Source organism: Crotalus tigris, unplaced genomic scaffold, assembly GCF_016545835.1.
Source record: "Crotalus tigris isolate CLP2741 ecotype Arizona unplaced genomic scaffold, ASM1654583v1 scf7180000017576.4783729, whole genome shotgun sequence".
In the NCBI taxonomy this organism is placed as follows: domain Eukaryota; kingdom Metazoa; phylum Chordata; class Lepidosauria; order Squamata; family Viperidae; genus Crotalus; species Crotalus tigris.
The window spans coordinates 4,560,357-4,632,445 of record NW_024096487.1 but is presented as its reverse complement, the minus strand read 5'-3'; the positions used below and the strand labels follow the sequence as shown (position 1 = coordinate 4,632,445).

Sequence of the window (72,089 nt, the reverse complement as noted above, 5' to 3'; positions counted from 1 at the left end):
GTTTATTGTTTCATTTTCTAACTATTTCCCCCCCAAAGAAATGGATTAATTACCCATCACCACCTCTTGTTGTTAACTTTCCAGTTAAATGCTTATCTACTTTTATTTTTCCAGGCAATGTAAATCAAAGCATGTCACGGGGAAAATGGACTCTGGTGGGTATGGAAGATATTTTTGGTTTAATAGAGATTTACATTGTGCATATTTCTCTCAGGATTTTACAATAACTTGTTTGTTGGATATGTGGATTATTTGGGGTCATTGTCATTGAGGGTAAGGGGAGATTGAAGGCAAAATTCTGAAATATTTGCTACTTTAAGGCATACTTTTTATGCCAAATATTGCACATTGCACATTCACTCATCTTGGATTTTTTTTTTCTCCTAGATTCACCAACTGCAAGAATAAAATGAAGAGCCACATTTTCTCTTTCCGTAATTTTTCCCTAATCAAAGATCAACAGGGAATTGAACTTTCTTTTGAGAAAGCTCCAGCAATTATATTTCTTTCTGTTGATTAATATAGTTTCTCTTAATTGTGAATGCAGATTAGTCTACAAAAATAAACATTTAAAAATATATACATATGGAGCATTATCATGGAGTGTTGTCGTTATTACTGTGCTTGAAAATTTCCTAGCATGAGTGGATTCAGGTCATTTTAATACTATTTTGATTCTGATAAAAGAAAACTGGATTACAAGTCCATCAGAGAGTGTCTCTTCCATTTATTTTGTTTGCAAATGCTCGCTCCTTAGAACCAAAAATGGATTACTTGAGGCTGATTTAACAACAAATCGGAAGGTGAGAAATTGCTGTGTCATTATTGCAATAGAGACTTGGTTAAAGCCCTCTGTCCCAGATAGTGCTGTTAGCTTGATGGGATTTTCAACATTTCGTCTGGACAGGAGCTTTACTCTTAGTGGCAAATCCCGGGGAGGGGGTGTCTGTTTTTATATAAATGACAGATGGTGTAATAATGCCAGGGTGGTTTCAAGTCTGTGCTCCCCAGATGTGCAGCTTCTGACTATCAAATGCAGACCCTTCTATCTGCCTAGAGAATTCTCTGTTACCATTATCACCGTTGTGTATATCCCCCCTGATGCAAACAGAGAAGAGGCCCTGAAGCTTCTCTGTCATACCATCAGTGGCTTACAAACTACTCACCCAGAGGGTGCATTTATTGCAGTGGGTGAGTTTAACCAAGTGGATTTGAAAGCTACCCTGCCACATTCCATCTATATGCAACCAGAGGGGACAATACACTGGATCTTGCTTATTCCAATATCAAGAAGGCTTTCAAAGCTATCCCCCGCCCTCACCTGGGCTCCTCTGACCATCTCTCAGTGCTGTTTATTCCAGCATATAAATCTTTATTAGTCAGAGTGAGACCTACAGTAAAGCAGGTGAGGGTTTGGACAGAGGGAGCTACAGAAGCATTACAAGATTGCTTTGAGTGCACAGATTGGGGCATGTTTAAGGAAGCAGCTACTGATAACCAACATACAAATGTTGAGGAGTATGCCACCACGGTGTCTGCATATATCCAAAAGTGCATAGAAGATATCTGTGTCCTGAAAAGCATTGTTGTGTGGGCAAATGAAAAACCATGGCTGACTTAATGAGGTCTGCAAGATGCTGAAAGCACGGAATGTGGCTTTTAAATCTGGTGACATGCTGGCACTTAGAACAGCCAGAGCAAATCTGAAAAGTGCCATAAAAGGTGCAAAGCAAGCCCATTGCCAGAAAATTCAGAACTTCTTTCAGGACTCAACAAACACCAGGTGAATGTGGCAAGGGATCCAGGCTATTACAGATTACAAGGTTGCTCCATCGAAATGCAAAGATGACACAGACTTCCTAAACAAACTGAATGCATTTTTTGGTAGATTTGAGGCATCAAACAGCACTCATGCTAGGAAAGCAGTGCCCCATCCTGATGAGCAAGTGCCAAGCTTTGATGTCACCTCTGTCCAGAAAACACTGCAGACAGTTAACATTCGGAAAGCAGCAGGCCCAGATAACATCCCTGGACGTGTCCTCAGGGAATGCGCAGGGGAGCTGGCTTGTGTTCTCACAGATATTTTCAACCTCTCATTGCAGCAGGTAGTGGTCCCATCGTGTTTTAAGACAGCCATCATCTTGCCAGTGCCAAAAAAAGTCCACAATTACAAGCCTCAATGATTATCGTCCGGTTGCACTGACATCCATCATCATGAAATGCTTTGAGAAGCTGATAAAGGACACTATTGTATCTAGCCTCCTGCCAGCATTTGACCTGCTTCAGTTTGCCTACTGACCAAATCGCTCTATGGAGGATGCTATTTCTTCCGTTCTCCATCTGAGCCTGAAGCACTTAGAGGAAAGAAATACTCATGTGCATTTGCTTTTTGTCGACTTCAGTTCGGCGTTTAACACAATCATTCCCCAGCATCTAGTAGACAAACTGGGCCTTTTAGGCTTAAACAGTCCTCTGTGCAACTGGATTCTTGATTTTCTTACCCACAGGTCCCAATATGTGCGAGTTGGAACAAATACCTCTAATACCATTTTCTTGAGCACAGGTTCTCCTTAGGGCTGTGTCTTAAGTCCGCTGCTGTTGACCCTGTTGACCCATGACTATTGTGCTAGGTTTGCCACCAACCATATTGTGACGTTTGCAGATGATACAACAGTAGTGGGCCTTATTCAGGATGACAAGGTGGAAGCTTCCTGCAAGGAGGTTGAAAGGTTGGTGAACTGGTGTAAGGAAAACAGCCTAGTTTTAAATACTGGAAAAAACAAAGAGATCATTGTTGATTTCAGAAAAGGAAGGCACAGCCACACTTCTCTGTGCATAAATGATTCACCTGTGGAGATGGTTACCAGCATCAAATTCTTGGGTATGCAGCTAATGAGTAGGCTGACTTGGTCACTCAACAGTGAGAAACTGGTGAAGCGGGCACAGCAGTGCCTGCATTTTCTGCACCGCATGAGAAAAGCACACCTTCCTTCCCCTGTCCTGACCACTTTCTACAGGGGGATAATTGAGAGCTTCCTGTCATACAGCATCACAGTCTGGTTTGGAGGCATCACTGCTTCGGACAGGAAGGCAGTGCAGAGTGGTGAGAATGGTCAAAAAAATCATTGGCAGTTTCCTCCCTCCCATCCAGGACATAGCACAGAAGCACTGCTTGAGCAGGGTCCGTAAGATTATCTGGGACACTACACATCCTCTTCACAACCTGTTTTCCTTGTTACCTTCTCTGAGGAGACTTTGTGGTATCCGAAGCAGAACATTCAGATTCAGCCAGAGTTTCATTCCATACAGCATTAACCTTGCGAACTCTCAAGCGTCCTCCTTCCATTATATATTCAAGATGGACAATATTTAATATTTATTTGCTACGTATATGTAGGGATGTGGGTCTATACATATGTTGTTCATAGTATGCTTAGGTGTGTGTCATGTATGGTTTCACTTTGAGAGCGGGCAACTAAATCTCATTTTTGATGTGTGCCATTGTGCCCACATAAAAATGACAATAGAGGTTATCTTATCTTATCATCTAAGCATACTTTGAGTTTAATGCCTCAAATATAGTTATCCCCATGATTCTTTTTTAGGCCACTGTATCTTATAGGCCTAATAAATAAGTTAAATTACTTTCCTAATGTAATCTTAAAGAACATATAAAGAAAAATAAAGAATGGTTCCTGGAATTGTCTAATTTAATGAAAAGATAGGGATGTCTTGTCTAATGAAGAGAAGGACGAGGGGTGACATGATAGCAGTGTACCAATATCTCAGGGGCTGCCACAAAGAAGAGGGAGTCAAGCTATTCTTCAAAGTGTCTGGAGGCAGGACAAGAAGCAATGGATGGAAACTAATCAAGGAGAGAAGCAACCTGGAACTAAGAAGAAATTTCCTGACAGAACAATTAATTAACAATTAATCAGTGGAACAACCTGCCTCCAGAAGCTGTGAATGCTCCAACACTGGACGTTTTTAAGAAGAGATTGGACAACCATTTGTCTGAAATGGTATGGGGTTTCCTGCTTCAGCAGAGGGTTGGACTAGATCAGGGGTGTCAAATTGCTGGCCTGTGTGCCAGACGTGTTACGCAGAAATTGCATCCACCCTGTTACTGGCAATGGCAAAACAGTCCTGATATGTTTCACGACATCACATGACATTGCAAGTTTGACATGTCTGGACTAGATAGAAAACCTCCAAAGTCAATTCCAACTCTGTTATTCTATTCTATTCTCCTTAAGAAATGTTAAAACGGCTTTTTTTGGTCCTGGTACATTGCTCCTACCACTCCCTTAGAAATGAATAATTACATTCTTATACTATGTCCAAAAGACAATTGCTCATCCCAGATTTGTACGTAAAGAAAAGTCTATATACATTAGCATAACAGAAAATGAGATGGAGATTTGAGATTAATATTCTTTCTTTTCCTTGAATAACTGGATAATTTAGTGATTAACAATCTGACTCTCAATTTCATGAAAATGTAGCCTCATATTTGCACAGTCATTTATGACAGGCATTTATACTACATTTCTCATAACTGAAATAATTCAATTGCTATGTGAGTACAGCTCTGGCTGCAGTCATTCAACATGGCCAGGAGATGGCTACATGGATTTGCTTTTATTTCTTTGCCTCCCTTTCATGGTCAAGAAGAATTCCGGCTGAGATCCATCTTAAAGATCCACACTGGCTGAAAATGTGCTTTTCACTTTTGCTAAAGGTGAGCACTGCCTTGCCTAGATTCATTTTTGAGTCTGGAAATGCTTTGGATAGAATCCAACATATCCCCCCTGGTTCCAGGATTTGGGAATGTCTAATTTAATGAAAAGAAGGTGACATGAGAGCAATATCTAAGGGGCTGTCACAGAGAAGAGGGGGGTCAACCTATTCTCCAAAGCACCTGAAAGTAGGACAAGAAACAATGGATGGAAAGTAATCAAGAAGAGAAACAACATAGAACTAAGGAGAAATTGCCTGACAGTTAAGAACAATTAATCAGTGAAATGACTTGCCTTCAGAAATTGGGAGTCTCCAACACTAAAGGTTTTTAAGAAGAGATTAGACAACCATTTGACTAAATTGGTATAGAGTCTCCTGCTTGAGTGGGGGGGGGGTTGGACTAGAAGACCTCCAAGGTCCCTTCAAGTCTTGTTATTCTGCTATTCTGTTATATCTGCTAAGTTTGGATTCTCATAACCATCCCATAAAGAAGTTATATGCCAAGTAAATGGAAGTACATTTTTTTTTAAAAAAATGTAATGCTAAATCATTAGTTACTCCAAATCAAAGGCAACATATGTGGCTAGTCTGTTTTCATCCCCCCCCTTTTAAAAATAAAATCCTGCTTTTTTATCCCTTTTAATGGCTGAAATAGTTTAGTCTTTGTAGTTCAGGGAACAGCTCCACAATTATTAAAATTAGGAATGTAATAATAAAGGAGATGAGTTTGGCAAACAGCTATGTGCTGAATCTCTACTAGTATACTAGTTGGTCACTAATCAATTCAGAGTTTATTCACATTCTAAAGGGAAGTAAACATGGAAGGTGATTTTTTTAATCTTTCTCTTTTTCTTTTTAACACTCATAAACAATAAATAATACAGCACAGATCAATTTTGAAGATCCAGCTCAAGACAGAATCCTTATATTCCAAAACACTTCAATACATTTCTCAATATTGTATCAATTCTGTGTTTATCTTTTATTGTACAATTCAATCCTTAACATTTTAGGATTATAATTAAAATTGATATAATTTTCCCTTATTATTAAAGATTTATATAGATAGATAGCTGTGCCCTGCTAATATGTTTTCTATAATGCATTATTTGCATCCTATAATACAATAAAACAACTGACTGGAAAAAATTACAATAAACCAGTTGATACACAGAAACACATTATTTTTATATCCCACCATGTATATAAAATACAGAGAGGATGTCTAGTTTCACCCTTGGAATTGTAATAGAAGCATTTGAATATTATCTCACATTGTTTGGGATTGTCTTATTGCCACATCAGACAATTTCCATTATAAAATGCTAGCACAACCTGTAGCACAATCCTCTGAGGGAATCACTTCAGACTTTGGGATGCTAAAATTTGAGCAAGGGGTTTGTGGAGATGAGGCAAAATCTAAATGGGTTTTAGGAATGATGTTGGTCATCATGATGTAAAAAAGATGTTGAGACTCTAGAAAGAGTACAGAGAAAATCAACAAGGATGATTAGGGGACTGGAGGCTAAAACACACAAGGAATGGTTGCTGGAATTGGGTATGTCTAGTTTAATGAAGAGAAGGATGAGGGGGGACATGATAGCAGTGTTCCAGTATCTCAGAGGCTGCCCCAAAGAAGAGGGAGTGAAGGTATTTTCCAAAGCACCTGAAGGCAGGACAAGAAGCAACGGATGGAAACTAATCAAGGAGAGAAGCAACCTAGAACTAAGGAGAAACTTCCTGACAGTTAGAACAATTAACCAGTGGAACAACCTGCCTCCAGAAGCTGTGAATGCTCCAACACTGGAAGTTTTTAAGAAGAGATCGGACAGCCATTTGTCTGAAATGATATAGAGTTTCCTGCCTAAGCAGGGGGTTGGACTGGATGACCTCCAAGGTCCTTTCCAACTTTCTTCTTCTTCTTCTTCTTCTTCTTCTTCTTCTTCTTCTTCTTCTTCTTCTTCTTCTTCTTCTTCTTCTTCTTCTTCTTCTTCTTCTTCTTCTTCTTCTTCTTCTTCTTCTTCTTCTTCTTCTTCTTCTTCTTCTTCTTCTTCTTCTTCTTCTTCTTCTTCTTCTTCTTCTTCTTCTTCTTATTATTATTATTATTATTATTATTATGGATCATTGCATAGTCAGCCAGATGTTCAGACTGGATTTGGCATTTTGTCTACCTATCGAGTCCTTACCCAGGACATGGGATAGGCAGATGTGGATGTTTGATGGTATTACAGATATCGTCGCAGGATGGAAGCAGTTCCTAGTAAGGCCGCCTTTTGCAATTGACTAATAGCGAATTTGTCAATGCCAAGTGTGTTCAAGTGGTGCTCCAGTTGTTTTGGGATTGCACCCAAAGAGCCTATGACTATTGGTACTACCCTTGCTTGCTTTTGCCACAGTCTTTCTATTTCTATTTGTAGGTCTTTGTATTTTATCTTCTCCAGTTCTTTCTCATCTGTTCTGCTGTCTCCAGGCACTGCCACATCCACTATCCAGACTTTTTTTGTCTTTCTTATCGACAATTGCTAAGTCTGGGGTGTTATGTTGCAGGTGCTTGTCTGTTTGAATTCTGAAGTCCCAGAGCAGTTTAATTTTATCATTTTCTATGACTTTCTCTATTTTATGATCCCACCAGTTTTTGCTTACAGGCAAATGATATTTTTTGCAGATCTTCCAATGCACCATTGTTGCTACTTTGTCATGCCGCTGCTTGTATCAGTCTGTGCAATCTTCTTGCAACAGCTTACCAAGTGGTCCACTGTTTCTTCAGCTTCTTTGCATAGGCGGCACTTACTGTCTGTTGCTGTCTTCTCAATTTTGACTTTATATGCATTTGTCCTTAAGGCTTGGTCTTGTGCAGCCAGAATTAGTCCCTCGGTCTCTTTCTTCAATTTTCCTGCTCTTAGCCATTGCCAGGTTTGTTATTATCTGCTTTCCCAGCTATTTTTTTAATGTATTGGCCATGTAGTGCTTTGTCTTCCCATGCCTCTATTCTGTTCTTCATTTGGTCTTTCTTGTAGGCCAGTTTGGTCTCTCCAGTAGTTCAGTAAGCCTTCCTGATATACTAATTTCAGTGCATCTTCATCATTGTTCTTCAGATATTCTTCCAAAGCCATTTTTTCTTCTTCAACCATCTGATGTACTTGTAGCATTCCACGCCCACCTATTTGCCTTGGTAGATAAAGTCTGTCAATGTCACTGTGTGGATGAAGGGCATGATTCATTGTCATTATTTTTCTGGTCTGCCTATCCATTGCTTTTAGTTCTGCTTGAGTCCAGTCCACTATTCCAGCTGTGTACCTAATGACTGGAATTGCCCAGGTGTTGATTGCCTTTATGGTATTTCCTCCATTGAGTTTGGACTTTAAGATCTTCTTCACTCTCTTGATGTATTCACCTCTAATCTTTTTCTTGACTTCAGTGTGCTTGATGTTGTCAGCTTGAAGGATACCCAAGTATTTGTAGTAATCGTCCTCATCCAGACTCTTAATGTTATTTTCGTGGGGCATCTTGATTCCTTCAGTTTTCACTACTTTTCCTTGTTTAATAGTAAGTGTGGCACATTTGTCCAAGCCAAACTCCATAACAATATCTTGGCTATATATATGGACAGTGTTGAGCAGCGATTCTATTTCAGATGTTGTTTTTCCATACAGCTTCAGATCATCCATTACTATTATTATTATGGATCATCGCACAGTCAGCCAGATGTTCAGACTGGATTTGGCATTTTGTCTACCTATCGAGTCCTTACCCAGGACCTGGGATAGGCAGATGTGGATGTTTGATGGTATTACAGGTATCGTCGCAGGATGGAAGCAGTTCCTAATAAGGCCGCCTTTTGCAATTGACTAATAGCGAATTTGTCAATGCCAATGGTGTTCAAGTGGTGCTCCAGTTGTTTTGGGATTGCACCCAAGGAGCCTATTACTATTGGTACTACCCTTGCTTGCTTTTGCCACAGTCTTTCTATTTCTATTTGTAGGTCTTTGTATTTTGTTATCTTCTCCAGTTCTTTCTCTTCTATTCTGCTATCTCCAGGCACTGCCACGTCCACTATCCAGACTTTTTTGTCTTTCTTATCGACAATTGTTAAGTCTGGGGTGTTATGTTGCAGGTGCTTGTCTGTTTGAATTCTGAAGTCCCAGAGCAGTTTAATTTTATCATTTTCTATGACTTTCTCTATTTTATGATCCCACCAGTTTTTGCTTACAGGCAAATGATATTTTTTGCAGATCTTCCAATGCACCATTGTTGCTACTTTGTCATGCCGCTGCTTGTAATCAGTCTGTGCAATCTTCTTGCAACAGCTTACCAAGTGGTCCACTGTTTCTTCAGCTTCTTTGCATAGGCGGCACTTACTGTCTGTTGCTGTCTTCTCAATTTTGACTTTGTATGCATTTGTCCTTAAGGCTTGGTCTTGTGCAGCCAGAATTAGTCCCTCGGTCTCTTTCTTCAATTTTCCTGCTCTTAGCCATTGCCAGGTTTTATTATTATCTGCTTTCCCAGCTATTTTTTTCATGTATTGGCCATGTAGTGCTTTGTCTTCCCATGCCTCTATTCTGTTCTTCATTTGGTCTTTCTTGTAGGCCAGTTTGGTCTCTCCAGTAGTTAGTAAGCCTTCCTGATATACTAATTTCAGTGCATCTTCATCATTGTTCTTCAGATATTCTTCCAAAGCCATTTTTTCTTCTTCAACCATCTGATGTACTTGTAGCATTCCACGCCCACCTATTTGCCTTGGTAGATAAAGTCTATCAATGTCACTGCGTGGATGAAGGGCATGATTCATTGTCATTATTTTTCTGGTCTGCCTATCCATTGCTTTTAGTTCTGCTTGAGTCCAGTCCACTATTCCAGCTGTGTACCTAATGACTGGGATTGCCCAGGTGTTGATTGCCTTTATGGTATTTCCTCCATTGAGTTTGGACTTTAAGATCTTCTTCACTCTCTTGATGTATTCACCTCTAATCTTTTTCTTGACTTCAGTGTGCTTGATGTTGTCAGCTTGAAGGATACCCAAGTATTTGTAGTACTCTTCCTCATCCAGACTCTTAATGTTATTTTCGTGGGGCATCTTGATTCCTTCAGTTTTCACTATTTTTCCTTGTTTGATAGTAAGTGTGGCACATTTGTCCAAGCCAAACTCCATTACAATATCTTGGCTATATATACGGACAGTGTTGAGCAGCGATTCTATTTCAGATGATGTTTTTCCATACAGCTTCAGATCATCCATGTAAAGGAGGTGGGATAGTCTAGCAGATGTTTTTGATGTTTGATAGCCATGTCCTGAGTTATTCAGTATTGTTGACAGAGGAAACAGTGCAATAACAAATAGTAATGGTGATAATGAATCTCCTTGAAATATCCCTCTCTTGATATTAACCTCTCCCAGCTTCTCACCATTGATCTGCAACTGTGTCTTCCATTGTGCCATCGATCTTTGCACAAATTTTCTGATGTTTCTACTGACTCCTGTTATTTCTAGGCACTTGATTATCCAATCATGTGGCAGAGAGTCAAATGCCTTTTTGTAGTCAATCCATGCAACATTCAGGTTGGTCTTCCTTCTCTTGCAGTTTTCCAAGATCATTTTGTCTATTAGGAGTTGATCTTTTGTTCCTCTGCTATTGGGGCGGTTTCCTTTCTGCTCAGGTGGAAAGAGATTGTTTTCAACTAGATGCTGTTGTACTGCATCAGCTACCACACCAGTTAGTAATTTGAAAGTTGTTGGTAAGCAGGTAATTGGCCTGTAGTTACCTGGTGTTGCCCCTTTTGCTGGATTTTTCATTATTAGGTAGGTTTTCCCAGTTGTTAGCCACTTTTCAATTTCTCCTCCTTGTAGTATATTGTTGAACTGCTTGGCAATGAGTGGGTGTATAACAGTTAGATGTTTCAACCAAAACCCATGCAGTTCATCTTCACCTGGTGCTGACCAATTTTTGATTTTCTTTGCTCTTTTTTCTACCATTTTTGTTGTTATTACTAGTTCTTTCATTTCAACTTCTGTTTTATTTGCATCCACCTCTTTTAACCAAGCCGCATCCTTGTTGTATTTCTTTGGGTTATCCCATATCTGCTTCCAGAACTGCACTGTTTCTTCCTTGTCAGGTACTGACTGATTCCTTGCAGTTTCTCCATTGATGGATTGGTAGAAACGTTTCTGATTGGATTGAAATTGGAGGTTCTGCCTATAGTTTGCAATTCGAGCTTCATATCTACTGATTTTCCTGGCTATAGCTGTTATTTGTTGCTTTATTATTTCCAGTGCTTCCTTGATCTTCCTTGTTTCTAAGTGGTATTTCTTGATTAGGTATTCTTTGGTCTTCTTGTTCTTCAGCTTCTTTTCTTTCATCTGTTCTAGCTTGCTTGCATGTGATCTTAACTTGCTGATCTTATTTTCTAGTCTAACCTTCCATTTTTCTGGTGCACTGTTTGTTTGTTTTTCTTCTTTGTTGATTTTGCATCCCAGGTATTCAGTTATAACTGCAGCTGTGCTGTACATTAGTTGGTTTGTTTCTTGCAGTGAATTGGTGCTTATACTTGCTATTGCAGTATTTGCATCTTTTAATGCTTGTGCTAGCTGTTTCTTTGGAACAAGCTTCAATGCAGGCAGCCTTATTCTGTTGTTTTTGTGCTGTTCTAGATGCTCAGTTATTCTTTGTTTCAATTCTTTTATTTCTTTAGTTAGAGGGTTTTGTTCTTCCTGAGGAAGAGGTGCCTGGTTTCCAAATGAGAACAGTTGTATATCTCTGCTGGATTCCTTCACTGCCAACTCCCCCTGGTTTGCCTCTACATTCTGAATTACTTCTGTAAGGCTTTGATTTCTTTGCCCTGGGTAAACCTTTGCAGTTCGTCCAATTCTGTTTCTGTGAATACTTTATTTCGTGTTATAAATCGGCGTTGATCTGCTAGTCTCTGTTCTGTTATTTCTGATTCTGGATGTTGTTCTTTCCAGAACTGGTGCATTCGTTTTAGATATCCTCGTCTTGTTGGACTTGATCTGTAGTAACAGATCATTATTTCTTTGTTTTCCATCACTGTGTATCTGCGACGGGTAAACACCTTTTCTTCCAGTAGTTCTGCAGCTGCTGGCCCTGGTTGCTCAGCCAACAGTCCTGAGTCCTGTAACCCATTTTTCACCAGATATCCAGGAACTCCAATATCTAGCGCGGACCTTGTTAACCCGGGCGACGTCCGAGCCGGTATGGCATTCTGAAATTTACGTCTCACCATATTTTGTATGGGAGAGACACTCTTTGTCTGACTCCTCTGATGAGACCTGTCCAGTATGGTTGAACCTCTGGCATAGCTCTCATCTTCCTCAGAGTACACAAGCCCCACAACCACGTCAAGGTAGTGCCTCACTGGGGGCTATTATTATTATTATTATTATTATTACTATTATTATTATTATTATTATGGATCATCACACAGTCAGCCAAATGTTCAGACTGGATTTGGCATTTTGTCTACCTTTCAAGTCTATTATTATTATTATTATTATTATTATTATTATTATTATTATTATTATTACTATTATTATGTGGAGTAAGCAGGTATTTTCTGCTATCCAGATTCTCCTGCTATCATCTCTCTGCCCAACTCACCTCACAGCGTTGTGGAGGAAAAAGAGGAAGAAGAAGAAGTACCAGTATGCCTGATGCTTTGAGTTATTTATAAAAATATTGGATATAAATAAGTAAATACATGCATGAAATAATTTTAAAAGATAATTGAATGATGGGACAAAGTCATTAACAAAGTTTTAAACTACAGGTCACCTATCAGAAACTCTCCACTTGGTTCATGAGATGGTGACATTTCATAAATACGTTCTTGCAAATCAGGCTTATTATTGTAAAAATCGTGCTAAAATGAAGAAAAGCTTCATGTTTGGCTCAGTTCTGATAGGTACTTAGGAAAGAATTCATTATTTGGCACTACATCATTTCTTGTGATTAATGAATCCTTCTGACTTTTCTCAACAGATAAGGTAATTAGAAGGCAGCCTCAATTGCTGCTTTCAGTTTGGGCAGTCTGGCTTGTACACAAACATCAATAAGGAACTACCATTCCTACTCAGGATACAGTACTTTCATACCCTGAACTGACTAAAATGAAACTCTCTTTGATGGGTGCTGTTTTGTTGATTTCTGTACTCTGCACAAATGTCCAGGTGAGATGAACTCTGCAATTTAGATAAAGTAATTTGCAGGATGATGGGGAAACCCTGTGGGTTAATCCCAGAACTACACTGATAACTCTTGAGTCCTACTGAAACTTTAGATATAACAAATATGGTTATGTAAAGCTTCACTAAGAAGAACCAGTTCAGAACCTAAATGGAATTATCTTCTGAATTAAATTGGACAATCCCACTGGATACCAGAATTTTTCAGAGTTATTTGAAGTATTCAATTAAATTGATGATGAGAATTAAATCAATTATTCTATTCTGACCAGAAGCTTTATTGCACACTCTTAATAACAAACTTGAGTTTTATTGCTTGCAACAAAAATTAATCAGGGTCACACATTGTATTAACTTCTGAATATTGCAGATTTTAAATTTTAAGGAAACTAGCATAAACGTACAGTAGCCTGTGTGTCTAACATTTTCCATGTCTGATATTGAAGCATATGTAATAGCTTTTTGCTATTTTTATAGAACAGATATGCATAATCAATGTTACATGTTTTCCTTTGTATTTATTTCTTGCGCTTTAAGTGAGCTTATAATGAGTATAATCATATGTTAGAAGAATGTTTCACTGGCTAAGTTCATAACAACATTTAAGTAGGTAAAGCCTGAGGATCTTCATCGATGTGATATGGAATATTTTGTTGGTTTAATCTTGGCTGGTTCTACAGGTGTCATCCTAACTTTTTAAAAGCTCACCTGCAAATATCCATTCTTTTAACCAGCCACCTAAAGTCGCAGAACACAGAAATATAGAATAACCACCTGAATATCTTTTGTAGGAAGTCCCACATAGAGCAGTGAACTCATTTTATAGCTATGGGTGATGTCACAAAGGCAGGGTGTGTCTCCCCAGATCTTGCAAAATCTCATCCAGGTGGATCAAAATATATCTTTATTTTAGTTATTTTGGGAAAATTCAGCAATGTGGGCTATTTTATTTGGTGGATTGCTGGCAGGTGGGAATTGCCAAGCACACACATCTGGATTCTGAGGAGAAAATGGTAGGAGAAGTAAATTGCAAGGGAAATTAGAGATTTGTGGAGAAGGTGAAAATTCTCCTTTCCCAGAGATTGAACTGGATATAAATTGTCTTTCTTTCTTTGAAAGAAGCAGGTCTGGGGATTTCAGTGGACAGATCAGGATGTAGCTCCTTAATCTGGATATAGCAAGGCAATTGTGATTGAGTAAAATAAAATGGTTTGGAAATACCTTTGAATATTCTGTTTTTCCCCCTCATAGGGTGGTTGACTGAAAAACATGTCAGTAAGTATAGACAATTATTTTATTGATTTAATGATTTGGGCGAGAGATGAATGAGCTAAATGTCAACTACTGTGGTGCAAGTGATACAGTGAAAAAAATGGATTAAAAATGCAAAATTCTGTTGGTACGATCATGAGATCAGAATCCATATTCTACCTGCTTTTAAATTTTATGCAGGATTTCTCTGCAAAATAGATGATGTTAACATTTGAGGATCTAGCAGAACAATACGTTTGTCATGAGTTTCTAAGCAAAAAGGCAAGTTAATAAAAGCACTCACTAGTGTTCTATTCCCGAGTAAAATCAAAATCTAACTAGGAAATTACAATAAGAGCTGGTGAAATGTTTTTCTAACCTTCCAGTATGATATGCCAGGATGTGCCAAGTCCAAGCCTAGAGACAACACATCAAACTCCAGTTGAACTCAATCCTTTATTTGATATATCTAATGGACAGAATTTTGCCTAACTTTCTAACCTATTAGATTTTATCCTGAGAGATTTCCCTTCAGCTCAGGAATCTCTTAATTCAGATCTCTCTCTCTCTTTGAGAAACCTGTTTTGCCAAAACTCCCCCCTCTGCTCCTGAAAGTGCATATTCCATCATAAGATGAATGGTATATAGTCCTGGCTACAGGAAGCCAATTTCATGGTTAATATTAAAGCAACAAAAATATCAACAATTTCTACTATACTCCATAAATCCTAATGGGAACAGTCCAGGAAAATCTTTATCATTTGATTCTGCTCCATCATTTTTTTTCTGCATTTTCTCTGTAACTGGTATAAGCCTTATAAAATGATATTTTATCCTAAAGCTGATAACTTGTATATTTGAAACATGTCTGGTTTCTTTACATAAATCATGGAATGCAGATCCTTTCACTTGCCCAGACTCTGCACTTAAAAGAATCCTCTTTTAAAAATACTCTTCAATATTTGAAATGATCCGATGCATCCAATTTTTTTTCATAAAGAGATTTCTTTTCCATCACAAAGGTGCTCTTTCACAAGGCAACTGGACCTTCCTGTTCAGTTTCTTGGATGAAAAGTGAAACATCTTTGAGGAAGAAAGAGGACAGTCCGGTTGCCTCATAAAAGAGCATCTTTGGGCTAACTATGACCTGGATGACTGAGAATCTCCATAGACATTCCTTTTCCATGTTTTGGGGTTTCGGTTCCCAATTGACATCAATGAACAAAAAAAAGCACATAGAAAAAGAATGCTATCTTCATAATAAACAGAACAAATTAGAAACCTCCAATAGACACTCACCCCACCTCCACAACTCTTAAAATCATTTTCAACAAATAGTGGCAATTTTAGATGCAGGGCCCATATGTTTACCCATTCTTGTAGGAAATATTGGGGGAAGAATTCCAGACCTTTTCCCTTTCCTTCTCCTTGGGGATTTCTAGAAGATAATCCGTCTGGTTGTGCAATTACTATTGCGATTAAAAATTCTGCACCTTTATTATAACATAAATTGTAGACGGACATATTATGATCACAGAAAAAGTTGTGATGGCAGAGGGCAATTGCCATCATTTTAGCAGCATGTTATGCATTGCATTTTGCCATTGAAAACAGGAAAAAGCAGAGTGGTAAAACAGGAAAGGCAGAGAATAAGCATTAACCCTTTGCCTCCAGGAAGAATCAAGAATCCTACTGCCTCCGATTAGGAGCTTGACCCAAGAATTAAACCTAAGGCATGGAACTGTAGAAATTGCAATCGCTCATTTGTAACTGAGAAAGAATAACAGGCCCAAAGTCACTTAGAAAGTTGCTATGCCAAAAGTGGACAGAGTGGTGTCCCTGATCATCATCCAACACTTTAACCACCTCACTATGAGCACTCACAGACAGGGTGACCGAATGCAGTCTTTATGTCCCAAGGAAGATCCTAGTTATAGAAATTTACATTTATTTGAATTATTTAGCTCCCCTCTTACCTAGCAATTTGAACCATTTTGTCTTACTTATTTAGCAGATCACAACTATTATTTTCTGTGGGCTCTACAACCACAGTCATCCTGGATCTTGTTTAGCCAAACACAGCTAACCACTCACGAGAGCCTTTCCCGTCAATTTAGTGATGTTGGAAGTGTCTGTTTGGTGGAGTGTAGCTAGAGAAGGTGGAGATCCATATTTGTCTCTATCAACAGCCAAAAACTGAACACTTGTAGATGACTCACTCTGTGATGAAATGAATTCAAGTGCTTCATAATTAGACCTGTGATAAAAAAACCCACTTAGTGGGGTTTTTTTGTTTATAAGAGCCTAGATGATTCCAAGTTATATGTATGCCATTTGGGAATAATCCAAACTCTTACAATATGCTGTGGAAGTCAGCTGTACCTTTAGATCTTTGGTATCCCAATTCCAAGCAGCCCATGGATGTAAAGCTGATAGGAACTGTATCCACCACAGTAGGATGGCAGAAAGAGACATGTCCTGGATCAGAGGAAAACTCATGTCACTTTTCTCTGTAGCACAACTATGGAAGGAGATACGTCCATGGGCTTTGGTATGATTGGTGGTGTCTTTTAATCAGAATTGTGGGAAACAAATGATGTGAATGACTTTATTTGGGTGGGGGATTCTGATTGATTCATTTTGCAGAAAGCTAAACCTAATCCAATCATACCCAGAAATCTACAACTCCTACTGCAGATTCTTTGATATCTCCCACCACTACTAAAACTGGACTAATTGCACCTAAAACTGCCTACAGTGGCACAGTGAGTATGAAAATGTGTGAAGATCTCATGAAGATCTTCATTCATTTGAAGGTGGGAAAGTTGGTTCTATTAACCTTAATATTAATATTTCCTTGTACTTTTGTGGGACTGAAATAACACCTGAATCCCTAGGGATGTATAATGTTCTGCAGGAACTAATGTTTAGGAATATATTGTTATTAATATTGGTATAATCCTCACAACATTTGTCTGGCAATTCAAGGCTGCTTAACTGTGGGTATCCCCTAATTTAATCTCCATAACATCATAAGATAAGTAGGCCTGAGGGAGAAGGATTGGCCCCAAATTACTAAATAAGCACTAGAGTCAGGTGGTAAATTGGAACACGTTCCCTAGCTCAACATGAGTCTTTCCAGTTCAACTCATATGCTTCAACTACATTAGACAACAAAGATTTTTCTTCCTGAACACTTTTGTATGTGTCTTATAGATTTTTGGCTGCTAATCATGAACATAATCTGTAATTTAGCCTATCATGTACCATTTTATAGAAACCTTCTGTTTTGCAATGTATATATTTCATTATATGATTTGCTGATTCTATGATTTGCTGATACTATGGAGATATATTATGTCACTAATGGAAATAGCATTTGTTACATGCCTCTCCATCACATAAAAAACTTCAAGAGAAGCTGTTTAGAGCAGGGGTCCCCAATCTGTGGGCCATGGTCCAGTACCTTTCTGTGGCCTATTGGCCACCGGATTGCAGAAATGGCTGGTGAGTGCACACACATGCACACGCTCCCCCACCACTTGCGCCAGCGTCCCTGTTTGCCCATGAGTGCAGGTGCTAGCATCCCTGTTTGCAAATGCACAGGGCACTAGCAGCCCCATTTGCACATGCGCAGGGATGCTAATGCCACTGCCAGCATTGTGTGGGCTCTAGCGGCCCATTCGTGCATGTGCACAGGCACTAGCACTGCCAGGAGTGTGCACAGCTCCATTTGTGCAGGTGTGCAGGTGCTAACGCTGCCATGGTGCACACAGCTGTGTTTGTGCATGTACAAATTTGCCTGCTCCTCCCTTTCCCTCTGGACTGCCAAACTGGAAAGGTTGGGGGCCTCTGGTTTAGAGAAAACATTTATTTGCTACTGTTCACTCTGAAATATATCTGCATGTTTAATGTATGCCTAGACACACAACTTTTCTTCTATTAAAGTGGTGGTGGAATCGCCAGCTGAAATGGAGATTCTTCCACTAGGTGGAGCAAAGAGACATCCTAGCTTAGAATATGTTCTGGGGAGGAAACATTTGAGTTGAGACCCCTAGGCCTATATCTGTCATTTCCCAAGGGAAGGCAGAAACTCTGGCAAGTTTCTTGTAACATCGGTGATCAACAATTAAATATCTACTGAATCTATCCACAAGTGATTCTCTTTGGTTGTGTCAGTCATTGAGGTTTAATTTTTAAAATAATTTGAAGGGATATTCATGGAATATATTTGCTTCATTATGAGGTTGCTGGTCCCTCAGATTTTCACAATGGTACTTCTGCCAGGAGACAAGTGTGTTCCACCAGATTTTCTTGTTTCCTGGTATCTTTCTTTGGACAGCAAATCAAGATTAAACCTAATGTTGAAAATAATCTGTTGATTTCAAGGTATCAGTTGACCTCCTGATGACAGCCTTGAAGATTAGAAGAATGGGCAAAGACATGTCTCAATATATACAGACATTGACTACTTCCCTAGTCTGATATCTTGTCATCATTTTTAAACTATAGTGACTTATAATATCTACTAAAATCATCCAAAGATAGCTTTGCCAGTGGAGGGAAATGTGGGCACAAGTTACATCACTGCAAAAATTGCTTGATGATACTATGAAGATATTTTATGTAACAAATGAGGATAGCATTTGTTACATGTCTCTCCATCACGTAAAAGACTTCTCGGTGCCACTTTGTGAGAACATGTTTAGATAAAATGTTTACTTGATGTTGTTACTCAGTAATATTTCTTGATCCTTAATACATGCCTAGACTCAACAACTTTGCTTCTAAGGATATGGTGGAACCTCCAGCTGAAGGGGAGGGCGGACACTAGGAAAAGTTCTGGCTCAGAAACTGTTTGGGGGAGGAAATGTCTGATATCAAACACCTATGTGTATAAATGCTATTTCAGAAGGGAAGACAGAAAATCTGAAGAGATTCTTGTACTATGGTGATCAACAATAAAACATCTACTTGGGCTTATCCATGAATGGTTCTGCTTGGTTGTGTCAGATAATGAATATTATTGTTTAAAATAATGTGAAGGGATTATACTTATTCATATATTTACTTATTTATTAGTTGGCTGTCTCTTCTGATCGATCCTATGGTCCTCCTCCTAGCAACCAGGTAAGTTTCATTAGATTGGATTTTCTTATTCTTTACCATCTTGCATTTAACAGCACAACAAGACTAATTCCTGGTACTGGGAAAAAATATGTTGATGATAAGATCTCAGTTGAGCTCCTGATGAATTACTTGAGGATCAGTCTTTCAGAAGCAGGGCATAAGAGAAATATAGTAATGTGAACACAAAGACACCTTGACTATTGTCTGCCACACTGTAGTATCTTAGCATCATCTATAAACTATGATGACATACTGTATCTATTAGATTCATCCAACTCTAGCTTTGCCCAAATGAAAAGAAATGTAGGCACAGTTTACATCACTGTAACTGTGTACATCACATTGATAATAGTATGAAGTTTTAAATCATCAATGGCCTTTGTTACATCTCTTCCCATAACATCAGAGACTTCTTTCCTGTAGCCACCTATCAATAAGCCATTTAGAGAAAATTATTTGATATTGTTTATTGGTTAATATCTCTTGATGCTTAATGCATGCCTACACTCAACAACTTTGCTAATGTAGATGTGGTGGAATTACCAGATGAAGGGAGATGCTTCCACTCAGTAGAGAAATCAGACATTTCAGCTTAGATTGGATATTCTTCTTTTTGGCATCTTGCATTTGTCAGAACATCAATATCAATCCCTAATATTGGGGAAAGTCTGTTGATTCCAAGACCTTATTTTTGCTGCTAAAAACTGCCTTTAGGATCAGTCTTTCAGAAGAAACACAAAAAGAAATATCTGAATAGGTGAATGCACAGAGTTCTCAACCAATGCTCTATTCTAGTATTTTGGCATTGTTTCAAAATTATGGTGCTGTTTCAAAGAGAGATCAAAGAGAGAAGCAACCTGGAATTAAGGAGAAACTTCCTGACAATGAGGACAATTAACCAGTGGAATAGCTTGCCCCCAGAAATCATGGGTGCTCCATCTCTGGAGATTTTTAAAAAGAGGCTAGCCCAGGGGTTCTCAACCTTGGCAACTTTAAGATTTGTGGATTTCAATTCCCAGAATTCCTCAGCCAGTTGAAGTCCACAAGTTTTAAAGTTGCCAAGGTTGAGAACCCCTGGGCTAGACAGTCACTTGTCTGAGATGGTATAGTTCAGGGGGCTGGACTAGAAGACCTCCAATGTCCCTTCCAGCTCTATTCTATTCTATTCTTCCCTCTGATTGTATCTATAGTCCTCCTCCTCCCAGGAGTCAGGTGCATTCCATAAATTTGATTTTCTTGTTCTCTGATGAACTTGCATTTGTCAAAACATTAAGACCAATTCCTGATACTGATGAAAATCTGTTGATTTCAAGATCTCATTTGAGCTCCTGATGACTGCCTTTAAAATCAGTCTTTCAGAAACAGGGGTTAGCTTTGCCTGTGACATATCTAGTATTATGCTCTCCAGTACTTGCTTTTTTAAATCATCTTTGCTGTCCGACCCATGTGGAGGAGTCTTCTCTAGCACCAAAGCATAAAAATAAGTCAATTTTCTTTCTGTCTTTCTTTTTTCAGGTCCAACTTTCACAACCCTAATTAGCTATGGGAAACACAGTAGAGAAGACTAAACTACATTTTGTTGCAAGACTGATGTCCTTGTTTTTCCACATTCAGCTCATGTTCATCACTGTTTAACTCAATGATGGCGAATCTTTTAGAGACTGAGTGCCCAAACTGCAACCCAAAACCCACTTATGTATCAACGGGTGCCAGGTGGGCATGGCTCATTGAGTGGGCATGACCCATTGGGTGGGCGTGGCTGTGGTGGTAATGGCAGACTGGGTGGGACTAAAAAGTTCAATCAATCAATTCCAACTTTGAGAGATCTTTTTTTTCCTGCAAGAAGTTGAAATTGATTGATTGATTGAAACTTTTTTTTTTTTTGCACACAGCGGTGGAGGCCTAAAGCAAAAAGGTTTTATAAAACCCAACTGAAGCCCTAGGACTGGGGCAATGGCACACCTGCCCAAAGAGAGGGCTCTGTGTGCCACCTGTGACACGTGTGCCATAGGTTCGCCACCACGGGTTTAACCTATAGGTCTGCTAGATTAATCCAACCCTAGCTTTGCCAAGAAGGGGAAATGCAGATAGAGTTTACTTCACTGCAACAATGGCCCGATGATAATATGGAGATTATTTTTGTCACTGATGGTGTAGCTTTTGCTACACATGTCTCCACCATATTACAATACTGAATCCTGGTATCGGGGAAAATCTGTTGACGCCAAGATGTCAGTTGAGGTCCTGATCACTGTTTTAAAGATCAGTCTTTCAGAAGCAGGACATTAATGATTTATCCCAATAGGTTTATATATAGCAATCATTCCTAAACAGAGCTGTTTGCACCTATGTTGGAAAATGGATGGGAGAATAAAATGTTCCAACAATGGCAATTATTCACCTTCCCTACACCATAACTTTCTGCAGTATGGCCCAGGGTTAGGGTTAGGGTTCCAGTTGTTAACACTTGCCGAATTGCTTATCTGCTTTCACTTTTCCAGGCAATGTAAAGCAAAGCATTTCTATGGAAAAATGGACTCTGGTGCCTAAAGAGGACTTTAAGATAAGTCACTTTCAGATACAAATATTATTCTGTATTACTGACATTGACAGTAATGGGAGGGTAAAGGCAAAAATATTAAAGTATTTGCTACCTTGATATAAGGGATGCATGAGAGTCAGTGGCATACTCTTTTAAGCAGATATTTCATTTTCACTCGTTTCTTCTAGATCCACCAACTGCATTTGCTGGGAATAAAACCAGAGCTGCCTCCCCTTTCCACACTTCATAATTTCTTCTTAATCAAGTATCAATGTGAAATTACAACTTTCTCCTGAGAAGAGCTCCAGCAATTATCTTTCTTTCTGTTGATTTGAGGGTACTTTCCCTTAATTGTGATCAATCTATAGGAATAAACATATATCACAAAGCTATTTTAAGCTATTGGTTGTTTTTTTTTTAAAAAAAAAAACAACTTCCCAAACTAGTCTTCAAATCCTTATGAAGTGCTAAAATATTATTCCCTCTGTTGCCATACCTCTTTGATCTAAGAGGAATTCCTCAAACCTGATTCATACACAAAGAAAAATCTATTTATTTTACCAGCAATGAGAACTAAGGAACATATCGAATTTGCAGTCAACTCCAAGCTGGGGGTAATAGCTAACACTTTAGAACAGGAGTGTCAAGCTCGCCACATCACGTGATGTGTATCACAACTTTCCCCCCATTGTCAGAGCTGGGGTGGGTGCAGTTTTGGCATGACGAATCCGGCCTGTGGGTTGGCAGTTTGATACCCCTGCTTTAGAAGATAGGCTCAAGATCTAGAAGGATCTTGACAGACTTGAACACTGACCTTTATCCATCAAAATGCAATTCAGTGGTGAGAAAAATAAAGTTTTACAATATAGAATAAGGGGTACCTGGCTTAAGAGCAGTAACTGTGAGACAGATCTAGGAGTCTGAGGGGATAGCCACTTAAATATGTTCCAGCAGTGTGCTGCAGTTGCCCCCCTCAAAAAGTCAGTCCTAGATTGCATCAACAGATCATGTGATCATTTGCCCATCCAACAGCCACTGCTGATAAAATGGCTTATGGCTATCAAACAGCTGCTGCCCATAAAACAAAATATGCCCATCAAATGGTGCCTGCCCATCAATGAAATGCTACCCATCAAACAGCTGATCAAATACCTTATGCCTATCATCATCCACTGCCCATCAAATGGCACTTGCCCATCAAAGAATTGCTGCCCGTCAAACAGCACCTGCCCATTAAATGGCACCTACCCATCAAAGAAGTGCTTCCCATCAAACAGCCACTGCCTATCAAATGGCATATCCTATCAAACAGCCACTGCCCTCAAACAATACATGCCCATCAAAGGACACCTGCCCATCAAACGAGACCTGTCCATCCAAGGACAGCTGCCCAAATGACAAATGGGAATGCTAGGCAAGAGGAGAGAAAGAGGAAGGCAAGATGGCTGCCTGAGAGCAGTGCCATTACAGACCTTGTGAGGAAGAGACTGAATAAATAAGTAGAGCCAAAGCCCAGGATTCAAATAAAGCAGCAGAACTAAAATATAAACTGCTCTAATTTGAAGACTCAACCAGAAAAGAGGCAGCAGCTGAGGAAACTGAGGAGGGAGGGGTGTTTTTTTTCCTTATCACAGAGTTGCATGAGGGAAAAGTTTACTCGTTTGTTCATTTCCTCCCAGTCCAAGACCAACTGACAGGATTTTAAAAAAGACAGCACGCATGAACACTTGCTGTGTAACGGTGCATACCTATGTAAAAGGAAGGAACCCTACCAAGTTTAAACTTCATGGAAGGCACAAAAATAGTTTTGACTAGCTAAGGCTATGAATAAAGATTTCTCCATGCCCAGATATTGATCAACCCCTTAGGAAAAAATACCTCAGTCTTCTCATCGTGTGTGGAGTTGATCAAGCTGAAGAGCAGGGATGTTAGCTCTGAGCATCAGTTCAGGTTCAGGGGCACTTGGAAAAGATGTGTAAAACACACTCAGCCTCTGTGTTAGAGCAGATACAGTACAAACTGGGTCTTCAAATGGCAGGTTGACATTCTGACCAGCTGTCACCCCAGGAGGAAAACGAACCTTCTTAATGGGGACGCTTTCCTCAGAGGGAGCCAGGATTTGGAGGGGGGAGGAGAGAGAGAGAGGTGAGGAAGCCAGCAGAAAAGGCAAAGCAAAAAAAGAAAGATTTGGACAGAACAGATGTAGAAAGCAGAAACAGAAAGAAAAGAAAAGAAAAGAAAAAGGAAGGAAGGAAAGGGAGGGAGGGAAAAGGCAAAGCAAAATGAAAGACTTGGATAGAATATATGTAGAAAGCAGGAAAAAAAGAAAGAAAGGAAGGAAGGAAGGAAGGAAGGAAGGAAGAAAGAAAGAAAGAAAGAAAGAAAGAAAGAAAGAAAGAAAGAAAGAAAGAAAGAAAGAGAAAGAAAGAAGAGTAAGGCTCTATTGAGTGTGGCAATTGAGATATACATACAGTGACCTTTTCTTGGCAAAAACTAAAGGACAAACCTGAAAAGGGGGCAAATCTGAAAGAAGTTGGGCAGGATTAAAAAAAGTAATTGTCAATGTTTGTAACTTTGGTTTACGAAGAGAAATTCAAGAGCAGAACCCAGAAATTAACATTTAGTTAAATAAATCTAAAAGACAGCTTTCTAAAATAGAGGACTGTCCTTTATAACATAGAACACATAGTCAATAAACACCGACACACAAATATAAAGACAGACAGACACATACACATACATATACACATACACATACAGAAGGACTAAGACCCCAAAAACAGAGAAGTCAGCAATAAGCTACATATGGATATAGAAAACAAGAGACATCAGAATATAGTGAAATTGGATTTAGGGGAGATAAAGCGCTAATAGAAAATAGTTAAGCCACACAATAGTTTCATCAAGATTAATTTTGGCCCTTGTTTAAGGCATTTATTATATACCCTTCCTTTCTCCCTTCCTTACATTTATAAGTTTTCCTTTTGTAAAATAGAAGTTTCTCCCATCCCACAACCACTGAAGGAAGATACAAAAACCCAATCAATTGTCTGAGTTTCCAGTTCTTTCTGTTTGTTGAGTCTGAGTCAATGTGATTATTATTTTCTATTGCTGATTTTTAAAAAGAACTCACAATTGATACTGATCTTCAGATCAATCTAGGTCTGATTCCCAATCTTTTCCAATGAATATGGAATAGCTCCTATTTCTCCTCTATTAAAGTCCTGAATTTTCATTCATTCCTTCCCTCTGGCTAGAATGGATGCACTTATCTTTAATCATTTTCTTGAGATGTTACAAAAAAAAAAAAAATACCCCTACATCACAGTTTCATAAAAACTGTGGTTCAAAGATCACTGGGACTCCCCCAAGATCACAGAAATCAAAATTATTTGACAGTTATTGAAAATACTGGCAAAAATTTAAGTCACCCCCTTCTCATTTTTTTTAAAATATCATTTTTTTTCATGGAAAATGTTCTGTTTATGCTAATATTGAATGGATTCAATAAATAAATATTCTATAAATGCATCGATTTTTCTTTTTAATGTAGTAAATAGCAAAGTATGCTGTATGTAATTCATACGACCACAACCCTTTTGGGGAACATCATAATTTTTAAAAGTAGGAAGGGGTTCCGAGAGCAAAACCCTTCAAGAATCATTTTGGAAACATCAATGTGCACATTGTTCTCTTACATATATTTATCTTCCATCTGAAATGTTTAATTAATTTCTAGCTGAAGAGTTTTTTCACCTTTATTTTATCTGCATTCATTTGCTTGACCTATAGCAACGATAAGGGTTTGGCTTGATTTGGATTTAATTTGACATATGCATAAATAATGTCACAGGTACCGTGACCTAAGTCCTTTCATGAGATGTTGTAAAGCATATACATAATCATAGCATTTGAACAAATGCATTATTATCCCCCTGTCATTGCTTTAATGTCATCAAGATTTGTCCTGGACATTTTATCTTAAATAAATGAGCATTTCTAATCAAAACAGAAGGAGAAGTGGGGAAACAAGCAAAAGACTCCTCCAAACATATGCTATAAGCTCAATATTATTTTTGTTTTATTTCTAACAACAATGACATATTAAAATCAAACAACGTCAGGTCTGTTCTACTGAGACTGACAATATATATATGCATATGGACACCATTCCTCCAAATGACCTTGAAGCTCATTTTCCAAGTCACATCATTCTCCATGGTATAAACTCAGTTAATTTCAGAGAATCAGACACTGCTTTGGGTTTTTAAAAATGGGGCACAACTATTGATTTCTGATAAAATTAATTTGCCCTAAAACATTTTAGGCAAATAGATATAGAAGCACCCTGACATACAAATTCAACAGAATAAAGAAAAGAGTTGCAAAACTTACATGTTATATATATATATATAATGATGGTGAAAATGCGACTCCCGGGCATAGAAACGATCTCTCAGCCCTGAAGATGTTGGGGAGTTTTCCCAACGAAAGCTTGACAACCTTTTAATATAGTAAAATACTTTAATTAAAGTATTTTTACTTTAAACTTTCCTGGTGAACGCGCTAGATTGAGAGTATCTTGGTGATGAAACAAATATGCCAAGACCTGCATATATACATAAAATAAAGTTGGAAGAGACCTTGGAGTTCATCTAGTCCAACTCCCTGCTCAGGCAGGAACCCTATACCATTTCAGACAAATGGCTGTCCAGTGTTGGAGCCTTCACCGCTTCTGGAGGTGAAACTTCCAGTGTTGGAGCATTCACCTCTTCTGGAGGCAGGTTGTTCCACTGGGTAATTGTTCTAAGTATCATGGAAGAATATATATTGATTCTACCTTATTCATATTTAATAAAGGTATAATAAACTGTTAGAAAATACACTACAGCAGTGGTTCTCAACCTGTGGTTCAGGACCCCTGGGGGGGGGGGGCAGATGTCATCACAGAGAGTCCATGAATATTTGATGCGGTCTGGTGCTTTAAATCTTGAGCTAACTCTTGGTAGTACGTGACCATGGTCTGTGGCCACAAAAGAGATTTAAAGGGGGCCCATGATGAAGAAAAGTTTGAGAACTACTGAGCTATAATATATTGCCACCATCTCATCTTTATTAAAGTTATTTGGCAAGATTCTTGAAACTAGACTGACATTGACAAATAATTCTTTCTCTTCCAAACATGGATGATAAATTGCCTAGTAGCCACTACCAAAAATATAATACATTCTTCACGCAGCATTTTTTTATCTCTTCCTCAAATACTGATAATACACCTTATATAGATTCTATACCAATATTCTGATTATTTCCTCAATTTCAAGGAAAATGTTTTCCAAAAGGGACCATCACATACATTCCAATTTTCTCTTGCTATTGCATTCAACTGTTAATGTTATCTAGCAATTTCATGGATTTTTTTTTCAATTTTAGTTGATACTGATTTAAAGGACAGAGTGTGCCTATGGAAAAGTCCAAAAATTACTACATCGGTTGATTTTCCTATGTTAAGTTACGTTACATTACATTTTGATGAACTATAGCAATGAAAGCTGCAGGTTAAAAAAAGACACCCTTTCCTATTAAAGAATAATAGGTACAGAAGGCTACTGAAAATTTTGAGAAAAAGGGATTTGTTAAGAAGGAACATAGTTCTAAATCTAGATTACATTTCCAGATAAAGTTACGTCAACACTCAACACCCTTTTTCCAAAGGACTATGTCTAGTGATTCCCCAAACTGCTATTCTTTGTGGTTACAAAAACTGTCTCTTACCTATTCAGTTCCACTTCTCTTTCTACTTCTCACCATTTTTATGAAAACATAGCACTTTTAAATGGATATTTTTGCATATAGAGCTCTTGCCTGTTAACATCACTCAAAAGTGTTACAACATGTGAAAATCTCAGCTCAATTTCCATTATGGCCAAAGATTTTCCTTCACTATATGGAACCATGGAATCAGAGGTTCCCCAGTTGGATACAGGATTACAATTTTGACAGATCTGATGGTTTACTCTGAATAGAAGCAACTGATACAATAATGATGATCAGGTCACTTCTGTCTCAAATCATGTTCACATATGTCCTTTTGTTCATATGTAGACAGTAGTGGAGAGACTTATAAGTAGAGCCTGTCACCACCACCACCACCACCACCACCACCACCACCACCATCATCATCTATATCTTATTATCACCAAATTTATTTGCTACATTTCCAGGCGACTGGAAATTTCCAGGCAAGAATATGAGTTGGAATACAAATGCTCCTTTTTTAAAACATAGTAATCTATATTTTATGAAGACATATAAATAGTTCTGATAATTTAATATTGTCTATACACCAGTGTCTGTTTAAAGTTTCAGGTCAAGCTTTTTTATTTATCTTTTTATACAGCCCTGTTGTCTGTATTCATATAACATGTTTAGCAAATTAAACTTAGCTTTATTCGTAATTAATCAAGAGGTTTTGAGGGGTTTGTAAGTTGTGTGAATGTAGACTGCGGGATTAATTTATGATTCAATGTTTTCCTTTCTCCTCTTCCTCCTCTTTGAGGTAAGAGCCACATCACACCAACTGGTGTGGGGAACATCATTTTCTTTGATAATGACAACAGGTATTTTCATGTGATGTCTGGTCAACAAAGTTTAATCTTCAGAAGCTAATATCTCCTGTTGATATTTATTTTCTGGATGAGTGATTGTTTATCTTTCTGGAAAAAAGGATCTTAGATATGTCAAGAGTAAGAAGTTGGATCAAAGGATTAGTATCAGTTTGAATTAGTAGAATGTCAGTTCTTACTGGCTATGACAAGGGGGTTCATTGATGGATTAAGATGAAAATATTGTTAAATATATCTTGGCCACTTGACCTGGCCACTTATATAAGAAACATTTCTTCATCCTTTTGGCTGTACTCTCTGATTAGATTATGATTCACATACAGTACGTGGATAGAGCTAGGTAAATCAAGTCAAATGAGGACAAAACTCTTTCAATTCACATCCATCATACTTTTGTGAGAGGCTATCGTGACAAAAATTGGAAAGCTACTTATGTAGTTTGTGTATTGATCAAAGCTAGACTCCAGCTAGAGCAGTGGTTCTCAACGTTTGAGTGACGGCGACCCCCGTCACACAAACGTTCTGCGCATGTGCAGTGGCGCCCCCATGCGTGGCGCGCATGCACGGGGCCACCCCCGTGCGCAGCGCGCATGCGCGGCAGCGCCCCCAACCACATTTGAAGAGAGCAAGGCCTTAACCTCATTGAAACTCCTTTCATGGACCTTAGTCCACTGCCATGGAGCCTGTTTATCCAAGAGTCTGTGTAACAGCTCAGCCACTGCAGCCTTGTGGGGAAGGAATGCATAATAGAAATTTAAGAGTCCCAGAAAAGCCTGAAGTTTGCTTTTGGACTTGGGATATGGGGCCTGCTGAATCGCTTGAAGCTTGGATTCAGTAGGATGGATGCCTTGAGCATCAAATCTGAAGCCTAAGAATTCAGTGGAAGTGACTCCAATTTTACATTTATCTTGCTTCAGTTTCAGACCTGCTTGGCGGAAACGAAGCAAGACACCCCTTAATCTTTCTGCTAGAATTTGAGATGACTCCTCAGCAATGAGGACATCATCAAAGTAGGGACAGACCCCAGGAATACCACGGAGTGTGCGCTCCATTACACTTTGGAAGAATGCAACATTAACCCCAAACTGCAGTCTTTTGACCTTAAAGGCTCCCCTGTGAATTATGATTGTTTGAGCCTCAGCTGTTGCCTCATCAACAGGTAACTGTTGGTAGGCCTGTGCCAAATCAAAAATTTGCCCCCCCTTTGAGGGAGGCCAGAATGTGGTTTACCACAGCCATTGGATATGCATGCTGTTGCAGCGTTTTGTTCAGTGTACATTTATAGTCCAAATTTGGACTTCAGCATTAGCCTTTAGAGCAGCGGTTCTCAATGTTTGTGTGACGGCGACTCCCGTCAACAAATGTTATGCACATGCGTGCCGCCGCCCATGCGTGCCCCCACGCATGATGCGGCACCCCCTTGCGCGGGGCGCATGTGCGGCGCCCCCATGCATGGCGCACATGTGCGACACGCCCCATGCGCGGCGCACATGTGCGGCATGCCCCATGCGCGGCGCGCATGTGCAGAGTGGCACGCATGCGTGGCGCGCATGCGCAATGCGCATGGGCGGCGGCGCCCCCGGAGGCGTGCCGCCACCCCCATGCACAGCGCGCATGCGCGCCGCTGCCCCGAAGGGGAGGAAATGGCGGATCGCTGCCTTTGGCAACCCCCGAAAAATGGTCGATCGACCCCAAATGGGGTCGTGACCCATAGGTTGAGAACCGCTGCTTTAGAGGCATTACAGTGGAGGTTTCCCATGGACTACAGTCCACAGGTTCTAAGATGCCCTGCTGGAACAGCTTGTCCAGCTCTGCATCAATTTTGCTTTTGAGAGCAAAAGGGACCCTTCTAGGCTTAATCCTAATGGGTGTGATAGCTGGGTCTAAACGTAAGGCAATGGGAGGCCCCTTGTATGAACCAAGCTCTGTGCTAAATACATCAGCAAACTCCTTGCAGACTTCTGCAAGGCCTAACATTTGCAGGCTGTGCAGCCCAGTCATTTGGATCCCAAGGGCCTCGAACCAATCGAATCCAATGAGACTTGTGCGGTCGCCCCCAACTACCACCACATCTAGTAGGCCTTCAAAAGCCTTATGCTGCACCCTGAGCGTGGCCTCCCTCTTCACGCTGACTCTGGAATTCTGGAAGTCAGTGAGAATTAAGTTCAATGGCCTGAGTTTGACTCGAAGGCCACTACTGCTGCAAATCCTTTTGAAGGTGTCATGTGAAATGATCGATAGAGTGGACCCTGTGTCCAACTCCATCGACAAGGGAACCCCTTGCAGCTTCACGTCAATGTGAAGCTTTTTCTTAAGGAGCTTGTGTGTTCCTGTTCTCAAAATATTCCTGCGTGATGCACAGAAACCCACCCTGTGTTGGCTGGGGACCCTGGTACCTTTCTAAAGCAATTCTTCCCGAGGTTGGACCTTCTGGCGACCCAAAAAGATGGATACAATGTGGCCTTGCCTTCCACATGCCCACCAAATGGCATAGCGGAATCTGCAGTCAGCTCGCTTGTGGCGTCCTCCACACCCAAAACACCAAGGAGATGCTGGGGCCTTGTCTGGATGCTCCTTCGGTCTTCTCTCCACTGACTGGTGGAGCATGTCCACCTCCTCTTCAGGATCCAGTTCTGGATCTTCCAAGCAACCTCCTGATGGACGGTCACAATGGCTGGAGGATTTCTGGTGAGCCACAAGGCCTTCACAGCACCGCCTGCTGCTTCTTCATCTGCAACCTCTCTCAAGGCATCTTGGAACAAAACATCTTCCTTGGCGAAGATCTTCTGCTGCAGCTCACGACTTCTTAGGCCACAAACGAAACGATCCCGCAGCCTCTCTTCCAGATCCTTGAATTCACAAGGCCTCGCTTCTTGCCTTAAGGTAGCAATAAAATCCGCAGCAGACTCACCAGGCCTCTGGCCCCTCTGCTCGAACACGTGTCTCCAAGCAATCACAGAAAGTTTGGGTTGGAAATGTTCTTTCAGCATTTTCTTCAAGTCTGCATAAGTCACTGACTCCAAAAGCGCCAGGGCCACCAGATTCTCTGCTATGTCAAATGTTTCTTGTCCACAGATACATAGCAGGGTTGCTGCTTTAAGGCCATCTTCTCTTATCTGATTGACCCTGAGGTAATTCTCCATCCTTGCTACATAGGAATTCCATTGCTCCGGGTGGGAAATATCAAAGTCTGACAACCGGCCAATCTTAGACATTTTAGCTTTTTACAACTTTTGTTAACACCTTCGCTGCAAGCCTTTTATTGGGAAGGGGTCCCTTTGCCAAGCTCACTTCCAGTGATGCTGTACTGGCAGGCAAAGTCACGATGCTGGATGCCGAACTTCCCCAGGATTTCCTTGGTGAGTCTATTTTCTTTTGATGGTAATATTGCTTGCACCGATCCCACCTTCGTCACCACTGTTAGATTCGCGGGTAAAAGGCATAGTGAGGAGACAAGTAATGTAAACAGCAAGTCTTCTTTATTGATTGCTCCAACAAACAGCAACAGAAAAAATGGCACGCAGGCCTTTTATAATGTCCTCGCCCCGGACAGCATCAGCCAATGAAAGCCAGGCTGTTTTCACACCTTGCGCATGCGCGCAAGGCTGGAGACAGACAGTCTGGTCCCAGGCAGCTTTTGGTCTGCCCGGGACCCTTTGCAACATTTCTGAGCTTGCTGAATGCTTCAGCAGGCTCAGGACATAACAATAGCATTACAGCCCTCTCTAAGTGATTTACAGAGTCAGCCTATTGCCCCCAACAATCTGGGTCCTCATTTTATCAATCTCAGAAAGATGGAAGGCTGAGTCAACCTTGAGCTGGTGAAAAGCGAACTACTGGCAGTCGGTAGAATTAGCCTGCAATACTGCGTTCTAACCACTGCACCCCCATGACTCATAAATGCAGGCAAGCTGCCAAGCACCTGAATTTTGATCACATGACTGTGGGGGATCTGCAATGGCCATAATTGCAGGCATGAGTTGTAAATCCTTTTGTTCAGTAACTTTGAACAGCAGCTGAACGAATGGTCGTAAGTCAAGGACTACCTCTAGTTGTTGTTTCTCCTCAGACTTATTATTCTCTCCTCTTGTTTCCTTGATTCCTTAGTTTGTTTCCACAGCAACTACAATCATACAAAGCAAATATGGTGACCATCAGATTATTGTTTTGCATATTCCACAATACTTATATGTATTTGGAGTTTCGTGGAAAAGAAATAGCAGGCACAGCTGAAAATATGGGAAGAATATTCTAAAAACAACCTTCTTTTTCAGTAGATAAAATCCCACATGCCTCAGAAAGAACAATATGCCTTTGGAGACATTTTTGTTCTGCTCTAGTCAATTGTAAGGCAAAAAGTGTATACCCAATTTGGTGGCATTTACACAATATCATGAATCTGATAATCGAATGGACAGTGATGGGATTCAGCTGGTTCGCACCAATTCAGGAGAACCGGTAGTTAAATTTACCTGAATTCGGAGAACCGTCTGGCTCAGTGTTTCTCAACCTTGACAATTTTAAGGCATGGGGACTTCAACTCCCAGAATTCCATAGCCAGCAATGCTGGCTGTGGAATTCTGGGAGTTGAAGTCCACATGCCTTAAAATTGTCAAGGTTGAGAAACACTGGTCTGGCTTCTGGAAGTCCAGTCTAGGCCTTGGACACCTCCCAGGCCTAGAACAGCCTACCGGAAGTGCATGGATACCACTTCCAGAAGTCCATTCTAGGCATCGGAGGCCCAGGCCTGCAACACATAATAGAACTGGTTGTTCAGGTATTGGAATCCCACCACTGGAATGGACCCACTTTCTGGATTAGTGCAATACACTGAATGATAAGCTAACCACATAAGTAAGTTATTTGTAACACTGTGCCATAAAAAAAAAAAACTAACCTAGATTAAAACCAAAAATGCATCTGACTGCTGATCTGACTTTTTGGAGATCTTGGTTGCAGGGAACAGACCAAGAAAATGTTATCTTCTCTCTGATACATGTCTTACTTCACATTTCAGATGCAGGCAGTCCTCAGCTAATGATCACAACTGAGCCCAACATTTCTGTTGTGAAGTGAAACATTTGTTAAGTGAATTTTGCCCCATTTTACAACTTTTCTTGCCACAGTTGTTAAGTGAATCACTGAAACTGTTAAGCTAGTAACATAGTTGTTAAGTGAATCTGGCTTCCCCATGGACTTTTCTTGTCAGAAGGTCACAGAATGTGATCACGTGACCCCAGGACACTGCAACCGTCATAAATATCAACCAGTTTCCAAGCATCTGAAGTCTGATCACGTGACCAGAGGGATGCTGCAATGGTTATAAGTGTGAAAAAGAGTCATAAGTCACTTTTTTCAATCCCGTCGTAACTTCGAATGGTCCCTAAATGAACTATTGTAAGTCAAGGACTACCTGTATTTTCAAATGTCATGCTATTGCAGGTATCCAGTTCTGACTTGAAAACAGGCATCTATGCTTTTTTTGTTCAAATATGGCCAAAGTCTAATTTTGGGTTGTATTGAGCTAATACACCCAATTCAGCAATGTTGAGGCAGAAGAGGAATTTAATAACCTGAATTAATTTTGGTTTCTATTTTCAAATTTTGTTCAGTCAAATTTTGGGGGGGGGGTAGATTCATAGGAAAATGAAGTGGTCTTTTTAATGGGTTTGAATGTGTAAGCATCGATTTTCCATACTCTTGTAATTGTAGGACTTTGCTATTTCGAATGACCTTCAGATCAATATTACGAAAATCTTCATGACCGACTTCCCCTTGATTCTATAGAGAAAGGGTATTTGTGCAACCCAAATGCCCAAACACAGAAAAAGTCAAATTGTATCTTTTTGGCTCTTTGTTTAAGATGAATAATGCCTTTTAATCTTTGAATCCAAACTAGCCCCTGGCTTTTTGGCATCAACAATTCCTTCTCAGCCAACAATTCTAAGATAAGTTGACATTTCCTTATTGACAAAACTGATTGGACTCCTTAACAATGGAGGGATAACATTTGATCAGTCATCCTTGAAATCCCCACCCAGACACCTGCTATAAATATAGATGCTAGCAGTTGTCCTTCCTCACATCCGTGACTTTACTCCTGAAACGCTGTGAAGTCAAATCAAACCAACCCAATCCAATCCAAGATGCATCTCCAGGCTGTTGCGTCTGCTTTTCTCATTGCTCTCCTTTGCCAACAGGACATTTTGGTAAGGCTGTTCTGTCTCTTAATGAATACTTCTGATAATCTGTCCTGAATGTTTAGCAAGATATTCAGTGAGATCCAGGAATGCAATTTTGTATGTACTAACGAAGGAGAATATTTGTAGCTCAGGGTTGAAATGAGGGGTCTAGCACTAGCAGTGATGATGTTACCTACTTAGGGTAATGAAACATCTTCAAGAAAACAAGCAAGCTCAGAGAGCACCAAGGGCCCCTCAATCTTGTATGTTTTATTGAGGAATGTCATTCTTTAAATAGAATAGAGCTGGAAGGGACCTTGGAGGTCTTCTAGTCCAGCCCCCCACTTAAGCAGGAGAACCTACACCATCTCAGACAGGTGATTGTCTAGTTTTTTCTTAAAGACCTCCAGTGATGCAGTGATGGGGCGCCCACAATTTCCGGGGGTAAGCTGTTCCACTGGTTGATTGTCCTCACTGTCAGGAAGTTAGTGTTGATCTCTACCACCTGCTTGTGCAGCATAATGATGAACCCCTTATTGCTTTGAGAGAGCAAGACATCATTTGCCTATTGGGAAGATGTTTTCCACCCAGGCTTTCTTGCTGTGCATCCAAAGTAATGTTTTTCTCCCTCTGCTGGTATATAGCTAGACCACTTGAGACTCTATTGCTTTATTCTATCTGCCTCCATTCCAATTAGCTGGTGTATGTGCTAAAGGAAATGAGGTCTCTCCAGTGCCCCCACTCAGTGACTATATTATTCTGGGCTGCTGCCCTGTCTGCCATGAAAGCTGGACTTTGATGGTTTTTTTTTTTTTTAAAGATTCAGCAGAAAAAAGGATAAAATGCATAACATTAGTCTTGTTTGCTTTTTTTTTTTACTGAGGAATACTACTACTAATAAAAATTTCTTGGGCAGATCAAAGTGAAAAATATAGAAAAATAACATAAAAACTATACAGGTAGTCCTCGACTTACAACCACAACTGAGCCCAAAATTTCTATTGTTAAGTGAAAAATTTGTTAAGTGAGTTTTGTCCCATTTTATGACTTTTCTTGCCACAGTTGTTAAGTGCATCACTCCTGTTGATAAGTTAGCAACATGGTTGTTAAGTGGCTTCCCCACTGACTTTGTTTGTCAGAAGGTTGCAAAAGGTGATCACATGATCCTCAGAATAGTAATAGCAAAAGCACTTAGACTTATATACCACTTCACAGGGCTTTACAGCCCTTTCTAAGCGGTTTACAGAGTCAACCTCTTGCCTCAACAATCTGGGTCCTCATTTTACCAACCTCGGAAGGATGGAAGGGTAAGTCAACCTTGAATCAGTGAGACTTGAACTGCAGAAGTGCATTCTAACCACTGCGCAACCAGAATAAAAGAGATCAAGTGATTTTTTTATTTTATTAGGTTTTTTTAATGTCATCTTTATTACTTTATAAGTAACATAAGGCAAAGAACATACATAATACTCCTTCCATCTCCTATTTTCCCCACACCAAAACTTTGTCAGATGAGTTGGGTTGCAAGAGATTGATGGCCCAAAGTCATCCAGTTGGCTTCAATGCTTAAGGCAACATTAGAACTCCCAGGGTTCTGGTTTCTAGGCCAGCACCTTAGTCCCAACACCAAACTGGCTTTAGTTTAACAGATTTACAAAACATTTTATGAATGGTTAAAAGGAAAAGAAAAACAGAATGCAAGAATAACTGAACTGTTTTATTTTCAAATTTAGGTCTCATCCCTGTTGGTAAGTATTATAAATCTTCCATGTGTTTAGAGAATGCACAGAATCATTGCATTTCAGGAATGTCGCAGATATGTCTGATTTCCAATCTGAGGATAAATGTCCATTTTCATGTGCCAACTTTTAAGCCTGTATGGCTTTGTGATATGTTCTCTTCAATGAATAACATGATATGAACATGCTTGGCACAACACATCAAACACATCAAATAGTTGTGTAAACAATTCCAGTAACCCAATCTGCAATTTGAAATAGGTAATGTCAAGAAATGTAAATAAGATCAATATTTTCAATTCAGATGCTTACTATTATCTTTGAAAATGAATTGGTGTCATGAACAAGATTTGTTTCAAAACAATTGTATTTATCCTGGTGATGAGGTATAAAAATATTACATGTTTCTGAATATTCTAATAGTTTACACCAGATTAGATATATAGAAGGGATCAGGTCATACTGCTTTTGTTTAAGGGATCTATAAAGCCATGTTAAGTTATTGTGAATGATTAAAAGATAAAACAAAATTGCATGGAAGAAATAACTATACTATTTTAATGTTCAATTTAGAGTTCCGGAAATGTAAATGTAAGTATTGCAAAGCTATTCTAATCCTTCCCATGGTGGGACATGTAATAAAAATTACAAAAAAAGTTTGCATTTGCACAGATAGATAAGCATCAGAAAATCATCTCAACATTAAAACCAACTAAGTTTTGTAGGTTGAGTAACCTACTGTAATAACCTCAGTAACTTATAGGTCCCATAAACTATTATCCCTCAGTACCTACACAAGAAAGATAACATTTCTTTTTTCTTTTCTTTTATTCTTTCTTTTGTTTAGGTCCAAGCATAGTGTCTCTACTTACCACTCAGCAAAATAAAATAAAATATGAACAGTACTCTATACAAAGGGCAGTAATTTGGCTAAAAACTATATGATTATGCTATTCATGCAAAACTTCTTGAAATAAATCCTTTTCTAAATTCATTACAGTGAACCATAAATAGATCAAATGCTTTGAGTTCTCCTGAAATAAAAATACTCTAAGTATATCCAGGGTAACAAGTAAATAGGTTTATCTTTTACAAATACAACCTCTAATTTTTGAAATGACCTGCTCAAACATCTTGTGGAAACATGGGCTGTTTGTCTCTTTTCTCCAACTTCTCCTTTATTCGTCTGTAGATTATAGTACATTTTTGGACAAACACTGTCATGTGAACATTTTTTGCCTTATATATATATGTTTGCTTTTAAACAATTTTCTGTAGCCTTGATAAAATGTATGCACAGGACATTATGGTATTTTTTACATCGAGAGGAGGGGAAAAAAGTATGAAATAAAAGTGTTTTTGTTATTTAATCTCATGTTTGTTTTAGGGAGTTTTTTGCCCATTTTTATTTATGTCTGCTGTGTAAACAATGTATTAACCCTTAATTAGAAATGTTCAAATCAGGAGTCCTGAGGAATTAAATAAGAACAAAAGAGATCTGGTCAAACTACTTTGGTTTAAGAGTTCAGTGAAGCAATGTTAAGTTGTTGTGGATGATTAAAAGATAAAAACCATTGCATGGAAGAAATAACTGTACTATTTTAATGTTCAATTTAGGTTCTAGAAAATGTGGTAAGTATTGCAAAGTTCTGCTAATCCTTCCCATGGTGGCACATGTAATAAAATGAATCACAAAGCAACTAAGAAGGTTGTATATGCACAAATAGATAAGCAGGCAAAAATAACATAAATATTAAAGCTAAGTTAGCTTTGTAGGTTGTGTCAATATGCCTATGAATTCTTTACATGAGTTTTGTAAAAATGTTGGGTGAACACAGTAAGTACTAAATCCTCTTACTCATAACTGTTACTGAACTCTTTGCATCTCTAAGTATCTTTTCTGCTGCATTATATCTATATAGAAAGTGAACCTTTCTGATTAGTCTCAGACCTCAGTTTTATCCTTAGGTTTCCCCGGCTGCTGAACGAATTTATCAGTTTTTCATTCCGGGTATAGATTTACCCAGTGGTGGGATTCAGATATGTGAACAACCGGTTCTCTGTGTTCATGCCACTTCCGGAAGTCCATTTTGGGCCTGGGCAACAAAAAATTAGCTACCATTTCTGCCGAAGTGGTGCGAACCAGCTGAATCCCACCACTGGATTTACCAGATTGTATATCCTTAGATTAAATGAAAAATACACATGCAATACATTTTTTATTCATTTTTATAGTAGCCCTTTTTCCTTTTTTTCTTTCTATGCTCATTGTTTCCCTATTGATCACCCTTGAGTAATCTTTTCAGTATCCACAGTAATCTAAAGAGCCAGTAACCAATTACCCACTCAGGAACGAATGAGAACAAAAATAACTATTTCTAAAAAGACACTGACCCAACAAGTCAGTGTGTCTAGTTAACAAGTAACTACCAAATATGAGCAGCTCTCTCTACAAAGACATTGATTTGGCTCAAAATCACTTTAGCATAAACCTGCTTCCTGAAATAAGCCATTTTTGGGATTCACATACTATAGATATAAATAGATCAAGTGCTTTGAGTTCCCCTAAAATGTCAAACCGTAAAGATATCCTAGGTGACAAGTAAGCAGGTTAATCATGCACAAAGCACAACCTCCATTTAAATTTACCCATTTAAATATCTTGTAGAAACACAAACTGTTGTTCTCTCTCTTCTCCACCTTCTCCTTCTTTGATATGTTTTTGAACAAACATGATAATGTGAACATGCTTTGCCTTATACACATAAGATTGCTTTTAAAAAGTTATTTATATCCTTGATAAAAGGTCTATGTAGGTCAGATAAAATGTCTACAGACAATATATGCCCTGAAATGAGGAAAAAGTGAAAATATAAGGTGTTTTTTAAATTGATTGATGGGTTTTTTTAAGGGGGAGAGACTTGGTCAAAAACCTAGTAATTTCAACAACTGTGTAAATATAGGAAAATTGCTCACTTCTATATACTGATTTGAGAGATCCGCAGAGCAGTGTTACATTTTTGTGGATGACAAAAAATAAAGAAAAGATTGCATGGAGGAATAACTATAGAACTTCATTATTTAATTTACCTAGATAAGTGCTCTCAATGATTATCACAAAACTTTTTTGTATTTAGAAATTGTGCACATTGGTGTATTTTGGGAGTGCAACAAATATGACCGAATATCTATTTTAAAAGTATACATATTTTCATATTTCAAATTTTAAACCATTACACCATAATTTACAGTAAATTTCTAAATAACCTCTCAGTTTGCTTTCCCTTATACACAAAAGATAATCTTCATTCCTCTGAAAAAGCTCTCTGTATTGATGATAAAATAAATATGCATATCAGTTATGGCATTACACATAAATAAGAGAAAAAGGTGAAATAATATGTTTTTTTCTTCATTAATTCTTCTGGCATTGGCCAAAAACTTGGTAATTTTTTACAAGTCTTTCAATTTAGGAAAATGGCTAACCGTGCTACTGTGATTTGAGATATCTGCAAAGGACTGATAAGTTTTATAGATGAGTAAAGGTAGAGAAATAATTCCATGAAGAATAACTATACTCTTTTGTTGTTCAATTTAGGATCCAAAAACAAGAGAGGTGAGTATTGCAAACTTCTGCTAATAACTCCCATGGCAGGACAAATAATGTAATGAATCACAAAATGACTAAAGAAGTTGCATTTGCCGAGATAGATAATAGATCATAAAATCAAATCAACTTTAAAACCAACTTAGTTTTTCCCATTGAGTCAATATGGCTGCTAATTCTTTACTTGAGATTCTTGAAAATGTTGGGTGAACACAATAAGTTCTCATATAACTATGGCTGAACCCTCTGCATCTCTAAACATTTTTTTTTCCGCTGCATTATATACTTATAGGAAGTGAAGCTTTCTGATTGGCTCCCAATATTTTCTCCTGCAGCTGAAGGATAGGGAAGAAACAACAAAGGAATTATCTTATTGCCTTCCTTGAAACAACCCCTCCTCCTGACACACATTCAAACGTATCTAGTTTTGTGTTCAAGGAAAATCTGCTGGTGGATCCAAACAACAAAAGCAATACACATGGGGGGGGGGGAACCTGTGAAGAAAGTTTTCCTTATGGAGTATATTAGTGGACACCAGTACCATCCCCCTTTTCAAATATTCTATACAAAACAAAGCTATATTTCCCAATTTGCTCAAGGAGTTCAGGGTCAGAACTAGAACTATGTACAAGACACTCAAGTGAGGATTTGATTCCAGATAGGTCAGAAACTGCTAAGAAAGGGTTCTGAAGAGTTCAGTTGGGCTGGCTGGCCAGGAAAAACTTCTTTGGGTTTCAGAATGCAATAAGTGTGCAAAAACGTTGATAGACAAGGAACCATTAAGTAACTTTATGCCCCTGTATTTCTCAATAGAATTCTTGAAGACCTTATTCTGGGATTTATTCATTTCCAAATTGTCAAGGCAATTGAGAAGAGATTAGCAGCAAGATGAGAATTAGGGAAAGGAGGACTGGGAGCATGTTGTATGGAAATTGTTAAGCTAACTTTTTAGGGTCCAGTGTAAAAGAGAAGAGAGCATGGATTCCCTATTACTGGATGTTGATTTCTACATCCTAGAATACTAATGTACCAGGGGAGTTATTAATGTCCTTTATTAACCTTTTAAAACAAAACAATAATTCTATGTTTTTTTTTTATTCCAGTTTCTTAGGTGTCTTAGCGCTCATGTAAGTTTTACTATTAGTTTTGCAATGGTACTCTCCAAAATGAAGGTTCCTTTCTTTGAATGTCTGAGCTGAGATTTTTGATCATAATTAATTGCATCATTATCCCAAAAGACACATTTTCCCATGTGTTTAAATAATAAACACAATAACCCATTTCATAGGTTCAAATAATACACTGCACTATGACAGCCACAAGAGATGATGTAATGTTTTTGACAGCATCTTGTGTAAATCCATGATAGACTACTAACTTGCTGGATGACACCATCATCAAATATAGTGTAAATCAATAAAATTTGACACATTCCCATGTGTCAACTTTTATTTATTTTTATTTATTTATTAGATTTTTTTGCTGCCATTCTCACCTAGAGGCGACTCTGGACAACCTAGAAAGTTTAACTTTCATTACACGGCAGCCTTCTGTATGTTTCTGAACAGATACCATTGTGTGACTATGCTTTGCCTTACACACATATGATAATCCTCATCCCCTTGAAAAAGTTCTCCACACACTTGATAAAGTAAGTTATGGTGTGTTATGTATCAAAAAAAGAGGAAAAAGTGGAATTATAGGGTTTCCTGCATTTCTTCATATATTTAGTTTAGATAATATTAGTTAAAAATCCTGATTGAGGTTACTAGAAGTCCTACATAAATTTAGAAATCTTTTGTTAGATAAGAATGCTATTTGGTCTGAGGGAATTAATGCTCAAAATGCATCTCTTAATGTGGAGAATTAATCTGCACAAAGCATTTCTTAATTCCTCCCTTTCACACATAGAAACAATATATATCTGAGTTTCTATTTTGAAATTAAATATCCATTTACATGTGTCAAAAATGCAGGTGAGATATGACATTTCATGCATCAAGAAGAGGAAAATGTGTGAACTAAGAGGTTTTTTAAAAATGTATTCACATATTTATTTTAGGGAGTGTTGGCCAAAAAGTTGATGATTCCTATAAGTGTGCAAATTTAGGAAAATTGTTCAGCTCTCTAGAATGATTTAACTGATCTGAAAAGCAGTATAAATTTTTGTGGCTGGCTTAAAGGTAAAGAAACGATTGGATGGAGAATAACTGCTATTTATTATAGCAAATCTTTCTTACGTAGAAAATATGGTTATTAGTATACTTCAAAGAGCTGGTTAAGGAATTGAAACCTTTTTTGGATTCTTGATTTGGATTTTTTTTTTTAATTCATTTTTAATAGTGGCTCCATTTTTTAAACTTCCTATTTGTCTTCCCATGTTATTTTTCTCCTGTTGATGAACCTTGAATAACCTACTTCAATAATATCCGTAATTTATAGATCTAATAACCTATTACCCTCTCATTAACCTGTAAGAAAGAAAATAACTATTTCATTTTTCTATTTTAGGAAGAACTGAAAAATCTGGTGAGTTTGTCTGGTTAACTAATAATTAAATAAACACCAAATATGAACAGCTTTACGAAGGACCTTAGTTTGGCTAACAATTTTTTTTTATTCATTTTTAATAGTGGCTCCATTTTTTTAAACTTCCTATTTGTCTTTCCATATTATTTTTCTCCTGTTGATGAACCTTGAATAACCTACTTCAATAATATCCGTAATTTATAGATCTAATAACCTATTACCCTCTCATTAACCTGTAAGAAAGAAAATAACTATTTCATTTTTCTATTTTAGGAACTACTGAAAAAACTGGTGAGTCTGTCTGATTAACAAATAATTAAATAAACACCAAATATGAACAGCTTTACGAAGGACCTTAGTTTGGCTAACAACTTTTTTTTTATTCATTTTTAATAGTGGCTCCATTTTTTTAAACTTCCTATTTGTCTTCCCATATTATTTTTCTCCTGTTGATGAACCTTGAGTAACCTACTTCAATAATATCCGTAATTTATAGATCTAATAATCTATTACCCTCTCAGTAACCTGTAAGAAAGAAAATAACTATTTCATTTTTCTTTTTTAGGAAGAACTGAAATATCAGGTGAGTTTGTCTGGTTAACAAATAATTAAATAAACACCAAATATGAACAGCTTTACAAAGGACCTTGGTTTGGCTAACAACTACATCAGGGTTTTATTCACCACTGATGCTAAACATGCTTCCTGAAAAAAGCCATGCTCTGGATTTACACTCTAGAGCACACCATAAAGGGAACAAGTGCTTTGGGTTCCCTTAAAATATAAAAAAAACCTCACTAATCTATAAATCCACTAACCTATTGCACAGGGAGTAATCCATAACAAGGAAAATAACTCTTTCTTTTTTCCATTTTAGCTTCCATTTATCAGTAAGGTGAGTGTGTCTAGTTAACATTTAACTAAATAAACATTACATGGGAACAGTCCTCTATGTGAAGGGCATTGCTCTGGCTAACAACTATGTCAGGATTGTGTTCACTGCACATGTTAAACTTGCTCCATGAAAGAAGCCATGCTCTGTTTCACATACTACAGTGAACCATAAATAGATCAAGTGGTTTGAATTCCTGAAATGTCAACAACCAGAGTAATCCATAGATCCAGTAACCTATTACCCACTCACTAATGTATAAGAAGGCAAATAATCATTTTTTTCCATTTTAGTTTCTAGAGGACAATAAAGATATAGTGAGTGTGTCTAGTTAACAATTAACTAAATAAGCACCAAGTATGAACAATCCTCTAGATGAAGGACATTTGTTTGACTAACAACTATTCAGAGTTATGTTCACTGCACATAAATGTAGCCTACAGCATGTCTGAACATACTTTCTTTACATACAAAAGATTGCTTTTTAAAAAGTTCTTTATACCCCTCATATAAATTACACACAGAGCAGTTATGGTCTCATACATCAAGAAGAGGGGGGGAAACATGAAAATAAAAGTGGTTTTTTTCATTTGTTCATTTAATTTAGAGAGTTTATTGGTTATTTCCATTTATACCAGCTGTGTAAACAATGTATCAAGCCTTGCTAGCAGATAGATGTTCCAGAAAAGTTATTCATGTCCTTTGTTAAACTTTTGAAACAAAACAATAATTTCACCCTTTTATTCCAGAATCTTCTAGACTTTCACATCGGTGTAAGTTTTACTATTAATTTTCCAAGGATATTGTGTAAATCAGGGCTTTTCAACCTTTTCACCAACTGTACTACTTTTAGGCTGTGGCAATATTCGAGTACCACCTAGCAACATGTCAAAAACTTGATGACCAAAAAAACCAAAACAAAAAACCTGTTCAAAGTCACAATTGCACTGAAATGACTTATGATAATTGCAGCATGCCCAGGGTCATGTGATTTATATTTAGATGCTTGGCAACTGTTTTACATTTATGATGATTACAGTGTTCCAGGGTCATATGATCCCTTTTTGCAACCTTTTGACAAGCAAAGTCAATGGCAGGGCTGCTAGTGGCCAAGTGCTAAGGCGGGACTTCCTTCCTTCCCTCCCTCCTTCCCTGCCTCCCTCTTTCTCATGTACACCTCCTTCTGAAGGAAGAATTTGAACCCTCCCCTTATATTTTCCCTCTTCCATATATTCATCAAACAAGGAAAAGCCTCCAGAGACAGAAGAGTGAAGCTGCTGAGGGAATTAGCTTAAAAAGGCACATTCCCCTTTAAGAATTAGCTACTGGCTAGAAAGGAAAGTTAACAAGCACAGCAGGCACTTAAGGAAGAAAAAAATGTAGTAAGTATTGGCTGCCAGCTATGGCAGCCTCCCCAAATGGCTCCATTCATAAGTAAAGGAATGCCACAGGTAAAATCCATTCAGGAGAAAAATACTTCAAAATCCCGTGCAGCAAAACTTACAGCTAACAATAGCAGAACAACAGAAGCTAACAGGAGACATCAGCCATTACCCAAATAGAAATTGCCAAACACTTCTTAAGAACACAAAGCCCACATTGCACAAATCCCAGTACTTCGAAGTCACAAAAGCACATAAGAATCATTCCATTCTCCATCTCTCTCTCTCCCTCTATGTCTTACCTCCAGTTGATGCTACCTTTATTCATTCCTCCTGGAGGGCAACCCCTCCCCTGCTGCATTTCTTGCCTGTTTGTTGCTGCCAGCACAGGTGGCTGCCACAGAAGTTGTAGATTGGCTCATGGCCAGACTGCTCGGACTCCTTGATCTCTTCTCTTCTCTTCTCTTCTCTTCTCTTCTCTTCTCTTCTCTTCTCCCCCCCACCCTCCTCCACATCCTCCTGAAGCTGCTTCTTTTTTTCCCTCTCCGCCCAAACTGCCTCCTTTTATAGCCTCTCCTGTCTCCACTCCCCTCCTCCTCCTTTCTCATGGGGGAGGGTGAGCCAGAAGTAAGCCTGGGTGAGCCTCAACCTCAGCCACTCTGCAGCTCCAGAGGACTCTCTTACAGTAAGTCCTTGCCTGCACTGGCTCTTTCCCTCCCCCACTACACTTGGCTAGCAGGGCTGCGTACCATCTGCCACTCCTTAATGTATCACAAGTGGTATGCGTACCACCGGTTGAAAAGCCCTGGTCTAAATGACCTGCTCAAACATCTTGTGGAAACATAGGCTGTTTGTCTCTTTTCTCCAACTTTTCCTTCGTTCATCTGTAGATTATAGTAAATTTTTGGACAAACACTGTCATGTGAACATTCTTTGCCTTATACATATATGTTTGCTTTTAAACAATTTTCTGTAGCCTTGATAAAATATATGTGCAGGACATTATGGTATTTTTTACATCGAGAGGAGGGAAAAAAAAGTATGAAATAAAAGTGTTTTTGTTATTTAATCTCATGTTTGTTTTAGGGAGTTTTTTGCCCATTTTTATTTATGTCTGCTCTGTAAACAATGTATTAACCCTTAATTAGAAATGTTCAAATCAGGAGTCCTGAGGAATTAAGTAAGAACAAAAGAGATCTGGTCAAACTGCTTTGGTTTAAGAGTTCTGTGAAGCAATGTTAAGTTGTTGTGGATGATTAAAAGATAAAAACCATTGCATGAAAGAAATAACTGTACTATTTTAATGTTCAATTTAGGTTCCAAAAAATGTGGTAAGTATTGCAAAGCTCTGCTAATCCTTCCCATGGTGGGACATGTAATAAAATGAATCATAAAACATCAAAAATGTTTGCATGTGCAGAGATAGATAAGCATGAGAAATCATATCAACATTAAAACTGTGTTCTGTAGATGGGGTCAGTATGGCTGCTAATTCTTTATATGAGATTCTTAAAAATGTTGGGTGAACCCTCTGCATCTCTAAACATTTTTTCTGCTTATAGGAAGTGAAGCTTTCTGATAACAACAACAACAACAACAATAATAATAACCTCTCCTCCTGGCACACATACATAAGATTTTTTTTAAAAAAAGTTCGCTATACCCCTCATATAAGGCACACACAGAGCAGTTATGGTCTTTTATAAATCAAGAAGAGGGGGGGGAAATATGAAAATAAAAGTGGTTTTTTTTTCATTTGTTCATTTAATTTAGAGAGTTTATTGGCTATTTCCATTTATACCAGCTGTGTAAACAGTGCATCAAGCCTTGCTAGCAGATAGATGTTCCAGAAAAGTTATTCATGTCCTTTGTTAAACTTTTGAAACTAAACAATAATTTCACCCTTTTATTCCAGGATCCTCAAGTTGTTTTTGAGAAAGTAAGTTTTACTATTAATTTTGCAAGGATATTGTCTAAAGGGGAGGGTCATTTCTTTGAATGGCTGAGCTGGGATTTTTTGCTCATAACTGTAGCATCATTAACACAATGGCTGTTGTGTGTTTAACCTAAGAAATGCATTTGCAAAGCATATTATATTTCTCCCATCCCACACAAAAAACTAGCAAAGATAAACCTAACCAACCTATGTATCTTCAACAAGTTCAGCAATTCAACCTTTAACAGGCCTGCCTTTCTGATTAGTTTCAGAGCTTCCCATACTTTCTCCTGCAGCTGAAGGAAAGGGCAGATCTGGAAGGAATAAAGGAATTATCTTTTTACCTTCCTTGCAACAACCTCTCCTCCTGGCATACGTTCAAACATATGTAGCTTTGTGTGCAAGGAAAATCTGCAGGTGGATCCAAACGATAACAACAAAAAAAAACTTCCTATAAAGCAAGATTTCCCAATGGGGTATCTTAATGGTCAATTTTACCAATCCCTTTTTCAAGCATTCTGTGCAAAGCAAAGCTATACTTCCCAATTGCAAAAGGAGTTCTGTGTCAGGGCTAGAGATACATCCAAGATACATGAGGACAGACTAATTCCAGATAGATAGATCGATCAGAAGCTACTTAGAAAGGGTTCTTGAGATATATCGATTGGACTAGCCAAAGAAAATTTGCATCCTTCTTTCGGTTTCATAATTCCATGAATGTGCAGAACCGTTGATGGATGATGCAACATAGAATAACTTTATGCTTCCGTATTTCTCAAAAGTGTTCTTGGAGTCCATATGCTGATTTTATTGATCTCTGAGTCGTCCAGGGAATTGTCCTACTCATAAAGGAAAGCAAATTGGTTTGTCTTGAATAATTGACTTTCATGGGGGATGTTTGCTTACATGCAGGTAAAATTGAGACTAGGAAATGAGGAAGTGAAGAGGATTATATCAATCTTTGGGTCATTTGGTTGATTTTTTTTTTCTAAAACTCCAGACAAACCTGGAAGTCTTTTCAGAATTATCACTTCCTGGACCACAACAGTAGCAGTCTCTAATTGAAAAAAAAAAAACTGCAGGAGAATGAGAATAAGTTGCACAAATATTTGTCTAGGAACGAGACCTTCCTATGGGACATCCTTTTAGTGACACTTCTAAGTTATGGCCAGAATGAGTTTTGTTTTAAGTCCCTTGGTGAATAAGAATCAAAGCCAGAGACCTGTTGAATGGGCAAAATTCCTCTTGGGTTTACTACTATATATGAATCTTGCTGCTACTGCTATCTTTCTTCAGAGTACTCTATTTAATTCCCCAAATTAATCCTTTGTGGAATAAAAACTGGCTGCTGGCTACTATTGGGGTCCATCTTTTATCTGGAGAAAGTATAACCTTCTTCCTATATTATATACCACAGCTGGTTGTTCTTTTGTTGATATTGGTTCTGTTTGTGAGAAGACATGAGCAGTAAGATGATAATTGGGAAAAAGGAGGGATAGGAATACAAAGTATGGAATTTGTTGTGCTAATTTTTCATGGTCCGGTATAGAAGAGAAGAGAGCATGGAATCTCTCTATTGGGATCAACCAGATATTGATTTTTACATTGCTAATATACTGATATGCCAAGGAAGTTATCATTATCCATTATTAAACTTTTGAATTCCACATTTTTATTTCAGAATGTTCAAACTGCTACCGACGTAAGTTTTACTATTCATTTTGCTATAGTACTATCCAAAAGGGAGGTTTATTTCTTTGAATGACTTAGCTGAGAATTCTACTCATAATTAATTGCATCATTATCCCACAGGATACATTTTTACCGTGTAATTTAAACTTATAAATACAATAACCCATTTGTTAGGTTGAGACAAGGCAGTGTCCCATGATTTGGATAGCAGCTCACTTTTTTTTCTTTTCCATTTTTTCTTTCTGGATTCACTTTTTTCTCTGTTGATTAACCTTAAGTTATCTACTTTAGTAACCTCAGTAACTTACTGATCCAATACCTTATTACCCATTCAGTAACCTATAAGAAGAAATATAACTATTACTTTTTTTTATTTTAGTTGATGGCAAAACAAATGGTGAGTGTCTCTAGTTACCAATTGATTAAATTAAACCAAATATGAACAGTATACAAAAGGTATTAGTTAACAACTGTGTCAGGATTGTATCCATTGCACATGTTAAGCTTGCTTCCTGGCATAAGGCATTACTATAGGGAACCATAAATCATCAAGTGTCTTGAGTTTACTGGAATAAAAATATCATGAAGAAATCCTAGATGATAAGTAAGCAAGTTTATCATGGACATACGCAGCCTCTATTCTTGAAATGACCTGTTTAAACATCTTATAGTGACAATGGCTATGGGTCTCTCTTCTCCCTTCATCTTTAGTTTACAAAATGTTTGTGAATTAATATAACAGCATAAACATGCTTTGCTTTACAAACCTAAGATTGCTTTTAAACTGTTTTGGACCAAACAAGGTATCTGCTTTAATCCTGCTCTTCTCAAACAGATAAACGCCAAAGAACGGGATAATATTCAGATTATTTTGTTCCTCAGGAATCTCAAACAATAACTTACAGTCAAGAAGAGTTCTTCTGATGAACATATCATAATCTTTCTCCGTTCTTCTGGGTGAAAAATTAATGGTAGACTCACCCCATGGCTCTTATGGGACACATCACCTTGTGTCTATCTTCACAAAGGCTTCTTTAACAACTTGGCATGTAGCCAGGATATCCTGCGATGAACTTAATGGCCCCTCCCACTGACTTGTTAAACATAGGATTTACTGAACAGCTAAAACTACATTACCCATAAGCCATCTCTTAAGGAAATAGCATCTAAACCTTTAAATGCCAAACATTCTAACATACAGATCTCAAGCTAATATGTGCTTTGGCCAGATGATTACATAACTGGTCCAGCACATAAACAGTTCTCTATATCTTTGATAAAAGATATCTGCAAGGCAATTAGAGCCTCTTATATATCAAGATGAGGGGGGAAAGTATGAAAATAAAAGGTGTTTTTTCCCCATTTGTTTGCACGTTTATTTTAGGGAGTATATTAACCATTTTCTTTTATATCTGCTGTGTAAACAATGCATCAGGCCTTTATTAGAAATGTTCAAATCATGTATCATGAAGATTTCAATAAGAACAAAAGAGGATCAGGTCAAATTGCTTTGTTTAAGAGATCTGCAAAGTCACATTAAGTTATTGTGGATAATTAAAAGAATGAAATAACTGTACTTTTTTATTGTTTAATTTAGGGCCTAGAACAACCCACTGTGAGTATTGCAAACCTCTGCTAATAACTCCCATGGTGGAACATGTAATAAAATGAATACAAAACAGCTAAGAAGGTTGTATATGCACAAACAGATAAGCAGGAAAAAATAAAATCAATATTGAAGCTAAGTTAGCTTTGTAGGTTGTGTCAATATGCCTGTGAATTCTTTACATGAGTTTTGTATAAATGTTGGGTGAACACAGTAAGTCCTCTTACTCATAACTGTTACTGAACTCTTTGCATCTCTAAGTATCTTTTCTGTTGCATTATATCTATATAGAAAGTGAACCTTTCTGATTAGTTTCAGACCTCAGTTTTATCCTTAGGTTTCCCCAGCTGCTTAAATAATTTATCAGTTTTTCATTCCCGGTATAGATTTACCCAGGGCTGGGATTCAAATAAGTGAACAACCGGTTCTCTGTGTTCATGCCACTTCCGGAAGTCCATTTTGGGCCTGGGCAACCAAAAATTAGCTACCGTTTCTGCCGAAGTGATGTGAACCAGCTGAATCCCACCACTGGATTTATCAGATTGTATATCCTTAGATTAAATGAAGAATACACACGCAATACATTTTTTATTCGTTTCTATAGCATCCCCTTTTCCTTTTTTTTTTGTTTCTATTGTTTCCCTATTGATCACCCTTGAGTAGTCTTTTCAGTATCCTCAGTAATCTAAAGAGCCAGTAACCAATTACCCACTCAGGAACGAATGAGAACAAAAATAACTATTTCTAAAAAGACACTGACCCAATAAGTCAGTGTGTCTAGTTGAAAAGTAACTACCAAATACGAGCAGCTCTCTCTACAAAGACATTGATTTGGCTCAAAATCACTTTAGCATAAACCTGCTTCCTGAAATAAGCCAGTTTTTGGATTCACATACTATAGTGAAACCATAAATAGATCAAGTGCTTTGAGTTCCCCTAAAATGTCAAACCATAAAGATATCCTAGGTGACAAGTAAGCAGGTTAATCATGCACAAAACACAACCTCCATTTAAATTTACCCATTTAAATATCTTGTAGAAACACAAACTGTTGTTCTCTCTCTTCTCCACCTTCTCCTTCTTTGATATGTTTCTGAACAAACATGATAAAGTGAACATGCTTTGCCTTATACACATAAGATTGCTTTTAAAAAGTTCTTTATATCCTTGATGAAAAGTCTATGTAGATCAGATAAAATGTCTACAGACAATATATGTACTGAAATGAGGAAAAAGTGAAAATATAAGGTGTTTTTTTAATTGATTGATGGGGTTTTTTTAAGGGGGAGAGACTTGGTCAAAAACCTAGTAATTTCAACAACTCTGTAAATTTAGAAAAATTGCTCACTTCTATATACTGATTTGAGAGATCCACAGAACAGTGTTAAATTTTTGTGGATGACAAAAAGTAAAGAAAAGATTTCATGGAGGAATAACTATACAACTTCATTATTTAATTTACCTAGATAAGTACTCTCAATGATTATCACAAAACTTTTTTGTATTTAGAAATTGTGCACATTATTGGTGTATTTTGGGAGTGCAACAAATATGACCGAATATCTATTTTAAAAGTATACACATTTTCATATTTCAAATTTTAAACCATTACACCATAATTTACAGTAAATTTCTAAATAACATCTCAGTTTGCTTTCCCTTATACACAAAAGATAATCTTCATTCCTCTGAAAAAGCTCTCTGTATTGATGATAAAATAAATATGCATATCAGTTATGGCATTACACATAAATAAGAGAAAAAGGTGAAATAATATGTTTTTTTTCTTCATTAATTCTTCTGGCATTGGCCAAAAACTTGGTAATTTTTTACAAGTCTTTCAATTTAGGAAAATGGCTAACCGTGCTACTGTGATTTGAGATATCTGCAAAAGAATGTTTGTTTTATAGTGTTATAGTGAGTAAAAGTTAGAGAAATAATTCCATGAGGAATAACTGCACTTTTTTGTTGTTCAATTTAGCCTGAACAAATTGGAAAAGTGAGTATTGCAAACCTCTTTTAATAACTCTCATGGTGGAACATGTAATAAAATGAATCACAAAACAGCTAAGAAGGTTGTATATCACAAATAGATAAGTGGGCAAAAATAACATAAATATTAAAGCTAAGTTAGCTTTGTAGGTTGTGTCAATATGCCTGTGAATTCTTTACATGAGTTTTCTAAAAATGTTGTCTGAACACAGTAAATACTAAGTCCTCTTACTCATAACTGTTACTGAACTCTTTGCATCTCTAGGTATCTTTTCTGCTGCATTATATCCAAATAGAAAGTGAACCTTTCTGATTAGTCACAGAACTCAGTTTTATTGTTAGGTTTTCCCAGCTGCTGAACGAATTTATCAGTTTTTCATTCCGGGTATAGATTTACCCAGTGGTGGGATTCAAATATGTGAATAACCAGTTCTCTGTGTGGATGCTGCTTCCAGAAGTCCATTGTGGGCTTGGGCAACCAAAAATTAGCTACCATTTCTGCCGAAGTGGTGCGAACCGGCTGAATCCCACCACTGGATTTACCAGATTGTATATCCTTAGATTAAATGAAGAATACACATGCAATACATTTTTTATTCATTTTTATAGCAGCCCTTTTTCCTTCTTTTCTTTCTAGGCTCATTGTTTCTCTATTGATCACCCTTGAATAATCTTTTCAGTATCCTCAGTAATCTAAAGAGCCAGTAACCAATTACCCACTCAAGAACGAATGAGAACAAAAATAACTATTTTAGAAAGACATCGACCCAACAAATCAGTGTGTCTAGTGAACAATTAAGTAAATACTCAATATGAGCAGCTCTCTCTACGAAGACATTGATTTGGCTCACAATCACATTAGGATAAACCTGCTTCCTGAAATAAGCCATTTTTTAGATTCACATACCATAGTCCAGGACTTTTCAACCAGTGGTACGGGTACCACCTGTGGTATTTTGGCACCTGACAGGTGGTACGTGACCATCCTAGAAAAGTGGTAGCAGGGGGGCGGGGAATGAGCTGAACCAGTGGCAGCACCACACAAGGCTGAGTGAGAGATGGCTGGAGCTGCACGGCTGTCAGGGCTCAGCAGGAGCGCAAGGATCAGTGCTTCTTCAGGTCTTTCAGGGCTCAGGAAGCACCAGGATCAGTGCCAGGCTCCAGCTAGAGCTTGGTGCTGATCCTGGCACTTCTGCTGAGCCCAGAAGAAGCACCAATCAGCTAGAATGTTGCAGCATCTCCAGGATCTTGTGATTTACATTCAGATTCTTGGCAACTGATTCATATTTATGATGGTCACAGTGTCCCAGAGTCATGTGAAGTGACCAAAACCTGCTACAACCATCCAGCAAATGGGGCAAATAAAAACCAAACACCCCTGCTGCCAATCCTCAATAGAAATGCTCCCAACAATGAAAACCTTGGACAGGAAAAAGAGTGCCACCTGGTGGGCAGGCAGGTGTCTTGCTCGGCTGTGGGGGGCACTTTTTTCAGTGCCATTGTAACTTTGAACAGTCTCTAAGTGAACTGTTGTAAGTCGAGGACTACCTGTACTTCATCACTTTTTTTCTTTTTTTTTTCATCAAGTTTTTGACATCTTGCTAGGTGACTGGTGGTACTCGGATATTGCCATATCCTAAAAGTGGTACAATGGGTGAAAAGATTGAAAAGTCCTGCTATAGTCAAACCATAAATAGAACAAGTGCTTTGAGTTTCCCCTAAAATGTCAAATCATAAAGATATCCTAGGTGACAAGTAAGCAGGTTAATCATGTACAAAACACAACCTCCACTTCCTAAATTTACCCATTTAAATATCTTGTAGAAACACAAACTGTTGTTCTCTCTCTTCTCCATCTTCTCCTTCTTTGATATGTTTTTGAACAAACATGATAATGTGAACATGCTTAGGCTTATACACATAAGATTGCTTTTAAAAAGTTATTTATATCCTTGATAAAAGGTCTATGTAGGTCAGATAAAATGTCTACAGACAATATATGCACTGAAATGAGGAAAAATTGAAAATATAAGGTGTTATTTTAATTGATTGATGGGGTTTTTTTAGGGGGAGAGACTTGATCAAAAACCTAGTAATTTCAACAGATCTGTAAATTTAGGGAAATTGCTCACTTCTTTATAATGATTTGAGAAATCTGCAATAATATGTTTTTTTCTTCATTAATTCTTAAGGCATTGGCCAAAAACTTGATGATTTTTTTACAAGTTTTTCAATTTAGGAAAATTGCTAACCATGCTACTGTGATTTGAGACATCTGCAAAGGACTGTTAAGTTTTATAGATGAGTAAAAGCTAGAGAAATAATTCCATGAGGAATAACTATACTTTTTTGTTGTTCAATTTAGGCGAAAAAAATAGCAGAGGTAAGTATTGCAAACCTCTACTAATAACTCCCATGGCAGGACAAATAATATAATGAATCACAAAATGACTAAAGAAGTTGCATGTGTAGAGATAGATAATAGATCAGAAAATTAAATCAACTTTAAAACCAACTTAGTTTTGCCCATTGAGTCAATATGGCTACTAATTCTTTACTTGAGATTCTTGAAAATGTTGGGTGAATACAATAAGTTCTCATATAACTATGGCTGAACCCTCTGCATCTCTAAACATTTTTTTTCGCTGCATTATATACTTTTATTAAGTAAAGCTTTCTGATTAGTTTCCTAGCTCCCAATATTTTCTCCTGCAGCTGAAGGATAGGGTAGATCTGGGAAATAACAAAGGAATGATCTTATTGCCTTCCTTGAAACAACCCCTCCTCCTGACACATATTCAAACATATCTAGTTTTGTGTTCAAGGAAAATCTGCTGGTGGATCCAAACAACAAAAGCAATACCCATGGGGGGGGGGGGGAACCTGTGAAGAAAGTTTTCCTTATGGAGTATATTAGTGGACACCATACCATCCCCCTTTTCAAACATTCTATACAAAACAAAGCTACATCTCCCAATTTGCTCAAGGAGTTCAGGGTCAGAACTAGAACTATGTACAAGACACTCAAGTGAGGATTTGACTCCAGATAGATCAGAAACTGCTAAGAAAGGGTTCTAAAGAGTTCAGTTGGGCTGGCTGGCCAGGAAAAACTTCTTTGGGTTTCAGAATGCAATAAGTGTGCAAAAACGTTGATAGACAAGGAACCATTAAGTAACTTTATGCCCCTGTATTTCTCAATAGAATTCTTGAAGACCTTATTCTGGGGTTTATTCATTTCCAAATTGTCAAGGCAATTGAGAAGAGATTAGCAGCGATGAGAATTAGGGAAAGGAGGGCTGTGAACATGTTGTATGGAAATTGTTAAGCTAACTTTTTAGGGTTCAGTGTAAAAGAGAAGAGAGCATGGATTCCCTATTACTGGATGTTGATTTCTACATCCTAGAATACTAATGTACCAGGGGAGTTATTAATGTCCTTTATTAACCTTTTAAAACAAAACAATAATTCTATGTTTTCTTTATTCCAGGTTCTTCTGTGTATTAAAGATGCTGTAAGTTTTACTATTAATTTCACAATGGTACTCTCCAAAATGAAGGTTCCTTTCTTTGAATGTCTGCGCTGAGATTTTTGATCATAACTAATTGCATCATTATCCCAAAGGACACATTTTTCCCATGTATTTAAATAATAAACACAATAACCCATTTCATAGGTTCAAGTAATACACTGTACCACGGCAGCCACAAGAGATGATGTAATGTTTTTGACAGCACCTTGTGTAAATCCATGACACAATCATCAAATATAATGTAAATCAATAAAATAAAAGAGATTTAAGAAAGAGCAAAGGTTAAAAAAAAACCTTGTTTTTTATGTTTATTTTTTTTTTACTTTGGATAATTTCCTCCTAGTTTCCTAGTGTTTGCATGTATAATTGGATTAATAATTATGCAAAGGTGGAAGGGGAGGATTTTGAAATCTGATTATTTAATAAATGTATCTGTTCCTTACATTGCTATGACCTATAGACATCTACTACCCATAGAATCTCCTTGCCAGGAGAAAGTTAATCATCATAGCATCCTTGGGTTTCTCCAGATGCTTAAAGAATTTATCAATTCACTTTTTGCCTCTGATTAAACCTATTTTAGTAACCTCACCTATGTATAAATCCAGTGACCTATTATCCATTCAGTAACCTATTAGAAAAAATATAACTATTTCTTTGTTCTACTTTAGGTCCTAGAAAATAAGGAGTTGGGTATCTATTTTCAATTAATGAAATAAATATCAAAGGGGAACAGTTTTCTATACCCACTCAAGGTTTTATTCTCTGTACATGTTCTTAAATTTTAAAAAAGGGGGATCAGATCAAACTGCTTTGGTTAAGAGATTTGGAAAGCAGTGTTACATTTTTGAGGATCACTCAAAGGTAAAGAAACAATTGCATGGAGGAATAACTGTACTGTTTTATTATTCAGTTTAGACCAGTTCCAACTCCCTGTTGAGTATTGTTAATCTTCTATTTATTTAGAAATATGCAGATTACGGTTAAATTTGGGGAGGTATAACAATTATGCCTGAATTTCCATGTTGAAATTAAATGCCCATTCCCATATGTCAAATTTTATTTATTATTATCATTTTTTTCATTAGATTTTTTTGCTGCCATTCTCACCTAGAGGCAACTCTGAGCAGTCTAGAAAGTTTAACTTTCATTACACGGCAGCCTTCTGTATGTTTCTGAACAGACGCCATCGTGTGACTATGCTTTGCCTTACACACATATGATAATCCTCATCCCCTTGAAAAAGTTCTCCATGCACTTGATAAAATAAGTTATGGACTGTTAGCATCAAAAAGAGACAGAAAAAGTTAAATTATAGGGTTTTCTGCATTTCTTCATGCTTTTAGTTTAGATAATATTATTTAAAAATCCTGATTGGGGTTACTAGAATCCTCCATAAATTTAGAAATCTTCTGTTAGATAAGAATGCTATTTGGCCTGAGGGAATTAATGCTCAAAATGCATCTCTTAATGCAGAGAATTAATGTGCACAATGCACATTATGAATTATGGTATTTCATGCATCAAGAAGAAGAAAATGTGTGAACTAAGAGGATTTTTAAAAATATATTTACATATTTATTTTCGGGAGTGTTGGCCAAAAACTTGATGATTCCTATAAGTGTGCAAATTTAGGAAAATTGTTCAGCTCTCTAGAATGATTTAACTGATCTGAAAAGCAGTATTAATTTTTGTGGCTGGCTTAAGGGTAAAGAAACGATTGGATGGAGAATAACTGTGCTATTTATTATAGCAAATCTTTCTTACTTAGAAAATATGGTTATTAGTGTACTTCAAAGAGCTGCTTAAGGAATTGAAACCTTTTTTGGATTCTTGATTTGGATTCTTTTTTTTATTCATTTTTAATAGTGGCTCCATTTTTTTAAATTTCCTATTTGTCTTCCCATATTATTTTTCTCCTGTTGATGAACCTTGAATAACCTATTTCAATAATATCCGTAATTTATAGATCTAATAACCTATTACCCTCTCATTAACCTGTAAGAAAGAAAATAACTATTTCATTTTTCTATTTTAGGAACAACTGAAAAATCTGGTGAGTTTGTCTGATTAACAAATAATTAAATAAAATATGAACAGCTTTACGAAGGACCTTGGTTTGGCTAACAACTACATCAGGGTTGTGTTCACCACTGATGCTAAACATGCTTCCTGAAAGAAGCCATGCTCTGGAATTACACTCTAGAGTAAACTATAAAGGGAACAAGTGCTTTGGGCTCCCCTATATATAAAAAAACCTCAATGTCCTATAAATCCACTAACCTATTTCATACGGAGTAACCCATAACAAGGAAAATAACTCTTTCTTTTTTCCATTTTAGCTTTTATTTGTCGGTGAGGTGAATGTGTCTAGTTAACATTTAACTAAATAAACATTACATGGGAACAGTCCTCTATGTCAGGATTGTGTTCACTGCACATGTTAAACTTGCTCCATGAAAGAAGCCATGCTCTGTTTCACATACTACAGTGAACCATAAATAGATCAAGTGGTTTGAATTCCTGAAATGTCCACAACCAGAGTAATCTATAGATCCAGTAACCTATTACCCACTCACTAATGTATAAGAAGGCAAATAACCATTTTTTTTTCCATTTTAGTTTCTAGAGGACAAAAAAGATATAGTGAGTGTGTCTAGTTAACAATTAACTAAATAAGCACCAAATATGAACAATCCTCTAGATGAAGGCTAACAACTATTCAGAGATGTGTTCACTGCCCATAAACATAGCTTACAGTATGTCTGAACATACTTTGCTTTACATACATAAGATTGTTTTTTAAAAAGTTCTCTATACCCCTCATATAAGGCACACATAGAGCAGTTATGGTCTTTTATACATCAAGAAGAGGGGGGAAATATGAAAATAAAAGTGTTTTTTTCATTTGTTCATTTAATTTAGAGAGTTTATTGGCTATTTCCATTTATACCAGCTGTATAAACAATGTATCAAGCCTTGCTAGCAGTTAGATGTTCCAGAAAAGTTATTCATATCCTTTGTTAAACTTTTGAAACAAAACAATAATTTCACCCTTTTATTTCAGAGTGAACCAGGCTTTCTGGAGAATGTAAGTTTTACTATTAATTTTGCAAGGATATTGTCTAAAGGGGAGGGTCATTTCTTTGAATGGTTGAGCTGGGATTTTTTGCTCATAACTGTAGCATCATTAACACAATGGATGCATTTATGTTGTGTGTTTAAACTAATAAATGAATTTGCAAAGCATGTTATATTTCTTCCATCCCACCCAAAAAACTACCAAAGATAAACCTAACCAACCTTTGTATCTTCAACAAGTGCAGCAATTCAGTCTTTAACAGGCCTAAAAAATGTGTGACTGCAACCAAGACTGACAATAAGTTCTGAAACCCTGTCCATCTAAAAAATCTGCAACTTGTCAGCTGTCTGACAGAAAACATAATGTTTCTAATAGGACACTCTGAAAGAGAAAATTGCTTTCAATTTTGTATAGGCCAGTGATGGCGAACCTTTTAGAGACTGAGTGCCCAAAAACTGGCCCTGCCCCCACTCCACCCCGCCTGCCCGCAGGGCCACTCACCACCTCCAGGGCCCACCGCTGATAGCCCAGGCAGCCCAGCAGCACCATGGCAGCCACACCCTCTCCTTGGACCCTGCAGCATCAACTGTGCACAATGGGGCATGAGGGCAGAGTCTTGTCTATGTTGCCTGGCTGCCATGTCCTTGGTTGTGCTGCTCCCTGTGAGCCACGCTTGGGGGTGACTCCTCTCCTGGGGGGCTGCTGGTGAGGGGGTCACAGGGGGAGGCAAGGCTGGGGCAACAGCACATGTGCCCACAGAGAGGGCTCCGAGTGCCACCTCTGGTACCAATGCCATAGGTTTCCCACCACTGGTATAGGTATTTCAAGTCGCCCCAGCAAATCCTCACTGAATGTTGACTGTTGATATAAAAAGTGGCTTTTAAATGAAAGTTTGGTGGTGACTATATCAACAAACCAGTCCCCTTTTTTTGCTTTTGCTTCCCATAGATAATACTCACTGGCTGGTCACTGAGGGGTCAAAACTGCAAATGGGTTGTGTCTACTGCACATGCCAAACTTGACTCTTCTTTCCTGTTTAGTCTACAGCATGGTTGAACACATTTTGCCTTACACACATAAAATTGCTTTTACAAAGTCTCTATACCCTTGATAAAAGCAAAGCAGTTATGGTCTTTTATACATGAAGAAGAGAGAAAAAATAGTATGAAAATAAAAGTAATTTTTTTCATTTATTCATATATTTAATTTAGAGGTTATATTGCTCTTTTTCATTTATACTTGCTGTGTAAACTATACATAAAACCTTGCTAGTAGATAGATGTTTCAGAAGATTGTTCATGAATTTTGTTAAACTTTTGAAAAAAAAAAACAATAATTCGACACTGTTTATTCCAGCTTGGTCAAAACGTAAAAAATGTTAGTTGTACTATTAATTTTGCAAGGATATATTATCTAAAAGGGAGGGTCATTTCTTTGAATGATTGAGCTGGGATTTGTGCATCATTAACACAATGGATGCCTTTATGTTGTGTTTAAACTAATAAAAGTCATAACCTATTTCATAGCTTCAAACAATCTATTGTACAATCCACAAACAAAAAACTGGTTTTGCAAACATGTTAAATTTCTCCCATCCCACCCAAAAAACTACTGAAACTAAATCTAAACAACCTTTGTATTTTCAACAAATGCAGCAATTCAGTCTTTAATAGACCTGCCTAAAAATGTGTGATTACAGCCAAGATTGTTGATTTTACAAGTTCTGAGCCCCTTTCCACCTAAAAAAAAATCTGCAACATTTTGGCTGTCTGACTGAAAACTTAATGTTTCTAATAGGACACCCTGAAAAAGAAAGTTGTTTTCAATTCTTTGCAGACATTTCAAGTTTCCCCAGCAAATCCTCACTGACTATTGACTGGTGATATAAAGAATGGCTTTTAAATGGAAGTTCTGTGCTGAATGTATCAACAAACCAGTCCCCTTTCAAAGGCTGAATTTTGCTTTTGCTTCCCATAGATAGTATTCAGTGGTTGGTAAGGGGGAATATGTTCACAGCACATGCTAAATTTGCTTCTTCTTAAATGTTTAGTTAACAGCATGTTTAAACGTGCTTAGCCTTACACACACAAGATTGCTTTTAAAAAGTTCTCTATACTTTTGATAAAAACAGAGCGGTTATAGTCTTTTATATATCAGAAGAGGAAAAAACAGTATGAAAATAAAAGTGGTTTTTTTCATTTGTTCATACATTTAATTTAGAGAATATATTGCCCAATTTCATTTATACTTGCTGTGTAAACAATATATCAACCCTTGCTAGTAGATAGATGTTACAGAAAATTATTCATGAACTTTGTTAAACTTTTGAAACTAAACAATAATTTCACACTTTTTATTCCAGCTTCTTGCTGACCTAGGACTTGTAAGTTTTATTATTATTTTTTCAAGGATACTGTGCAGACATTTCAAGTTACCCCAGCAAATCCTCACTGAGTGTTGACTGTTGGTATAAAAAGTCACCTTTAAATGAAAGTTTTGTGGTGAATATATCAACAAACCAGTCCCCTTTCAAAGGCTGAATTTTGCTCTTGCTTCCCATAGATAGTACTCAGTGGTTGGTAAGGGGGCCAACACTGCAAATGGGTTATGTTCACCACACATGCTAAATTTGCTTCTTCTTACATGTTTAGTCAACAGCATGTTTAAAGGTGCTTAGCGTCACACACAAAAGATTGCTTTTAAAAAGTTCTCTATACTCTTGATAAAAACAGAGCGGTTATGGTCTTTTATATATCAGAAGAGGAAAAAATAGTATGAAAATAAAAATGTTTTTTTTCATTTGTTCATACATTTAATTTAGAGAATATATTGCCCAATTTCAGTTATACGTACCGTGTAAACAATGTATCGAGCCTTACTAGTAGATAGATGTTCCAGAAAATTACTCATGAACTTTGTTAAACTTTTGAAATTAAACAATAATTTCACACTTTTTATTTCAGGCTGTTTCTAACCTAAGAGGTGTAAGTGTTATTATTATTTTTTTCAAGGATACTATGCAGACATTTCTAGTTACCCCAGCAAATCCTCACTGAGTGTTGACTGTTGGTATAAAAAGTCACCTTTAAATGAAAGTTCTGTGGTGAATATATCAAGAAACTAGTCCCCTTTCAAAGGCTGAATTTTGCTCTTGCTTCCCATAGATAGTACTGAGTGGTTGGTATCGGGGCCAACACTGTAAATGGGTTATGTTCACCACACATGATAAATTTGCTTCTTTTTACATGTTTAGTTAACAGCATGTTTAAACATGCTTAGCCTTACACACACAAGATTGCTTTTAAAAAGTTCTCTATACCCTTGATAAAAACAGAGTAGTTATGGTCTTTTATATATCAGAATAGGAAACAGTAGTATGAAAATAAAATTGGTTTTTTTCATTTGTTCATACATTTAATTTAGAGAATATATTGCCCAATTTTATTTATACCTGCTGTGTAAACAATGTATCGAGCCTTGCTAGTACATAGATGTTCCAAAAAATTATTCATGAACTTTGTTAAACTTTTGAAACTAAACAATAATTTCACACTTTTTATTCCAGGTTCTTGCTGGCGAGGGAAAAGTAAGTTTTTTATTATTATTTTTTCAAGGATACTGTGCAGACATTTCAAGTTACCCCAGCAAATCCTCACTGAGTGTTGACTATTGGTATAAAAAGTCACCTTTAAATGAAAGTTCTATGGTGAATATATCAAGAAACCAGTCCCCTTTCAAAGGCTGAATATTACTCTTGCTTCCCATAGATAGTACTCAGTGGTTGGTATGGGGGCCAACACTGCAAATGGGTTATATTCACCGCACATGATAAATTTGCTTCTTCTTACATGTTTAGTTAACAGCATGTTAAATGTGCTTAGCCTTAAACACACAAGATTACTTTTAAAAAGTTCTCTATACCCTTGATAAAAACAGAGCAGTTATGGTCTTTTATGTATCAGAAGAGGAAAAAATAGTATGAAAATAAAAGTGTTTTTTTTTCATTTGTTCATACATTGAATTTAGAGAATATATTGCCCAATTTCAGTTATACTTACTGTGTAAACAGTATATTGAGCCTTACTAGTAGATGGAGGTTCCAGAAAATTATTCATGAACTTTGTTAAACTTTTGAAACTAAACAATAATTTCACACTTTTTATTCCAGGGTGTTGCTGCCGCCCTAGGAAATGTAAGTTTTATTATTATTTTTTCAATGATACTGTGCAGACATTTCAGGTTATCCCAGGAAATCCTCACTGAGTGTTGACTGTTGGTATAAAAAGTCACCTTTAAATGGAAGTTCTGTGATGAATGTATCAACAAACCAGTCCCCTTTCAAAGGCTGAATTTTGCTTTTGCTTCCCATAGATAGTACTCAGTGGTTGGTATGGGGGCCAAAACTTCAGATGGATTATGTTCACCACACATGATAAATTTGCTTCTTCTTACATGTTTACTCAAGAGCATGTTTAAATGTGCTTAGCCTTACACACACAAGATTGCTTTTAAAAAGTTCTCTATACCCTTGATAAAAACAGAGCAGTTATGTTCTTTTTTTTATCAGAAGAAGAAAAATTAGTATGATAATAAAAGTGGGTTTTTTTTCATTTGTTCATACATTTAATTTAGAGAATATATTGCCCAATTTCAGTTATACTTGCTGTGTAAACAATGTATTGAGCCTTACTAGTAGATAGATGTTCCAGAAAATTATTCATGAACTTTGTTAAACTTTTGAAACTAAACAATAATTTCACACTTTTTATTCCAGAATGTTGCTGCCCTAGGAAATGTAAGTGTTATTATTATTTTTTTCAAGAATACTGTGCAGACATTTCAAGTTACCCCAGCAAATCCTCACTGAGTGTTGACTGTTGGTATAAAAAGTCACCTTTAAATGAAAGTTTTGTGGTGAATATATCAACAAACCAGTCCCCTTTCAAAGGCTGAATTTTGCTCTTGCTTCCCATAGATAGTACTGGGTGGTTGGTATCGGGGCCAACACTGTAAATGGGTTATGTTCACCACACATGATAAATTTGCTTCTTCTTACATGTTTAGTTAACAGCATGTTTAAACATGCTTAGCCTTACACACACAAGATTGCTTTTAAAAAGTTCTCTATACCCTTGATAAAAACAGAGTAGTTATGGTCTTTTATATATCAGAATAGGAAACAGTAGTATGAAAATAAAATTGGTTTTTTTCATTTGTTCATACATTTAATTTAGAGAATATATTGCCCAATTTTATTTATACCTGCTGTGTAAACAATGTATCGAGCCTTGCTAGTACATAGATGTTCCAAAAAATTATTCATGAACTTTGTTAAACTTTTGAAACTAAACAATAATTTCATACTTTTTATTCCAGGGTCTTGCTGGCAAGAGAAAAGTAAGTTTTTTTATTATTTTTTGAAGGATACTGTGCAGATATTTCAAGTTACCCCAGCAAATCCTCACTGAGTGTTGACTGTTGGTATAAAAAGTCACCTTTAAATGGACTTTCTGTGGTGAATATATCAACAAACCAGTCCCCTTTCAAATGCTGAATTTTGCTTTTGCTTCCCATAGATAGTATTCAGCGGTTGGTATGGGGGCCAAAACTGCAAATTGATTATGTTCACCCCACATGATAAATTTGCTTCTTCTTACATGTTTACTCAAGAGCATGTTTAAACGTGCTTAGCCTTACACACACAAGATTGCTTTTAAAAAGTTCTCTATACCCTTGATAAAAACAGAACAGTTATGTTCTTTTATTTATCAGAAGAGGAAAAATTAGTATGATAATAAAAGTGGGTTTTTTCATTTGTTCATACATTTAATTTAGAGAATATATTGCCCAATTTCAGTTATACGTACTGTGTAAACAATGTATTGAGCCTTACTAGTAGATAGATGTTCCAGAAAATTATTCATGAACTTTGTTAAACTTTTGAAACTAAACAATAATTTCACACTTTTTATTCCAGGGTCTTGCTGGTGCCCTAGGAAATGTAAGTTTTATTATTATTTTTTCAAGAATACTGTGCAGACATTTCAAGTTACCCCAGCAAATCCTCACTGAGTGTTGACTGTTGGTATAAAAAGTCACCTTTAAATGGAAGTTCTGTGGTGAATGTATCAAGAAACCAGTCCCCTTTCAAAGGCTGAATTTTGCTTTTGCTTCCCATAGATAGTACTGAGTGGATGGTAAGGGGGCCAAAACTGCAAATGGATTATGTTCACCACACATGATAAATTTGCTTCTTCTTACATGTTTACTCAAGAGCATGTTTAAACATGCTTAGCCTTACACACACAAGATTGCTTTTAAAAAGTTCTCTATACCCTTGATAAAAACAGAGCAGTTATGTTCTTTTTTTTATCAGAAGAGGAAAAATTAGTATGATAATAAAAGTGGGTTTTTTTTCATTTGTTCGTACATTTAATTTAGAGAATATATTGCCCAATTTCATTTCTACCTGCTGTGTAAACAATGTATCGAGTCTTGTTAGTACATAGATGTTCCAAAAAATTATTCATGAACTTTGTTAAACTTTGTTAAACCAGTCCCCTTTCAAAGGCTGAATTTTGCTCTTGCTTCCCATAGATAATACTCAGTAGATGGTATGGGGGCCAAAACTACAAATGGGGTAGGGAAGGAGGCAATTTGACTATGAGGCATCTCTCACAATGTTGCTTTTAGAATGGTCATTGTAGATCTTCTGCATGGAGTCTCAAAAGCATTACAGAGGCTGTAGAGCTTTTTTTTAAAAAAAACTTTGGATAGCTTCCTCAGTAGTCTGCTTATGTTTGCATGAATAATTGGATTTAAAATCATGCAGAAGTGTAAGAGAAGCCTTTTGAAATCAGATATATCTCTCCATTCTTGGGGCCTGAAAAAGAACTTTCTGGGGGGAACAAAGCAGAGCCCTTCAACCCCCAAAGGCAGAACTAGGAAGAACTTTTCTGAAAAAAATAATTGCATCCTTTAGATTTCCAATAAGAACTATGAAAATGGCACAAGCTATGACCTGGCAATGATTGAATAAGGAGGCAGAATAATAATAATAAAAAAACATTAAATAAATATTACCTAGACTCCAATTCTTTTACTTTTTCTGGCTTTACAACTCAGATTATGACCACTGTGGATTATGCAAGGAAAAAGACTGTAATCCAGGGGCTGTGATTACTGCTGATTACTAGTAACCTATTCAGTAATCTGTTTACTCAGCAACCTGTTCAGCAGTAACCTATTTCAATAATCTTTAGACAACTTCAATAACCTCAGTAACCTATTAGCCATCCAGTAACTTAATAGATGGAAAATAACTATTGTTTTATTTTATTTTAGCTCCTACGTTAAAACAGGTGAGTGTGTCTAATTAACAATTAACTAACTAAAAACCAAATATGAATGGTCCTCTTTACAAAAGACGATGGTTGGGCTATGTCAGAATTGTATTCACCTCACAAGCTTGAAAGAAGCCATGTTTTGGATTCAAACCCTAAAAGTCATTAAGCAAAGTTGGGGTATCTGGATCTGCAGAAAGCTAATGCATTTCTACAATTTTAAACTACAAATCTTTGTAATTGTTTCTTTGCTTGTTTGCTTAGTGATTGAAGATCGGATATACCCGGACGGTTGACCCAGGTTTCCAAGGACTGCCCGCTCATCGCTTTTTACACTGCCACCCCAACCTTAATTAAGAATGAAGTTCACAAATCTCAGTAGTATAATTTAGATATAAATTTTGAAAGTTTGATTTTCCTATCTTTGTAGTAGAAGGCAATGGCAGTGAGAACTGCCCTTTGCTACTCTGGAGGATGGCAGCAGCTTTGCTAAAATAAAAATAAATTGTATTTGCACCAAAATTGTTTGTTTGTTTGTTTGTTTTAAAAAACCAAAAAATAATTTCCTGGTTAAAAAAAATTAATAACTTTGAATGATGAGATAAACATTCAGTTTTGAAAAATGGCACGTCAGCTGGGCATGAGATGAACAGACCTGATTCGACCTGGACAGGGGATTTTTGGAAATCCTATAGCAGAAGTTTTAAAAAAGCAAAAGAAAAAAAAAGGTATTGTTGCCATGGAAATTACATGTCCACAAGAATCAAACTTTACCTAAGGGAGTTTTATTCATCTAAACAGAAGAAACAAAAATAGGAGAGAGCTAGTAGGAAAACCCAATGAGACTGAACTGGAAAGGAATGATGGTTCATTGTCCTGAGCATGAAGCCAGCTTCTGGATCATTGACTCATAAGAACTTCAGTAAATAATATTAAGTGAAATGGTCACAAGTCTAGGTGCAGGTGGGGTCAGCATTCAACAACAGACTGTTGTGTTGCTTCTAATTTAACTATGGTACACTTGGATATTGGGAATTGCATAGTCTCAAATGACCTGAAGGGCAACCATTTTTGGAAAATTCCCTTCATATGTGGACACCAGCATGACTCTCATGCACACTCTTGAGCCTTTGGAAAAGGTTGCAATTAAAGGCAAACAACTATGACACTTTGGCCAGGAAAATTACATCCCAACAAATTACCACTTTATAAAACCTTAGTAAGACCACACCTGGAATACAGCATCCAGTTTTGGTCACCACATTACCAAAAAGATGTTGATACTTTGGAAGGAATGCAGAGAAGAGCAGTTAGGATGATTAAAGTCCTGGAGACTAAAACATATGAAGAACAGTTGCAGTAATTGGAATTGCTAGTCTGGAAAAAAAGAAGGAGGGAGGGAGAGAGAGAGGGAGAAGGGAGGGAAGGAGGGAGCTGGGAAAGGGAGGGAGGGAAGGAGGAAAGTAGCTGGGAAAAAGAAGGAATTAATTTATCTGGTCTTGTTTCTCTCAGGCTGACAGCAACCAGGTAACTGTACACAAGGATTAGACGAAGGCCCAAATTAAACAGTGCTAAAACTGAATGCCTGATTGCTCTTAAAATATTCTCTCTATTCATAAATAGCAAAAGCTGCACATGTTTTGCTGAATATTCGCAGGGTAATACTCAGAAGCTGAAATTCTGCAGCAAAGGCAATCTTCTCCAGATGAAATAGTGTAGTTAAGGCTGGTATAGCCATACAAAGCAGGGGAGATGCTTTTTAACAACTCTATCATATAATTTCTCCATTCTATTATTTGTCTTTATTTTAATTGTTCATTCCTGTCCTTCAGATTAGTTTTCCTACGAAACCAAGATATACACGTGTGGTCTAGTTTTTCTCATAAAGAAGGTACAAGGAAAATAATACTTTTTTTTTTTTTCAAAATCAAAGTTCATTAATCTTTTCAATTAAATCAATTTACAAGAGGTTGTAACAATTGTAAAACAATACTGCAATTATTGCTTCCCTGGTGGCAAAAAACCCCCACATTTGATAGGAGCATTGAAATGACCCTCACCTTGACTGTTGGGTGACAAATACCTACGCAAATCTGTGAATGCCATTCATGCTCTGTTGGTTCCGCCAAATGAAAGATTGGGGCAATTGCAAAGATTGTGACGTACAGTCCTTGGATTGTTATTCAGCATTTTGTGGCAACAACTTTAAGCAAGTAAACAATGCAACAGGAGAGGTGAAACCATTCCTTTGCTTAATCGTCTGGAGTTCCTGGATTTTGAGGATAGAAGGAAACACAAAGGGGGGAGGGAGGGAGGGAGGGAGGGAAGCAGCTGGGGGAAGGAAGAAGGAAGGGAGGGAGGGAGGGAAGGAGGGAGGAAGGGAGATGGAGGAAGTAATGAAAGAAAGAAAGAAAGAAGGAAGGAAGGAAGGAAGGAAGGAAGGAAGGAAGGAACATGAAGGAAGGGAGGTGGAGGAAGAAGGAGGGAGTGAAGGAAGGAAAGAGGGAGTGAAGGAAAGAAGGGAGGGATGAAGATGGAGGAAGGAAAGAAGAAAGGAACGGAGGGAGGTGGAGGAAGAAATGAAGGAAGGGAGGGAGGGAGGGAAGGAAGGAGGGAGGGAGATGGAGGAAAGAAAGAAGAAAGGAAGGAAGGAAGGAAAGATGAAGGGAGGTCGAGGAAGGAAGGGAGGGAGGGGATGGAGGAAGGAAAGAAGGAAAGAAGGATGACGGAAGGAAGGAAGGAAGGAAGGAAGGAAGGAAGGAAGGAAGGAAGGAAGGAAGGAAGGAAGGACACGGCAGTCTCTTGATGTTATTCTTGCTTGATCATAATCACAATAATATTAGAATAGTAATTAAAATATGAATTCAAATATTTGGTATTTGAAAACTGTGGCTGCCCACTCACTTAATTATCTAGAAGTCTTGGGTATTTGTGGAAGAACCAATTCAATCACATAGCTAGTCAATTGCCTGCCCAATTCTACCCTTATCTATTCAAAAGCAAAACCCACTGAATCCAGCAACTGAGTCCCTCTGTCCTGCTCCTCAGCAACACAGACCTTGAAGCAGCAGAAATAATGTCCACTTCCAAACACCAAGCTTGATGAGCAGCCCCTGTAATTATTTTTTTTATAATTTTTATTTTTTAAACCAACAAGACAAAACAAAACATAACATACACACACACACAGTGTGTGCTCCTCCTTTTTTTAAACAGCAATTTCATAACGGTAATCTATTATTTACATTTTTCCCCTTATTCTTCTTTCGATATATTTGTCCTTGTTGTCCCGTTGTTCCTTGTTTGCATTTTTCTTCCTTCATACTATACTTCATATAAAAATAATACATATTATTTTTACTATACATTATTATACAGACATTTTCCACTTTTGACCTTTCCACATTTATTCTCCTCTATTATTTCTAGTCTCCAACCAATCATACCACTTATTCCATATTAGATAGTACTCTGTGTCTTCCTTTTCTTTTATCTCTTTTGTTAATTTGTTCATCTCAGCACAGTCCAGGATTTTACTTATCACTTCTTCCTCTGATGGTATATTCTCATTTTTCCAGAACTGTGCGTATGCTATTCTTGCTGATATTATTATATGTAGAATTAAATACCGTATTTATTTACTATATTTTCTGTTTAAAATACCCAGCAAAAAGATCTCTGGTTTCCAGTCTAGGGGTTGGTCTATTATTTCTTTGATCCATCTTCTTATTTTAGTCCAGTATTTTTTTGCAACTGGGCATGTCCACCATAAATGATAATACTGTATGTTCCATGTGCTTTTTTACATTTCCAACATATTGACGAATTGTTCTGAACATCTTGGCAAGCTTTGCTGGTGGAAGATGCCATCTGTAAAACATCTTCAACTGGTTTTCCTTGAATGCCACTGACATAGTCAATTTTATGTTTATTTCCCATATTTTTTCCCATTTCTCCAATTCTATATTAGTAATTATTTTGATAACAGGAAAATGAGGGAAGTGGTTTGGCATCCCAGAATGGATGGATGGTTCATTTTTTACCTTTTAAATTTAACCTACAGTAATTGGGTTTTGTGGTGATTTCCCATCAGTGTATTAATCAGTTCTGGTTCTCTTCACCAAGGTCAAATAATTGTAAATAAAATGAGCAAAGCCGATATAATTATTTCTGTTTTCATACTTCAGGAAAACATTGATTTGTACATAACCAAAACAGATTATTGATATACAGTGGGAATTCATCATTAATAGGGCTCTGACAATTCAGGAAGGGGAAAGATGGAGGGATAATATGGGAAAGAGTGCCTCGATACTAAAAAATGCTTGTTGAAACCACATTACATTTATCTGATTTCAAAGAGAAAAGGCTATCACAAAAGACGAGGAATGAAAATTTGACATCATGGAAATTTAAGCCTAAGTTGAAAAATGGAGACCTGGAAAATTTGGGACAAGGCTTGTCCCACCATTGTTCAGGCTAAAGAGCCCAACTCAGCTGATTTTGAACATGATGAAAGAGGTAGTTAATTTATAACGAGGGTACTTTTAGAGCTATGTGAAACTGGTGCTGAGTATGCATTTGCTTTCTAAATAATGTTCCAAGTGTGCAAAATGTTCTTTTACCTGCATCAATTGTTGTTCTAGCCTGGCCTCTTCAATTGGGTTGAAGAGAGAAAATCTGGAAAACATCCACCTGGATAGGTTTGATCTAGCAACTTTATTTGTTAAAGGTCAAATTCAGCTTATTAGTCTATTGAAATTATAGACTAACACAGTTTTTGTTTACACAAAGTTGTCCTCTCCTTTGGAGTGAACAATTGTGTTTCAGATGATGATGTCAATCCCACTTTTATCTCACAAGAAGATTGGATTGGTCACCTTGACCATCCAGGCTGAATAACCATAAATACAGAAACTCAGGAGATTCACTTCTCACTTTGGTGGATTCACGCCTGAATGGTACCAAGAAGAAGTAAAGATGAAGCTCCATGTTCTGATTGCTCTCCTTCTTTGTCTGCTTTGTCCAAGGGAAAGCATATCGGTAAGGCACTTCTGGTTTTAAAAGACATGAGGTGGTTTCATTTCTGATTGCCTAGCATTTCAGTTCTATTTAGTGAGGCTTTCTTAGGTCAGCTAGGATATGAAGTAGATCCAAGAAAATTGGACTAGATCAAAAATCCTTCTAGCAAAGGGATGTGGTGGTTTCATAGAACAGAATGCACACATACTCCAACTCAGTGCTTTGCTTCCCATGGCTGTGAGGAAAGTTAAGATGATGTTGCTATAAGACAAGGCTGAAGCTTGTTGAGAGTTACAGATTGGGATGACTTCTTGGGTAGCTGTGATATTGCAGCTTTTGGATGAAGGTTGTTTTCTTTTTAAAGATTGTCACAGATTCTTCCCTATATTTCTATCAATAGATGATTGCTATTAGACATCTGCAGGTCCTGCTATCTTGTGTGTTGATAGTTCATGAAGAAGCAACATGTACTCTTTCTCATTAAGACTTGAGAGAAGGTTGATCCTCCTCAACCAGAAGTTTTGTCTCAAGGAATGGTCCTCAGAGTAACAAAATAACAGATTTGGAAGGGACCTTGAAGGTCTTCTACTCCAACTCCCTGCTCAGACAGGAAACTCTATACCATTTCAGACAAATCTCTTCTTAAAAAAATTCAGTGTTGGAGCACTCACAACTTCTGGAGGCAAATTGTTCCACTGGTTAATTGTTCTAACTGTCAGGAAATTTCTCCTTAGTTCTAGGTTACTTCTCTCCTTGATCAGTTTCCATCCATTGCTTCTTGTCCTGCCTTTGGGTGCTTTGGAGAATAGGTGAACCCCCTCTTCTTTGTGGCAACCCCTGAGGTATTGGAACACTGCTATCATGTATGTCCCTCCCAAAACTGCATGCTTAATGGAAGAGGACAACCACCTCAAATGAATGAGATGTATTTTGGAAGTTGATTATTCTTTGGTCAATAATTAACATTTCTCTTTACTAAGGTCTGGCCATAATCACATATTCAAAGTTCTGTTTCTTAAAAGCATCCTCTGTTTCATCACTTGCCTCATCCCACAATATTTTAAGTGCCCCTC

The 72,089-nt window shown here is 37.5% G+C and overlaps 2 protein-coding genes and 1 long non-coding RNA gene across 13 annotated transcripts in view; all 3 read left to right on the top strand.

The window, feature by feature from the left end:
• Positions 1–596, top strand: part of LOC120315560 (formin-like protein 3) — a 16,879-nt gene extending 16,283 nt beyond the window's left edge. For both annotated transcript variants that reach the window (XM_039360106.1, XM_039360113.1), the window contains 2 exons: positions 115–155; positions 388–596. In XM_039360106.1, the coding sequence (XP_039216040.1) occupies positions 115–123 (9 nt within the window). In that variant the 3' untranslated portion in view covers positions 124–155; positions 388–596. The remainder of the gene's footprint in view (positions 1–114; positions 156–387) is intronic.
• A 12,184-nt stretch (positions 597–12,780) lies between these two features.
• Positions 12,781–22,230, top strand: LOC120315679. The gene is made up of 5 exons (XR_005558745.1): positions 12,781–12,919; positions 14,186–14,209; positions 19,268–19,315; positions 20,831–21,028; positions 21,817–22,230. It is a non-coding gene; the product is annotated as an uncharacterized LOC120315679 (long non-coding RNA).
• Positions 22,231–34,546: 12,316 nt separating this feature from the next.
• LOC120315570 lies at positions 34,547–66,516 on the top strand. Of its 10 annotated transcripts, XM_039360128.1 has the most exons (30): positions 34,550–34,692; positions 36,399–36,413; positions 36,978–36,995; positions 38,022–38,036; positions 40,003–40,020; positions 41,115–41,138; positions 42,523–42,540; positions 42,814–42,831; positions 43,106–43,123; positions 43,418–43,435; positions 44,182–44,205; positions 46,131–46,145; positions 46,730–46,753; positions 48,432–48,452; positions 48,822–48,839; positions 50,040–50,057; positions 52,030–52,047; positions 54,406–54,423; positions 55,528–55,551; positions 57,608–57,625; positions 58,637–58,660; positions 61,014–61,034; positions 61,615–61,635; positions 62,217–62,237; positions 62,820–62,843; positions 63,426–63,446; positions 64,028–64,048; positions 64,629–64,652; positions 65,996–66,012; positions 66,259–66,516. In XM_039360128.1, the coding sequence occupies exons 1-29, from the start codon at positions 34,630–34,632 to the stop codon at positions 66,005–66,007; spliced, it is 612 nt and encodes a 203-aa protein (XP_039216062.1). In that variant the 5' UTR covers positions 34,550–34,629; the 3' UTR covers positions 66,008–66,012; positions 66,259–66,516. The 10 variants fall into 10 exon arrangements, with proteins under 10 accessions (XP_039216090.1, XP_039216131.1, XP_039216151.1 ...); XM_039360146.1 differs by lacking the exon at positions 61,615–61,635 and having other exon boundaries at positions 34,548–34,692; XM_039360136.1 differs by lacking the exon at positions 63,426–63,446 and having other exon boundaries at positions 34,548–34,692.
• The last annotated feature ends 5,573 nt before the right edge of the window (positions 66,517–72,089 follow it).

Excerpts from the sequence above, each read along its gene's own strand:
- LOC120315570 (XM_039360128.1), top strand. The coding sequence starts at position 34,630 with ATGCATCTCCAGGCTGTTGCGTCTGCTTTTCTCATTGCTCTCCTTTGC. Across the intron at positions 61,035-61,614 it reads TTCTTGCTGACCTAGGACTT|GCTGTTTCTAACCTAAGAGG; the intron begins GTAAGTTTTATT and ends TTTTTATTTCAG. Across the intron at positions 62,844-63,425 it reads TTGCTGCCGCCCTAGGAAAT|AATGTTGCTGCCCTAGGAAA; the intron begins GTAAGTTTTATT and ends TTTTTATTCCAG.